General features: G+C 31.7%; 5 protein-coding genes across 5 annotated transcripts; all 5 read right to left on the bottom strand.

Moving 5' to 3' along the window:
* Positions 1 to 10,534: 10,534 nt before the first annotated feature.
* LOC131179177 (beta-glucosidase 18-like) lies at positions 10,535 to 14,378 on the bottom strand. The gene is made up of 12 exons (XM_058145249.1): positions 14,158 to 14,378; positions 13,640 to 13,709; positions 13,387 to 13,445; positions 12,766 to 12,841; positions 12,596 to 12,670; positions 12,422 to 12,509; positions 11,995 to 12,247; positions 11,753 to 11,868; positions 11,404 to 11,656; positions 11,191 to 11,293; positions 10,959 to 11,061; positions 10,535 to 10,870 (listed from the first exon to the last, which is right to left on the bottom strand). Exons 1-12 carry the CDS (start codon positions 14,293 to 14,295, stop codon positions 10,657 to 10,659), a joined length of 1,548 nt encoding a protein of 515 aa, XP_058001232.1. The 5' UTR covers positions 14,296 to 14,378; the 3' UTR covers positions 10,535 to 10,656.
* A 13,400-nt stretch (positions 14,379 to 27,778) lies between these two features.
* On the bottom strand, positions 27,779 to 31,621 carry LOC131179176 (beta-glucosidase 18-like). Its single transcript, XM_058145248.1, has 12 exons — positions 31,400 to 31,621; positions 30,876 to 30,945; positions 30,623 to 30,681; positions 30,004 to 30,079; positions 29,833 to 29,907; positions 29,659 to 29,746; positions 29,232 to 29,484; positions 28,990 to 29,105; positions 28,641 to 28,893; positions 28,428 to 28,530; positions 28,196 to 28,298; positions 27,779 to 28,107 (listed from the first exon to the last, which is right to left on the bottom strand). Exons 1-12 carry the CDS (start codon positions 31,535 to 31,537, stop codon positions 27,894 to 27,896), a joined length of 1,548 nt encoding a protein of 515 aa, XP_058001231.1. The 5' UTR covers positions 31,538 to 31,621; the 3' UTR covers positions 27,779 to 27,893.
* An 8,911-nt stretch (positions 31,622 to 40,532) lies between these two features.
* LOC110638893 (beta-glucosidase 18-like) lies at positions 40,533 to 45,365 on the bottom strand. Its single transcript, XM_021789615.2, has 12 exons — positions 45,136 to 45,365; positions 44,010 to 44,079; positions 43,516 to 43,574; positions 42,817 to 42,892; positions 42,642 to 42,716; positions 42,459 to 42,546; positions 42,023 to 42,275; positions 41,817 to 41,932; positions 41,446 to 41,698; positions 41,252 to 41,354; positions 41,000 to 41,102; positions 40,533 to 40,904 (listed from the first exon to the last, which is right to left on the bottom strand). The coding sequence occupies exons 1-12, from the start codon at positions 45,259 to 45,261 to the stop codon at positions 40,718 to 40,720; spliced, it is 1,509 nt and encodes a 502-aa protein (XP_021645307.1). The 5' UTR covers positions 45,262 to 45,365; the 3' UTR covers positions 40,533 to 40,717.
* A 9,995-nt stretch (positions 45,366 to 55,360) lies between these two features.
* On the bottom strand, positions 55,361 to 61,910 carry LOC131179373 (glutathione reductase, cytosolic-like; the record flags this gene model as incomplete). The annotated part of the gene is made up of 12 exons (XM_058146194.1): positions 55,361 to 55,668; positions 55,840 to 55,893; positions 56,565 to 56,664; positions 57,068 to 57,181; positions 57,599 to 57,663; positions 57,793 to 57,900; positions 58,532 to 58,605; positions 59,456 to 59,537; positions 59,696 to 59,783; positions 60,557 to 60,640; positions 60,734 to 60,807; positions 61,701 to 61,910. Coding segments are annotated over 12 exons (1,149 nt in total), but the record flags the coding sequence as incomplete, so codon positions are not given.
* A 3,862-nt stretch (positions 61,911 to 65,772) lies between these two features.
* LOC131179174 (beta-glucosidase 18-like) lies at positions 65,773 to 69,477 on the bottom strand. Its single transcript, XM_058145247.1, has 12 exons — positions 69,286 to 69,477; positions 68,793 to 68,862; positions 68,540 to 68,598; positions 67,919 to 67,994; positions 67,748 to 67,822; positions 67,574 to 67,661; positions 67,147 to 67,399; positions 66,940 to 67,055; positions 66,590 to 66,842; positions 66,377 to 66,479; positions 66,145 to 66,247; positions 65,773 to 66,056 (listed from the first exon to the last, which is right to left on the bottom strand). Exons 1-12 carry the CDS (start codon positions 69,421 to 69,423, stop codon positions 65,843 to 65,845), a joined length of 1,548 nt encoding a protein of 515 aa, XP_058001230.1. The 5' UTR covers positions 69,424 to 69,477; the 3' UTR covers positions 65,773 to 65,842.
* Between the last annotated feature and the right edge of the window lie 2,612 nt (positions 69,478 to 72,089).

Here is a 72,089-nt window from a genome sequence, read left to right as displayed (position 1 = left end):
AAGATAAAAAGATGCAAATGGTAATAATTTATTGTTGTTTGGCGGCTTAGAGTGGTGAAAAAATTGAAAAAATTTTGCTTGAAGAATAGCCGAAATTTTACTGAGCTTCAACATTGGGCAGTGTTATTTCTGAAGCAGGCAGGGAATTTAAGAGAAATCATAATTTTAAGACGAAGTGACATGAGGCATGATACTTCGTTAGTCGCAGTAAAGAGAAGAGTTAAGGGAGGAAGCGATTTTCAAACGAAGTCACATGCCCCATGTTACTTCACCTTTTTTTTTTTACACGAGGCATGTTGAAATCCAACACGGGGCATGTTGAAATCCAACACTGGGTTGTATTGCGTGGCAAATTTTTATGCTGATTATGATTATTTTTTACATTTCATCACTTTTGTACCTTTTGTCCTTATCCTCTTTTAGCTTATTTTAGGCAGATCATTAGAGACATATAAATAGATCATTTTCTCCTTTTAGCCAAAAGAAAGATCAAGCCATGCAAAAACTTAAAAAAGAGAATAAGGAGGAAGGAAGAGAAAAAGACCATGAGAAAGAGAGGAAGAAGAAACGCCATTTTCTGGTGGGATCTGTTACAAGTAACGTCCAGCTTCAGATATTCTGGGATTCGGGGCTTTCTTTACATGGATTTTTCTACTCTTAGCTCCATTTTATGTTTCTTTCATTTATTATATCATTTTCCATTGTAAATATTATTATGAGTGAGTAGATTTTCTAAGATTTCTGATGCGGACTACCGCAAGTGCATGGGTTATTCATGTAGTATAAAAAAAATATCATTCTCACGAAGAGTTGTATTTTCAATTGAATTTTTAATGTAAAATGAACTATATTAAAATTATAATTTAATCAAACAAATAAAAGAAATTTGGTAATTTGAATTATAGGGTATGAAAATACAAGACTCCATTCAAACAATGACTAATTTAATAATTGGCTAAATAAAGAAATTGAAAAATTAAAAATAAAAATTGGTGAAATGAAATAAATTAAGCACTTAAAAGTAAAATAATAAGCAACAATTGTAAAAAGACGATTCTGGAGTTAATGATTCATATTCAAGTCAATTTGAAATTTTCCCTACCTAACCCAATCTATGAATTATGTGTTAAAGGAGATCAATTCTAAAATCCTTTGAAATCTCTATCGAGTGAAAGAAAGTGTGCCTTGATTAATTATATCCTATTTTCGCAGAGTTTAAAATTATCCAAGATCCATTAAAATCTTTAATCAATCTATAAAACCCTCTTAATCCTTAGTCTATTTTTATATGTAAGTTAATTAAGTTCAATTTCTTGATTATCTATCGCTTGGCTCTCTCCTTTCGGTCCTTCAACTAAGGATTAAGAACATAACTTAATAGGGCCTTACATTAAGCATGTCAACAAGCTCACAAGAAATGGATTAAACTTCAAAAATTTCATTAAATTGGGACTAGCCCAGTTCAAATCCATAAAATGACTCAAATATTACATCCCTAACTCCATAATTAAAGAAAACTACTCACAATCCATGTTCATTATAAGAGATTTTGTGTAGAAGAAGAAATAAAACATAAAAAGTAAACTTAAAAATAGAAAACCCGATGTTTGGTGTGAAGAATCTGGTGAACAAGAGCCAAAATTCCGGCTAGTGTGTGAAAAATGGCATTCTTCCACTTTTTGTCTCTCTCCTTTTCTTCAATTGTTTCTCTTCTTGTTCTTCTCTTTGTAAAAAGTGATGTAAGAAGGCTTAAATACCTCCTGACAAAAACCCTAGGATGGCCTAAAAATGGTTTAAGTTGAGGTCACTACAAGTGTGAAAAGATTTGCTTCTTCAGCTAACTAATGAGGAAGTGCATAGCTTGAATAGTACTTGTACAACATCTTGCATAGCCATGTAGGTCCCTATGCACATTTTGGCAAGCTCTAGAGTTTTTTCGTGGTACTGCACAGGCAGGTGCATAAGCTGTGCAGAGACTGTACAGGTTTCGATAGATCTCCATTTGTCTCCTGTGGCAGTGCATAAGCAGATGCACAGGCTGTGCGACATCTTTTGCAACTTTCGATAGGTTTTAGCTGTTTCTGAGCTTTCATATTAAAAAGGTGCACAGCCTGTGCACTATCTTGTGCAACTTTTGCAGGTTTGCAATTTCTCTATTTTTCTAGATGCTGATTGCACAGGCTGTGACCATCTTATGCAACTTTCGGCAACTTACAAAATTTCTTCTAATTTCTGGACACAAGTTGCATAGGCTATGCAATATATTGCGCAGATTTCTGCAACCTTTGAAATTTTCAATTTTTAAGCTTCATTTTTGGCACTTTTAGAATTGGAATTTACTCTTTACTTGCATAATTATTGTTTAGTCCCTCAAAAATACCATTTTATCTACAAATGAAAAATAAAATTACAAATTAACCCAAAATTAACAAGTATAAAGGATTAATTAAATAACTAATGAAATTAACTAAAATTAACTAATAAAAGAATAAAATAACTATAAAATCTAACCTAAATGTGTAATGGCTCGGCCCACTAGTGATATTGTCCACTCTGGGCCGAAGCCCTCACGGTTTTAAAACGCGTCACTAGGAGTTACGAACAGCCAACTTATAAACCCAGCATCTCTCCCGTGTTTTGTCGATGTGGGATTTGCTTAGGGTGTTACAATCCACCCCCCTTATGGGACTTAGCGCCCTCACTGAGGTTTGCCCCACCATCGCCCAAGGTTACACTCGGAGCGGCTCTGATACCACAAATGTAATGGCTCGCCCATCGTGATATTGTCCTCTTTGGGCCAAGCCCTCACGGCTTTAAAATGCGCCACTAGGAGTTACGAATCGCCAACTTATAAACCCAAAGATCTCCCGTGTTTTGCCGATGTGGATTTGCCTAGGTGTTACAAAATGACTATATGAAATGCATATGTCAAATATCGGAAAACTCAAATATTTGCTTGTCCTCAAGCAAACTTTAAAATACAATGCAACTTTAGGATGCCTTGTCCAAAGAATCATGAAAATCACCTATTAGAGCAATCTAACTCACCTCTAGCCATACCAACAATCCATATACCCATCCTTCAAGATGCAAAGACTTTAATGCTTATTCAAGCTTTCACCGCTTAGCCTCAAGTCAATTAATCATCTAAAAATCTCAAACCAACTAATGAAAAAAAGAAAGTCATGCTAAAAAAGAACTCCAAAATAATTAATAGCCAAAGTGTCTCTATATAGAATGATGGAACTTGATGAATGGATGAATAAATTCTCAATCCCATAAGCAAACTTTCTATCCCTATCTCCACTAATGTAGCAAGTACAATTAAGAGATCAAAGGACTTTTAGGGATATAATGGGGCTACAAGGCTCAAAATGAGGCTAACAAGAAAAAAGGGTAAAAAGGATTTAAAACATTAGAATATTTTCAATCTTGAAAACATAAGGTGCACTTCTTTTTTTTTTTCTTTTTTTTCTTTCATATTTAACTTTTTTTTAAAGAGGAGAGAAAAACACAATGAGAATTTTCAAGTGCTAGCATATTTTACAAAGTGCATAGAATGAAGGGACTACTTTAATACTTTAATATTTTTATTTCGTATCTTCTTTTTATGACTGTCTCTAAAAATATCACCCCCAAACTCATTTTCTTTAATACTTGGGTAGATTTGCTCCAATTTGAATAATAACAATGAAAAGCCCATGGATACTAGCACTTTTATAGAAGATCGGCATCTCTTCTCTATTTTATTTTTGTCTTTTCTCTCTTTTTCTTCTTTTTTTTTTTTTTTTTGGATAGTGTACTAAATATTATGCATAATTATTCTCATGAAAAGGTTGGTAGTATTTGGTTCATTGGCTAGGTAGCAATAAGGGTTTTCAAGAAAATTTAGATGTAATGTAGGCTCAAAGGAATTTGCAAAGGTTAATTTTATTGAAGAGAAAAGGCCAAAGATTTAAAATGAGAAGGTTTAAGTCAAATAATGCTTAATCATCTCTTTGTTTAAGTACAAACTAATATTTCGCCTTGAACGGTTTAGAAAGTTTGTTCTAGGATTGGTGAGACATCACTTGACTACCTTTTGTCATAGCTCTCTCTAAACACTCCAATCTCTAAATAACTAATTGGGTGGCTCTTTGGCTAAGAAGATATAGGCAAAGGTAAATATTTCAAAACTTTGCATCTCTTCGAAACTTTCAATCCTCAATCCCAACTAGAGGTAGGCTAAATCACTATACTAAGCAACTCTCATTACTCAAAGGACTTGGCAAAAATTTTATTTCATGAATGCATGATTTGTAAAATGAGCAATGCATTAACTAAATATAAGAAATCTATACACAAATTTTCTATATGGTTGCTATATGAAGTATGGTATATATGTATGTGCATGTAAAATATTTACAATATGAATATATGATGTATGTATTGTATGAAATGAAATACACTTAGACTGAAATGCTAATTTTTAAAAATCTTATATACAAACCCAAACTCAAAGCAAACATTGTCCTCAATGTTAAAATAAATGCTAAGATGGGATAGAATGCAAGGAGTTGGTGCATGAAAGTGTATCAAATTTGTGAAATTTAAGTAAGTAATAAAATAAATAATTCCAGAAAATGATCCAAAAGCTTACTTATAATTGCAAGAATTGAAAATGTATCGTATAAATGGAATGGAAAATTATAAAGGTTTACCTTGAATGAAGAATGGAGAATTTGGAGTAAATAAAATCTAAAAATATCCTCAACACTATTAAAGAGAACAAATATCATAGAAAAGTGAAGCACGCAGTTAGATTGCATACATCGTGCAGGAGTTATCAGAATGCATTTACTCGTGAATAATATTTTCTGCAGAATTAGTCCTGCAATAGTAAAACTACATAAGCTGCGCACTAGGCTGTGCAGTTTTCAACAGAATGAACAGAAAGACATAAACAGTGCTGCAAACTTAAAAATGCATTCCAAAATAGCTGCTAGTGCCAAAATCTCAATTGAAATGAAAAATATAAGTTGCTTGAACTTTATTAAAACCAAAATTAAGACTAAAAATGAAAAAATACACTATTTGTGAAAAGTAAAAGCACCAAATTCTACTGTATGTGAACAATATAATTTCTATAGATTTACTCAGAATAGTAAATTTTGCAGAATTCTCAGCTTTTTTATGAAGCAAACATCAATAACACATTAAAAATCATCTAAAAAAAATGTCAGCATACTCTCATTGAAAATATACACTGCAAAACATAAAAAATAAAAATTCTCCAAATAAGAATTTGCTATAAGACATATCCATCTCCAAAAGCCAAATTCAAGCCCAACACATCAAAATCAAAATTCACACGCTAACTTAATTCTCAATTCCACAATTAATCAAGCATTTAATTCTTTAACCCAAGCACTCCCTCTCACATGAAAAGTTAACATCAAGGAAATAAATTTATTACATCACCTCAACCACTTATCAAAATGAAAAGCAAAAGATGAACTTCTTTAAATGTTGTCTTGATGTAGAATATAAGCTCTTGACAATAACTCTCCTTCTTGCCAATTTGACAAAATATGCTCAATCTACAATTTTGTATTTTCCATCTTATAAGCATTTGTGCAAGATCAAATGAGATAATTATCAAAAATTGAATATAGGGGTGATTAAAAACAAAGCAAATAAAATAAAATTAATCAAAACAAAACAAAAGAACTTAGGTGTCTCCCAAGAGTGCTAAGTTAAGGTCATTAGCTTGACCCTTGTCATGTTTCATGGTGACTAAATTGGAATTTTTGCCTTTATTCCCAACAGGTGCTTCAATGAACATATACTTCATCTTCTTTCCATCACATGAGAAGATCTCTGTTGCTTTGTTTAAAAATCCAACCATTTCTTTCAAGAACATAACTTAAAGGGCTCCTACATTAGGCATGTCAATAAACTCATAAGAAATGGATTAAACTTCATAAATTTCTTTAAATTGGGACTAACTCAGTTCAATTTCATAAAATAACTCAAATATTACATCCCAATCTCAAAAAAAAAAAAAAAAAAAACTACTCACTATGCATGTTTATTAGAAGAGATTTTGTGTAGAAGAAGAAATAAAATATGAAAAGTAAACTTGAAACTGAAAAATCCGATGTTTAGCATAAAGAATATGGTGAAGAAGAGCAAAAGTCCCAGCTGGTGCATGAAAAATTGTGTTCTTCCTCTTTTTGTTTCTCTCCTTTTCTTTAATTCTTTCTCTTCTTGTTCTTCTCTTTGCAAAAAGTGATGTAAGGAGGCTTAAATACCTCTTGACAAAAACCCTAAGATAGCTTAAAAATGGTTTGAGATGAAGTCATTGCACGTGTGAGAAGATTTACTTCTTCAGCCAATTAATGAGGAAGTGCATAGCTTGAACAATGCCTGCACAACATCTTGTGCAGAGTCAAATCTGGAAAGGATGAGTGAAAACGGGTTTGCATAGCCATGTAGTCCCTGTGCATATTTTGGCAAGCTATAGAGGTTTTTCATGATATTGCACAGGCAGGTGCATAGGCTGTGTAGGAGACTGTGTAGGCTTCGGTGGATCTCCATTTGTCTTTCGTGATAGTGCACAAGCAGATGCACAGGCTATGCGACATCCGGTTCAACTTTTGACAAGTTTTAGCTATTTTTTGAGCTCTCACATAGGCAGGTGCACAGCTTGTACAACTTTCGACAGGTTTGCAATTTCTCTGTTTTTGTGGATGCGGATTGCACAGGCTGTATACCATCATGTGCAACTTTAGGCAACTTACAAAATTTCTACTAATTTTTGTATACAAGTTGCACAGACTGTGTAGTATGTTGTGCAAATTTCAATAGCCTTTAAAATTTTCAAATTTTAGGCTTTATTTTTAGCACTTTTGGACTTAGAATTTACTCTTTACTTGCACAATTACCTTTTTGATCTCTCAAAAACATCATTTAATCTACAAAAAAAAATACAAATTAACCCAAAATTAACAAGTATGAATGATTAATTAAATAACTAATGAAATTAACTAGAATTAACTAATAAAAGAATAAAATAACTATAAAATCTAACCTAAATGACTACATGAAATGCATATGTCAATTTCAGAGTTGGGTTGTAATGTTTTAAATTAATCTATATATTTGGATGAATTTTATTCAGATTTATAACATTTACGAGTTTTGATTCATTCATTGTGTACTTTATTGGCTTGCCTAGTGTTGGATCCAATTGGGTATAGTTTTTAATCTTTGGTTGAAGGAAGGTGAAAATCATTTATAGATAATCATGGTTTTGAACTTGATTATCTAGTGTTAGAGATGAACGAGGGATTGAGAGGATTTATTGGTTGATTAAAGTTCCTAATAAGTTTTGGGTAAATCAAATATTGTATAAGAGTAAGGTTTAGTTTTCTTAAAACACTCTTTGGTTTGCTCGAGAAAGAAATCAAAGGAGATTATAATTAGCTACCTTCAAACCATGACTTTTTTTAAAAATTGAATGAACCTAACCAAATCTCATTTGGTTTAAAGTATGAACCCTAACTCTGGAATCACTTTTACTATTAATTGACCTCTGCTCGTATGTACCCATTGCTAGTTTAGTAAAATTTTACTTAGTTTAAGAATTTATTTATATTAACCATGGCTTATTTTCTTTACTTTCTATTTAAATTATTGTATTTAGTTAATTAGTTCTTCTATAAATCTTCATTAATCTAAATAATCAAAACAACAATAATTTAGTACCTAAATATAATTCCTCGTGAGAACGATACTCTTTAATTATTTTATTTTTTATTCATTTTATTTACAAATTGTTAATTTTATCATTACTTCATTTAATAGTATTTAATTACTTATAAAATAAATTTATTTTAATAAAAATAAAATAATCACAAATTGTCTCAATAGGATAAATGATAAGTTAGTTACTTTTTTGCTTTAAAAAAAGTTAGTTACATATTAATATTTTTTAGAGAAAATAGACAGCTCGAGCTAATTGACAAACATATTTCTCTGAAATAAGATAAATGTATATACCATCTTAATTATAATAATTTTGCAATTAAATTAAATTAAATTAAATAATCTTGGAGAATTAATGTAAGGAAGATGTAGGAAATTGGACTATATGTATATATATGAATAGATAAAAAAGATTACTATGATTCTGTCGTCTGGGGATCAATAAAACCAACGTTATTTATTTTTACCATTAAGAGAATAAAATAGAGAAACTCTCGTGCATGGCTGTATTTTCGTTTTTTTTAAGCTAAGAATTCAGTGGGAAGGAAATATGGATGTTATTTTTGTGGCTTTGAATTTTGGGATATGTTTTTTCATAGATCCGAATTGTGACCTGACCTAAAAGTTTCGTGTTGCGACTCGATTGGAATAAAAAATGAGATCTGTGCGAATCGATTGGGATAAAAAATTAGATATGTGATGATAGCAAATGGCACGGGCCGATAGGCCCGGTCCTGAAGCCCACTATTGATCCCCTTGGGGGTGCGGGCAATGCCCCCGCGGTATGAACCAGTATAAATATTTTAATATTCTACCTTTTACCATAGAGTTGTGAGATATTCGGGTAAAATACTAGGGTTAAAGTTTGAGAGTTTTGATTGATTGTATTTTACTCGTTTTATCACAGTGAAACTTTTTCTCTTGTATTGCCCGTGGACGTAGACCTTATGGTTGAACCACATTAAATCCTTTGTTATTCTTCTTCTCTTTTCAATACTGTGTGATTGTGCGATTTGTGTGTGTGCCTTAGATTTGCGTGCTTGTCATAACAATGGAGTTTGACATGATATAGTTAATGAGTTTGACAAACCACCAGCTCATAACATTCAGTCTGATATTTTTTTCTTTTATTATCATTAATCATTAAAAAAAATACCAATATGAGGCTCTCAAATTTTATTCATATTTATCTAATAATATAGAAAATTATAATTGAAATATTAACTGAGCTTACTACAAAAAAAAATTGTAAATTACATGCTAATTAATTAACTGATGCAGAATGAACACCATTTCCGAGTTTCTCACTTTCTGCTCAATATGCCAAACACCAGATATACTCTTCTTGACTCTGATGTCAAATAGGACTAAGTCGAAAGGTAATTTATGAATCTTTTTGTAGCTAGAAGTGGTGCAGGATCGCATTAAGCCATTTGTGAATGGATTATTTGCAGATTTATATTATTACCTATGGCTGTTTACGTTGTTGTGAAAACCATTCTCTGATTATTATGTGGCATTGAGTAGGGTGGCAGCTCAGGTATCCGAAAGCATCGGTAGCTGATGCTTAGCCAAGAAAATGCAAGAAAGTTACTGGTTATTGCAAAGTCGTTTTAGGCAATGCAGGTACTGAAATGTGTAACAATGATGATTATACAACAGATTTTTAGTTGGCGGTATAATCGATTGTCATATTTTGCAATTGTTGAATATATAATTACGTTTCCTTCATGATTTGTATTGGATTTTTAGGGCGTTACAATGCGACTAGTGGAGGTCAAGAAAACTTTACCCAATGGATTTTACAACTGGAGATCAATGAATGAAAGGGACTATGTTTCCATCACGTATCACAAACACTGCATTGTCAAATGCAGCTACTTTAGGCCACATAGCAGAAAATGCCTGGGCATAGCATTATGACAAGAGGGGAGCATGCACAATTGAATCAGCCTATTCCCTTTTATGATTAAAAAAGAAGGTGAAGCCAATAACTTGAACCCATGTCCTTTTAAGACAGCACATGATAAATTTTGGAAATCAATTTGGAGACCAAAGGCGCAGCCAAAGATTAAAACTTAGCTTCAAAGAATCTGCTTCCAACAAAGAATAACAATTAATCACATCAGAAGATGGATTGGATTCAAGAGCTCCAGCCTGCTACAGGATGCATGTCCTCCAGCACAGGCAGAGCCCTACCAGCAATTAAAGAAATAGTAAGTGGCAACCTCCTCCTCAAGGATCACTCAAATTCAATTCTGATACTGCATCAAATCATAAGTCACAATCAGTATGCTATGTTGCACTCTGCAGAATCACAGAAGTGAAATTATACACAATGCAAGACAGCAAGCAGTAATAGCACTTCTCCCCTGGTAGGAGAAACACTAGCCCTGCTAGAATCCATTAGCCTTGCTCAAGATATGGGACTACAGAAACTTATCCTAAACTTTGTGCGAATCTCTCGCGAGGAAACATGATGTCTATTGGGAAATTGACGCCTTGGTGAAACACATTCATAGACAGATTGAGTTATTCCAGGCCTGTGTCTTCAGCTTGCTCAAAAGAACTGCAAATACGATTGCAGATTGTATAGCATTTTTAGGCTTTTCTTGTAACATTCCAGTTATAATCCTCTGTTGTTGAGAAAACTTTTGATTTTGGATTCACTTGGGAATGTAATATTATGACGATTTGTTCAAAAAACAAAAATCATTTGATTGCAAATGCGCAGAATAAACAACTTAAATAAATACAAATATTTATATATGAACACTGTTCTAGATTGCAAATGCAAAATGTAATATTATTATTCTTTATTCAAAAATATTTTTCGGATTGCAAATGCTACAGTGTAAACAACTTAAAATAAATATAAATATTTCTACATGTGAACACTGTTCTAGATTACAAATGCGCAATGTTCTGTTGCCATTCTTGGGGATGATGAAGAGCTTCATTTTTCAGGAAATGCTGGAACCATTTGGCTGATCTTTTTGGTGTTCTCTGCATTGTTGTGCGGTCTACATGAACCAACCCAAAGCTTATGGTATATCCATATGTCCATTCAAAGTTATCTATCAGAGACCAATGGAAGTAGCCCCTCACATCTGCTCCATTCCTGTGATCATTATTAACCTTTATAAGATCACCAAGTCACCTTAAAAAAGAAAGGAGAAATATTGATAGGCAAGGATATATGAATCTACCTCATTGCAGAAACTAGAGAAGTGAGGTAACCCTCCATGTATTCCACCCTGTTCGTGTCATTGAGCATATCTTCAATGTTTCTACCGCTAGGTTGTGCATATCCTACAATTAGCATGTATATGTTATCATTAGACTGAATTTCAAATATCTGTTTGATAGTTGCAAGATTACACAAATTTAAGTCAGCAGAAGATAACAAAATGGTAATTGCAATTTAATTTTCTGATATACCGTTTTCTGTGATGAACATGGGCGTGTTGTTGTATCTATCTTTGAAATACGTGATTGTCTTCTCCATGCTATTTGGAACAACATAGAACGTAGGCATTGCTGTCTGTAAAGACCCAAAAAGAAAACGAAAAATGAAGAAGCAATGTTAAGTACTGTTTTTAATTATCATCTGCTTTAATTGCTATTTAGATAGTTAGCTTCTGCATATCTTACCGGCTCTCCTATAAGAACTCCATCTTTTGTTCCAGTTCCATAAGTAAAGGTGTCTTTGAGTAAATCATCATGATAATTGCATGGTGAAAGCAGACAATCCTTTGCATAGAGAGTGCTATAATGGTTGATTCCAATGAAATCCAATTTGTTTGCCAGTTTCCTCTTGTCCTCCATCGAAAATGCTGGCAGCCTTAGACCTACAATTTGTCGCATCTCTGGTGGGTACTCTCCATACATAATGGGATCCATAAACCTGTACACCAAAAAAAAATTGCATTAATAGGCTCATCTAAGACCAAGCGACATCTTTATATGATAAACCTTGAATTACGAGTAATTAATTACTTACCAAGCAGCAATGAAACCTAGAGCTCGTTGAGCAGCCACACGATCAACTGGAATGTCTCTTAGTGGCTCATACCAGTAGATATGTAACACAATGCCAATCTTCCCTCCTTGTTTTTCCTATTTCACGTAATAAATATTAAGCAAAGATGACAAGGGAAAGAATTAACTCTTTGTTGGTTATTTGATGATATGCTATTGTATATAATTGTTGGTTATTTGATGATATGCTATTGTGTATAATACCTGATACTTTTTTCTGTAAATTTCAGTAGCTGTGGCATGAGCTAGTATCATATTATGAGCAGCGATGTAAGGTTCTAATTCAGAGTCTCCGGCTTTGCACTTGCCTACAGGGTAAGAGCATCGGTTTGGAGGCCATATTCCACTGTAGTACCCATATTGGGCCACCATATTAGCTTCATTGAGTGTAATCCAATGTTTCACTCTGTCTCCAAATGCCTTGAAGCAGATATCTGCGAAGTACCCGAAATCATCCCTGTAACAAGAATAAGATGGTAGAGTAGATGTTAATTTTTCTTTTTAATAGTGGTAGCAACTTACATTCTTTAACTAAAATTACAAATATGATATTTACTATGCAACAAGATCCATATTTATAACTCTCGCCTTATGAATGAGGACTCGCTATATAATAAGGTAAAGAACTTACTGCATTTGAGGACTTAGCCAAGCGCCATATCGATCTTCTAGTTCTTGAGGAACATCAAAATGGTGCAATGTAACAAATGGTTCTATTCCTGCATAATTAAGGAGTCATAATATTAGAAAAAAATAATAATAACCTAGGTGCCAAAGTATTATAACTTGATTCGATGTATTTTACCTTTAAGCAAGAGAGCATTAATAAGCTTATTGTAAAATGCAATACCCTCCGAATTGATCTCTCCAAATCTACCCTCTGTGATTAAAATTAAAATTAATTAAAATATGAAAAATTGAATTAAAAAGAAAACTTATATATAATGCAAAGAAAAAAAATTGTATAAAACATACTTGGAAGGATTCTGACCCATGAAATCGAGAATCTGTACGAATTTACTCCAAGAGAATGCATCAACTCTACGTCATCCTATCACAGAGCAACATAATGTATAATATTTTGAATATTTTATTGTAAGTATATCATAAAGTTGAGTAAATGTTTGGCTGTAAAGTGGGAAAAAATCTCTTGTTATTTTTCCCATTTAAAATCAGTTTGATTTGGACTGTTTTTCATTAGTAAATAAGTGAGCTGAAAAATAGACTTTTTTTTTTTAATTTCAACAAATTTATTTTAAAAAGCCTTAATTTTTAAAAACACAAATTCACATGTTTTATTATTTTATAAAAATTATAACTTTTATTGCTTAATTATTTAATAATTTTATCCCCCAACTATGAACAGAATCAAAGTTATTTAATTTAGCTCTGTTACTGTGATTGACAGGAACTTTAAGAGCTCCAAATAGTGGAAGAATATCAAATTTCAAGGTTGCTTATGGCTTGATTAATTAATCATCTGTCAACACTGATGGGTTATGGAAAAAAAAAAAAAAAAAAACAATTATGGGTTCCCACAAATTCTTTAACATATTATATTGTTAGTCGTCTAAATTCAAGGAAATTATCAATTACCAAAAATTGATGATAGTGATCATCAGCTGTATTCCCATTGCTTCCATCCTTAATTTCTCCTGATAAAAACAGCAGTCACATTTATCCTCAATTAGTTAATTACCTTACATGGAAAGAAATTAATTAATCTAAATTAAGCATAAACGCAAATGAAAATTTGAGCAACAGCGAACTAGATAAAGTTCATTATATGTCATGAAATTTCTTAGCCTCCAGTCATAAATAAATAAATAAGAAGAATTAATATTTGTACCAGGAGATAAGTGGGTGAATACATCCCAATTGCTGAGGCCTTTGTTGGCTTCCAAGTATGCTCCTTCAATCTGCATGAATAAACAGATAAATTAATAATTATTTGTTATATTAGCTGACGCACATCAAACAGAACTCTTTTTTCAATCATAGGATCTAAATTGCAAGTGAAGGTGACGAGCAAGTCCTCAATGTGAAGGCTGCATCAGCATTATATAGGTATATGTCGTTCAGAAGTAACAAGAATGGCTAGATATACACATATGATCAAAAGAAAAGAGGCAAACAGATGAGAGACAAAAGTGATGAATATATAGAATAAAAAGATAGAAAATACACCATTTAAATATGCATCAATTGATAAGAAGCTGAAAACTTAATTATTATTTTTACATAAAATTCCATTTCAGAACAGTTGCATAGGTGTAAAATATAGACCAAACGCAAATTGTGCTGCCGTTTTGTAAGGTTGTAATATATATATATATATAAAAGAGAAGCATACATATACATAGCTACCTGATAAGAAGAAGTAGCAGTCCCAAAGAAAAAAGAAGAAGGGAATTGGCTACGGTTCAAACATGAACACCCACTTATCATCAATGATAGGAAGAGAACTAAAACTGAACACACTTTCTTCATCCTCCTCCTTATCATTCACCACTGATATTCTTTTTAAGTTTTCTTGTTCTGCACAGCTAATAACTAACACAGAGGTTTGGGTTGTGTTATCGCTGGGATCGATCTTCCCTTTATATAGAGAACTGGGTGGCATTTTTGTAAATTTTTGGTTACTGGTTGTTGGATCTTGCACATTAATTTTTGGTCAAATATAATACATATGTATATTTCTTAACAATGAGGAATATATATTTCTTTTGTGGTTTACTTTTATGATTTAAAATTTCATCAACAAAATATAGAGAAAATTTTCCTGTCAACAAAAAATTCTTCTACATTAAATGGAAACGTGCATGCTGAATAGTCATATGAGACAGGACAATTTCCAGGAAGCATCGATCATGCATGCATGGGACGCCTAAACTGGAACTGCAGTTTCTGAGCAATTAAGCAATGAGCTGAAACTAGCGAACTTTATATAATTATTGATAAATCAATTTTAAGAAAAGAATTCAAATAAATTCTCACACAGCTACATTTGAAAAGAAATCAACTTTATTTAATAAATTAATACAATTCTTTTCATTTAGAATTTTGAAAATACAAAGAACAAGAAATATTAATGGGTCTACATTAATGTCTTATTTTTATATAAAAAAAATAATTTTAATTTATTGAAATCAAAATCAATTGGGCTGCACCAGTTTAACAGTCTTCCTCCAGAATATTGTTGTATGGTCTGATTTTGCATAACATATGTGGGGTTGCGTACCCTGTCAACAAAAAATTATTCTACATTAAATGGAAACATGCATGCTGAATAGTCATATGAGACAGGACAATTTCCAGGAAGCATCGATCATGCATGCATGGGACGCCTAAACTGGAACTGAAGTTTCTGAGCAATTAAGCAATGAGCTGAAACTAGTCAACTTGATATAATTATTTTGATAAATCAATTTTAAGAAAAGAATTCAAATAAATTCTTGCTTTGAAAAAAATTCAACTTTATTGTCTATGATAATAAATTATATACTTGATTTGTAAAAATATATAAGCTCCTATCTCTCCTGTGATTTTTTGTAATGCTTAAAATTTTAATTATTTCTTTCTTTGAGTGAGGGATTAGGGGAGCGGTGACTTTAACTTAATTTTGCCAGATGAGTAGTATATATTTAACCACTAGACTAAGTCAAATTATTCTAATGCTTTGATTTTATTAATGAATTTATGTTTTTTCAAAAAGAAAGTAATTTATTAGATTTTTTCTTATTATAGTATAATCACTACAACAAAAACAAATATTAAAATTAGTAGTAAAATTTTTGCAACGATATTAATTTTACTACTATAAAACTAACATATCAGTAACATGAAAAATTATTGCTGATGATACGTAAAAAGAATATAACAACAATCGTTGTTATCATTGATAAATTTTTTACAGTAACAACTATTGCTGCTCGTAATTATTTTTTTTAGTGACCATAATTTTGTTATAAAATATGTATGACCACAATTTTATACCAATAACTTGCAGCAATTCATATATCATTGTCAAAACTTACTGCAACAAATTTTGTAATTTTGGCGGTAAAATATTTTTGCTACTAAATCTAACATTTTTTTTATAGTATGCATTATAAAATTATTAGTTAGTTATTAAATTATTAGACTAATCAATATAGAACGCATTTTTATTCTATCTATTATTTTATTTTATTAATTTTATCATTAAATAAAACATTATAATTATTTATTAATAATTATTTACAAAATAAGATTTATTTTATTAAAATTAAAATAATCACAGATGACAAGTTGGTTAAATTTTTGCTTTAAAAAAGGTAGTTAAATTTTAATATTTTTCGGAGAAAACAAAAAAACGTGCTAATTGACAAAAAAATTTCTTTGAATTAAGATGTATGTATCACTATCTTATGATAATTTTTTTAATTAAATTAAATTAAATAGTATAATCTTTGGAGGAATTATTAAGGAAAATCTGGGAACTTGGACTGTATATATGATTACATCATAAAGATTAGTACGATTATTCTGCCGTCACTGGTTATCAATATTGAACAAGTGGTCTAAGAAATTGACCCTTTGCCTGGAATATTTTCTTTGACGTCCATTCTCTACAAACAAGTCTTCTTTTCTCTCTCTCTCTCTCTCTCTCTTTTTCTTTTAATTAAGTCTTTTTTTCCCCCAAAATATAAAGAACTGATGGCTGAAAAATAAATGAAGCTTTGACATGAAATTGACATCAATGCCAACCCAGCTATTGTCTTCTAATGGCCAACAGCCAAATAAATAACTAGTTGCTGTGTGCATTAATCGCTTAATAAAAAATAATTAAAAAGAAGTAATACCCCCAAAACTGAAAGAATAATTAAAAAGAAGAAATGGCCACACTAATAAAATTACATGGTTCAATTATGATGGCCTAAGGGATATGGTCTCACTTTGTTTAACTTTCAAACTAAGTGGATCAAGAAATTCCCTCGCATTCGAGTCTTAATTTGTGTTGGACTATGTCTTAGACATGATGATTTTTTTTTTCAAAATATATTATCCTTTTATTTTTATATATTCAAAGAGCTTTAAAATAAAGTGATGTCAATTAGCTTTAACTTAGATGATTAAGTTTGTCTCAGAAGAAACTAATTGTAAAAAATAAAGAAAATCGTAATTTATCAAGTTTTTCTTATTATAGTCTTGTGCATTATAATATTATTTACCTAACAAACTAATGAAGAATGTATTGATACACATATTTTATATGGGCATTTTAGAGTCATTTTGCATTAATTTTGCTCTTTTATTTTAGAGTTTTATAGCAATTTAGTTTTTAATTTAGTTAAATTATAATTTTAGTTTTTTATAATTGATTTTTGAAATTTTTATGTTTTTAATAGGTTTTAAGGTGATTTGAAGATAAAAAGATGCAAATGGTAATAATTTATTGTTGTTTGGAGGCTTAGAGTGGTGAAAAAATTGAAAAAATTTTGCTTGAAGAATAGCTGAAATTTTACTGAGCTTCAACATTGGGCAGTGTTATTTCTGAAGCAGGCAGGGAATTTAAGAGAAATCGTAATTTTCAGACGAAGTGACATGAGGCATGATACTTCGTCAGTCGCAGTAAAGAGAAAATTTAAGGGAGGAAGCGATTTTCAAACGAAGTCACATGCCCCATGTTACTTCACCTGTTTTTTTTACACGAGGCATGTTGAAATCCAACACGGGGCATGTTGAAATCCAACACTGGGTTGTATTGTGTGGCAAATTTTTATGCTGATTATGATTATTTTTTACAGCTCATCACTTTTGTACCTTTTGTCCTTATTCCCTTTTAGCTTATTTTAGGCAGATCATTAGAGACATATAAATAGATCATTTTCTCCTTTTAGCCAAAAGAAAGATCAAGCCATGCAAAAACTTAAAAAAGAGAATAAGGAGGAAGGAAGAGAAAAAGACCATGAGAAAGAGAGGAAGAAGAAACGCCATTTTCTGTTGGGATCTGTTACAAGTAATGTCCAGCTTCAGATATTCTGGGATTCGGGGCTTTCTTTACATGGATTTTTCTACTCTTAGCTCCATTTTATGTTTCTTTCATTTATTATATCATTTTCCATTGTAAATATTATTATGAGTGAGTAGATTTTCTAAGATTTCTGATGCGGACTACCGCAAGTGCATGGGTTATTCATGTAGTATAAAAAAGATATCATTCTCACGAAGAGTTGTATTTTCAATTGAATTTTTAATGTAAAATGAACTATATTAAAATTATAATTTAATCAAACAAATAAAAGAAATTTGGTAATTTGAATTATAGGGTATGAAAATATAAGACTCCATTCAAATAATGACTAATTTAATAATTGGCTAAATAAAGAAATTGAAAAATTAATAATAAAAATTGGTGAAATGAGATAAATTAAGCACTTAAAAGTAAAATAATAAGCAGCAATTGTAAAAAGACGATTCTGGAGTTAATGATTCATATTCAAGTCAATTTGAAATTTTCCCTACCTAACCCAATCTATGAATTATGTGTTAAAGGAGATCAATTCTAAAATCCTTTGAAATCTCTTTCGAGTGAAAGAAAGTGTGCCTTGATTAATTATATCCTATTTTCGCGGAGTTTAAAATTATCCAAGACCCATAAAAATCTTTAATCAATCTATAAAACCCTCTTAATCCTTAGTCTATTTTTATATGTAAGTTAATTAAGTTCAATTTCTTGATTATTTATCGCTTGGCTGTCTCCTTTCGGTCCTTGAACTAAGGATTAAGAACATAACTTAATAGGGCCTTACATTAAGCATGTCAACAAGCTCACAAGAAATGGATTAAACTTCATAAATTTCATTAAATTGGGACTAACCCAGTTCAAATCCATAAAATAACTCAAATATTACATCCCTAACTCCATAATTAAAGAAAACTACTCACAATCCATGTTCATTATAAGAGATTTTGTGTAGAAGAAGAAATAAAACATAAAAAGTAAACTTAAAAATAGAAAACTCGATGTTTGGTGTGAAGAATCTGGTGAACAAGAGCCAAAATTTCGACTAGTGTGAAAAACGGCATTCTTCCACTTTTTGTCTCTCTCCTTTTCTTCAATTGTTTCTCTTCTTGTTCTTCTCTTTGTAAAAAGTGATGTAAGAAGGCTTAAATACCTCCTGACAAAAACCCTAGGATGGCCTAAAAATGGTTTAAGGTGAGGTCACTACAAGTGTGAGAAGATTTGCTTCTTCAGCTAACTAATGAGGAAGTGCATAGCTTGAATAGTACTTGTACAACATCTTGTACAGAGTCAAGTCTGGAGAGGATGAGTGAAAACAAGTTTGCATAGCCATGTAGGTCCCTATGCACATTTTGGCAAGCTCTAGAGTTTTTTCGTGGTATTGCACAGGCAGGTGCATAAGCTGTGCAAAGGCTGTGCAGGTTTCGATAGATCTCCATTTGTCTCCTGTGGCAGTGCATAAGCAGATGCACAGGCTGTGCGACATCTTGTGCAACTTTCGATAGGTTTTAGCTATTTTCTGAGCTTTCACATTAAGAAGGTGCACAGCCTGTGCACTATCTTGTGCAACTTTTGCAGGTTTGCAATTTCTCTATTTTTCTAGATGCTGATTGCACAGGCTGTGACCATATTATGCGACTTTCGGCAACTTACAAAATTTCTTCTAATTTATGGACACAAGTTGCATAGGCTATGCAATATATTGTGCAGATTTCGGCAACCTTTGAAATTTTCAATTTTTAAGCTTCATTTTTGGCACTTTTAGATTTGGAATTTACTCTTTACTTGCATAATTATTGTTTAGTCCCTCAGAAATACCATTTTATCTACAAATGAAAAATAAAATTACAAATTAACCCAAAATTAACAAGTATAAAGGATTAATTAAATAACTAATGAAATTAACTAATAAAAGAATAAAATAACTATAAAATCTAACCTAAATGTGTAATGGCCCGGCCCACTAGTGATATTGTCCGCTTTGTGCCGAAGCCCTCACGGTTTTAAAATACGTCACTAAGAGTTACGAACCGCCAACTTATAAACCCAACATCTCTCCCGTGTTTTGCCGATGTGGGATTTGCCTAGGGTGTTACAATCCACCCCCCTTATGGGACTCAGCATCCTCGCTGAGGTTTGCCCCACCATCGCCCAAGGTTGCACGCAGAGTGGCTCTGATACCACAAATATAATGGCCCGGCCCACTGGTGATATTGTCCTCTCTGGGCCGAAGCCCTCACAGTTTTAAAACGCGTCACTAGGAGTTACGAACCGCCAACTTATAAACCCAGCACCTCTCCCGTGTTTTGCCGATGTGGGATTTGCCTAGGGTGTTACAAAATGACTATATGAAATGCATATGTCAAATATTTCCAAACTCAAATCTTTGCTTGTCCTCAAGCAAACTTTGAAATACAATGCAACTTTAGGATGCCTTGTCCAAAGAATCATGAAAATCACCTATTAGAGCAATCTAACTCACCTCTAGTCATACCAACAATCCATATACCCATCCTTCAAGATGCAAAGACTTTAATGCTTACTCAAGCTTTCACCGCTTAGCCTCAAGTCAATTAATCATCTAAAAATCTCAAACCAACTAATAAAAAAAAGAAAGTCATGCTAAAAAAGAACTCCAAAATAATTAATAGCCAAAGTGCCTCTATATAGAATGATGGAACTTGATGAATGGATGAATAAATTCTCAATCCCATAAGCACACTTTCTATCCCTATCTCCACTAATGTAGCAAGCACAATTATGAGATCAAAGGACTTTTAGGGATATAATGGGGCTATAAGGCTCAAAATGAGGCTAACAAGAAAAAAGGGTAAAAAGGATTTAAAACATTAGAATATTTTCAATCTTGAAAACATAAGGTACACTTCTTTTTTTTTTCTTTTTTTTTTCATATTTAACTTTTTTTTAAAGAGGAGAGAAAAACACAATGAGAATTTTCAAGTGCTAGCATATTTTACAAAGTGCATAGAATGAAGGGACTACTTTAATACTTTAATATTTTTATTTTGTATCTTCTTTTTATGACTGTCTCTAAAAATATCACCCCCAAACTCATTTTCGTTAATACTTGGGTAGATTTCCTCCAATTTGAATAATAACAATGAAAAGCCCATGGATACTAGCACTTTTATAGAAGATAGGCATCTCTTCTCTATTTTATTTTTGTCTTTTCTCTCTTTTTCTTCTTTTTTTTTTTTTTTTGGATAGTGTACTAAATATTATGCATAATTATTCTCATGAAATGGTTGGTAGTATTTGGTTCATTGGCTAGGTAGCAATAAGGGTTTTCAAGAAAATTTAGATGTAATGTAGGCTCAAAGGAATTTGCAAAGGTTAATTTTATTGAAGAGAAAAGGCCAAAGATTTAAAATGAGAAGGTTTAAGTCAAGTAATGCTTAATCATCTCTTTGTTTAAGTACAAACTAATATTTCTCCTTGAAAGGTTTAGAAAGTTTGTTCTAGGATTGGTGAGACATCACTTGACTACCTTTTGTCATAGCTCTCTCTAAACACTCCAATCTCTAAATAACTAATTGGGTGGCTCTTTGGCTAAGAAGATATAGGCAAAGGTAAATATTTCAAAACTTTGCATCTCTTCGAAACTTTCAATCTTCAATCCCAACTAGAGGTAGGCTAAATCACTATACTAAGCAACTCTCATTACTCAAAGGACTTGGCAAAAATTTTATTTCATGAATGCATGATTTGTAAAAATGAGCAATGCATTAACTAAATATAAGAAATCTATACACAAATTTTCTATATGGCTGCTATATGAAGTATGGTGTATATGTATGTGCATGTAAAATATTTACAATATGAATGTATGATGTATGTATTGAATGAAATGAAATACACTTAGACTGAAATGCTAATTTTTTAAAAATCTTATATACAAACCCAAACTCAAAGCAGACGTTGTTAAAATTAATGCCAAGATGGGATAGAATGCAAGGAGTTGGTGCATGAAAGTGCAACAAATTTGTGAAATATAAGTAAGTACTAAAATAAATAATTCTAGAAAATGAGCCAAAAAAGCTTACTTATAATTGCAAGAATTGAAAATGTATCGTATAAATGGAATGGAAAATTATAAAGGTTTACCTTGAATGAAGAATGGAGAATTTGGAGTAATTAAAATCTAAAAATATCCCTCAACACTATTAAAGAGAACAAATATCATAGAAAAAGTGGTGCTACGCAGGTTAGATTGCATACGCTGTCCAGGAGTTACTGTAACAGAATTTACTCTGTGAATAATATTTTCTGCAGAATTAGTCCTGCAATAGTAAAACTACATAAGTCACAAGACTAGGTCAAAAGCGCTTTCAACAGAATGAACAGAAAGACATAAACAGTGCTGCAAACTTAAAAATGCATTCCAAAATAGCTGCTAGTGCCAAAATCTCAATTGAAATGAAAAATATAAGTTGCTTGAACTTTATTAAAACCAAAATTAAGACTAAACATGAACAAATACACTATTTGTGCAAAGTAAAAGCACCAAATTCTACTGTGTATGTGAACAATATAATTTCTGTAGATTTACTCTCTAAATAGTAAATTCTGCAGAATTCTCAGCTTTTTTATGAAGCAAACATCATTAACACATTAAAAATCATCTAAAAAAAATGTCAGCATACTCTCATTGAAAATATACACTGCAAAACATAAAAAAAAAAATTCTCCAAATAAGAATTTGCTATAAGACATATCCATCTCCAAAAGCCAAATTCAAGCCCAACACATCAAAATCAAAATTCACACGCTAACTTAATTCTCAATTCCACAATTAATCAAGCATTTAATTCTTTAATCCAAGCACACCCTCTCACATGAAAAGTTAACATCAAGGAAATAAATTTATTACATCACCTCAACCACTTATCAAAATGAAAAGCAAAAGATGAACTTCTTTAAATGTTGTCTTGATGTAGAATATAAGCTCTTGACAATAACTCTCCTTCTTGCCAATTTGACAAAATATGCTCAATCTACAATTTTGTATTTTCCATCTTATAAGCATTTGTGCAAGATCAAATGAGATAATTATCAAAAATTGAATATAGGGGTGATTAAAAACAAAGCAAATAAAATAAAATTAATCAAAACAAAACAAAAGAACTTAGGGTGTCTCCCAAGAGTGCTAAGTTAAGGTCATTAGCTTGACCCTTGTCATGTTTCATGGTGACTGAAATTGGAAATTTTTGCCTTTATTCCCAACAGGTGCTTCAATGAACATATACTTCATCTTCTTTCCATCACATGAGAAGATCTCTGTTGCTTTGTTTAAAAATCCAACCATTTCTTTCAAGAACATAACTTAAAGGGCTCCTACATTAGGCATGTCAATAAACTCATAAGAAATGGATTAAACTTCATAAATTTCTTTAAATTGGGACTAACTCAGTTCAATTTCATAAAATAACTCAAATATTACATCCCAATCTCAAAAAAAAAAAAAAAAACTACTCACTATGCATGTTTATTAGAAGAGATTTTGTGTAGAAGAAGAAATAAAATATGAAAAGTAAACTTGAAACTGAAAAATCCGATGTTTAGCATAAAGAATATGGTGAAGAAGAGCAAAAGTCCCAGCTGGTGCATGAAAAATTGTGTTCTTCCTCTTTTTGTTTCTCTTCTTTTCTTTAATTCTTTCTCTTCTTATTCTTCTCTTCGCAAAAAGTGATGTAAGGAGGCTTAAATACCTCTTGACAAAAACCCTAAGATAGCTTAAAAATGGTTTGAGATGAAGTCATTGCACGTGTGAGAAGATTTACTTCTTCAGCCAATTAATGAGGAAGTGCATAGCTTGAACAATGCCTGCACAACATCTTGTGCAGAGTCAAATCTGGAAAGGATGAGTGAAAACGGGTTTGCATAGCCATGTAGTCCCTGTGCATATTTTGGCAAGCTATAGAGGTTTTTCATGATATTGCATGTGCAGTGCATAGGTCAGGTGAGACTGTGCAGGCTTCGGTGGATCTCCATTTGTCTTTCGTGATAGTGCACAAGCAGATGCACAGGCTATGCGACATCCGGTTCAACTTTTGACAAGTTTTAGCTATTTTTTGAGCTCTCACATAGGCAGGTGCACAGCTTGTACAACTTTCGACAGGTTTGCAATTTCTCTGTTTTTGTGGATGCGGATTGCACAGGCTGTATACCATCATGTGCAACTTTAGGCAACTTACAAAATTTCTGCTAATTTCTGCATACAAGTTGCACAGACTGTGTAGTATGTTGTGCAAATTTCAGTAGCCTTTAAAATTTTCAAATTTTAGGCTTTATTTTTAGCAGTTTTGGACTTAGAATTTACTCTTTACTTGCACAATTACCTTTTTTATCTCTCAAAAACATCATTTTATCTACAAAACAAAAAAAAAATACAAATTAACCCAAAATTAACAAGTATGAATGATTAATTAAATAACTAATGAAATTAACTAGAATTAACTAATAAAAGAATAAAATAACTATAAAATCTAACCTAAATGACTACATGAAATGCATATGTCAATTTCAGAGTTGGGTTGTAATGTTTTAAATTAATCTGTATATTTGGATGAATTTTATTCAGGTTTATAACATTTATGAGTTTTGATTCATTCATTGTGTACTTTATTGACTTGCCTAGTGTTGGATCCAATTGGGTATAGTTTTTAATCTTTGGTTGAAGGAAGGTGAAAATCATTTATAGATAATCATGGTTTTGAACTTAATTATCTAGTGTTAGAGATGAACGAGGGATTGAGAGGATTTATTGGTTGATTAAAGTTCCTAGTAAGTTTTGGGTAAATCAAATATTGTATAAGAGTAAGGTTTAGTTTTCTTAAAATACTCTTTGGTTTGCTCGAGAAAGAAATCAAAGGAGATTATAATTAGCTACCTTCAAACCATGAATTTTTTTAAAAATTGAATGAACCTAACCAAATCTCATTTGCTTTAAAGTATGAACCCTAACTCTGGAATCACTTTTACTATTAATTGACCTCTGCTCTTATGTACCCATTGCTAGTTTAGTAAAATTTTACTTAGTTTAAGAATTTATTTATATTAACCATTGCTTATTTTCTTTATTTTCTATTTAAATTATTGTATTTAGTTAATTAGTTCTTCTATAAATCTTCATTAATCTAAATAATCAAAACAACAATAATTTAGTACCTAAATATAATTCCTCGTGAGAATGATACTCTTTAATTATTTTATTTTTTATTCATTTTATTTACAAATTGTTAATTTTATCATTACATCATTTAATAGTATTTAATTACTTAAAAATAAATTTATTTTAATAAAAATAAAATAATCACAAATTGTCTCAATAGGATAAATGATAATTTAGTTACTTTTTTGCTTTAAAAAAAGTTAGTTACATATTAATATTTTTTAGAGAAAATAGACAGCTCGAGCTAATTGACAAACATATTTCTCTGAAATAAGATACATGTATATACCATCTTGATTATAATAATTTTGCAATTAAATTAAATTAAATTAAAAAATCTTGGAGAATTAATGTAAGGAAGATGTAGGAAATTGGACTATATGTATATATATGAATAGATAAAAAAGATTACTATGATTCTGTCGTCTGGGGATCAATAAAACCAACATTATTTATTTTTACCATTAAGAGAATAAAATAGAGAAACTCTCGTGCATGGCCGTATTTTCGTTTTTTTTAAGCTAAGAATTCAGTGGGAAGGAAATATGGATGTTATTTTTGTGGCTTTGAATTTTGGGATATGTTTTTTTCATAGATCCGAATTGTGACCTGACCTAAAAGTTTCGTGTTGCGACTCGATTGGAATAAAAAATGAGATGTGTGCGACTCGATTGGGATAAAAAATTAGATCTGTGGTGACAGCAAATGGCACGGGCCGATAGGCCCGGGCCTGAAGCCCACTATTGATCCCCTTGGGGTGGCGGGCAACGCCCCCGTGGTATAAACCAGTATAAATATTGTAATATTCTACCTTTTACCATAGAGTTGTGAGATATTCGGGTAAAATACTAGGGTTAAAGTTTGAGAGTTTTGATTGATTGTATTTTACTCGTTTTATCACAGTGAAACTTTTTCTCTTGTATTGCCACGTAGACCTTATGGTTGAACCACGTTAAATCCTTTGTTATTCTTCTTCTCTTTTCAATACTGTGTGATTGTGCGATTTGTGTGTGCGCCTTAGATTTGCGTGCTTGTCATAACAATGGAGTTTGACATGATATAGTTAATGAGTTTGACAAACCACCAGCTCATAACATTCAGTCTGATATTTTTTTCTTTTATTATCATTAATCATTAAAAAAAATACCAATATGAGGCTCTCAAATTTTATTCATATTTATCTAATAATATAGAAAATTATAATTGAAATATTAACTGAGCATACTACAAAAAAAAATTGTAAATTACATGCTAATTAATTAACTGATGCAGAATGAACACCATTTCCGAGTTTCTCACTTTCTGCTCAATATGCCAAACACCAGATATACTCTTCTTGACTCTGATGTCAAATAGGACTAAGTCGAAAGGTAATTTATGAATCTTTTTGCAGCTAGAAGTGGTGCAGGATCGCATTAAGCCATTTGTGAATGGATTATTTGCAGATTTATATTATTACCTATGGCTGTTTACGTTGTTGTGAAAACCATTCTCTGATTATTATGTGGCATTGAGTAGGGTGGCAGCTCAGGTATCCGAAAGCATCGGTAGCTGATGCTTAGCCAAGAAAATGCAAGAAAGTTACTGGTTAATGCAAAGTCGTTTTATAAAATGCAGGTACTGAAATGTGTAACAATGATGATTATACAACAGATTTTTAGTTGGCGGTATAATCGATTGTCATATTTTGCAATTGTTGAATATATAATTACGTTTCCTTCATGATTTGTATTGGATTTTTAGGGCGTTACAATGCGACTAGTGGAGGTCAAGAAAACTTTACCCAATGGATTTTACAACTGGAGATCAATGAATGAAAGGGACTATGTTTCCATCACGTATCACAAACACTGCATTGTCAAATGCAGCTACTTTAGGCCACATAGCAGAAAATGCCTGGGCATAGCATTATGACAAGAGGGGAGCATACACAATTGAATCAGCCTATTCCCTTTTATGATTAAAAAAGAAGGTGAAGCCAATAACTTGAACCCATGTCCTTTTAAGACAGCACATGATAAATTTTGGAAATCAATTTGGAGACCAAAGGCGCAGACAAAGATTAAAACTTAGCTTCAAAGAATCTGCTTCCAACAAAGAATAACAATATATCACATCAGAAGATGGATTGGATTCAAGAGCTCAGCCTGCTACAGGATGCATGTCCTCCAGCACAGGCAGAGCCCTACCAGCAATTAAAGAAATAGTAAGTGGCAACCTCCTCCTCAAGGATCACTCAAATTCAATTCTGATACTGCATCAAATCATAAGTCACAATCAGTATGCTATGTTGCACTCTGCAGAATCACAGAAGTGAAATTATACAATGCAAGACAGCAAGCAGTAATTGCACTTCTCCCCTGGTAGGAGAAACACTAGCCCTGCTAGAATCCATTAGCCTTGCTCAGGATATGGGACTACAGAAACTTATCCTATACTTTGTGCGAATCTCTCGCGAGGAAACATGATGTCTATTGGGAAATTGACGCCTTGGTGAAACACATTCATAGACAGATTGAGTTATTCCAGGCCTGTGTCTTCAGCTTGCTCAAAAGAACTGCAAATACGATAGCAGATTGTATAGCAAAGCAGTGTTTTTAGGCTTTTCTTGTAACATTCCAGTTATAATCCTCTGTTGTTGAGAAAACTTTTGATTTTGGATTCGCTTGGGAATGTAATATTATTACGATTTGTTCAAAAAACAAAAATCATTAGATTGCAAATGCGCAGAATAAACAACTTAAATAAATACAAATATTTATATATGAAACACTGTTCTAGATTGCAACTGCAAAATGTAATATTATTATTCTTTATTCAAAAATATTTTTCGGATTGCAAATGCTACAGTGTAAACAACTTCAAATAAATATAAATATTTATACATGTGAACACTGTTCTAGATTACAAATGCACAATGTTCTGTTGCCATTCTTGGGGATGATGAAGAGCTTCATTTTTCAGGAAATGCTGGAACCATTTGGCTGATCTTTTTGGTGTTCTCTGCATTGTTGTGCGGTCTACATGAACCAACCCAAAGCTTATGGTATATCCATATGTCCATTCAAAGTTATCTATCAGAGACCAATGGAAGTAGCCCCTCACATCTGCTCCATTCCTGTGATCATTATTAACCTTTATAAGATCACCAAGTCACCTTAAAAAAGAAAGGAGAAATATTGATAGGCAAGGATATATGAATCTACCTCATTGCAGAAACTAGAGAAGTGAGGTAACCCTCCATGTATTCCACCCTGTTCGTGTCATTGAGCATATCTTCAATGTTTCTACTGCTAGGTTGTGCATATCCTACAATTAGCATGTATATGTTATCATTAGACTGAATTTCAAATATCTGTTTGATAGTTGCAAGATTACACAAATTTAAGTCAGCAGAAGATAACAAAATGGTAATTGCAATTTAATTTTCTGATATACCGTTTTCTGTGATGAACATGGGCGTGTTGTTGTATCTATCTTTGAAATACGTGATTGTCTTCTCCATGCTATTTGGAACAACATAGAACGTAGGCATTGCTGTCTGTAAAGACCCAAAAAGAAAACGAAAAATGAAGAAGCAATGTTAAGTACTGTTTTTAATTATCATCTGCTTTAATTGCTATTTAGATAGTTAGCTTCTGCATATCTTACCGGCTCTCCTATAAGAACTCCATCTTTTGTTCCAGTTCCATAAGTAAAGGTGTCTTTGAGTAAATCATCATGATAATTGCATGGTGAAAGCAGACAATCCTTTGCATAGAGAGTGCTATAATGGTTGATTCCAATGAAATCCAATTTGTTTGCCAGTTTTCTCTTGTCCTCCATCGAAAATGCTGGTAGCCTTAGACCTACAATTTGTCGCATCTCTGGTGGGTACTCTCCATACATAATGGGATCCATAAACCTGTACACCAAAAAAAAATTGCATTAATAGGCTCATCTAAGACCAAGCGACATCTTTATATGATAAACCTTGAATTACGAGTAATTAATTACTTACCAAGCAGCAATGAAACCTAGAGCTCGTTGAGCAGCCACACGATCAACTGGAATGTCTCTTAGTGGCTCATACCAGTAGATATGTAACACAATGCCAATCTTCCCTCCTTGTTTTTCCTATTTCAAGTAATAAATATTAAGCAAACATGACAAGGGAAAGAATTAACTCTTTGTTGGTTATTTGATGATATGCTATTGTATATAATTGTTGGTTATTTGATGATATGCTATTGTGTATAATACCTGATACTTTTTTCTGTAAATTTCAGTAGCTGTGGCATGAGCTAGTATCATATTATGAGCAGCGATGTAAGGTTCTAATTCAGAGTCTCCGGCTTTGCACTTGCCTACAGGGTAAGAGCATCGGTTTGGTGGCCATATTCCACTGTAGTACCCATATTGGGCCACCATATTAGCTTCATTGAGTGTAATCCAATGTTTCACTCTGTCTCCAAATGCCTCGAAGCAGATATCTGCGAAGTACCCGAAATCATCCCTGTAACAAGATTAAGATGGTAGAGTAGATGTTAATTTTTCTTTTTAATAGTGGTAGCAACTTACATTCTTTAACTAAAATTACAAATATGATACTTACTATGCAACAAGATCCATATTTATAACTTTCGCCTTATGAATGAAGACTCGCTATATAATAAGGTAAAGAACTTACTGCATTTGAGGACTTAGCCAAGCGCCATATCGATCTTCTAGTTCTTGAGGAACATCAAAATGGTGCAATGTAACAAATGGTTCTATTCCTGCATAATTAAGGAGTCATAATATTAGAAAAAAATAATAATAACCTAGGTGCCAAAGTATTATAATGTGATTCGATGTATTTTACCTTTAAGCAAGAGAGCATTAATAAGCTTATTGTAAAATGCAATACCCTCCGAATTGATCTCTCCAAATCTACCCTCTGTGATTAAAATTAAAATTAATTAAATTATGAAAAATTGAATTAAAAAGAAAACTTATATATAATACAAAGAAAAAAAAATTGTATAAAACATACTTGGAAGGATTCTGACCCATGAAATCGAGAATCTGTACGAATTTACTCCAAGAGAATGCATCAACTCTATGTCATCCTGTCACAGAGCAACCATAATGTACAATATTTTGAATATTTTATTGTAAGTATATCATAAAGTTGAGTAAATGTTTGGCTGTAAAGTGTGAAAAAATCTCTTGTTATTTTTCCCATTTAAAATCAGTTTGATTTGGACTGTTTTTCATTAGTAAATAAGTGAGCTGAAAAATAGACTTTTTTTTTTTAATTTCAACAAATTTATTTTAAAAAACCTTAATTTTTAAAAACACAAATTCACATGTTTTATTATTTTATAAAAATTATAACTTTTATTGCTTAATTATTTAATAATTTTATCCCCCAACAATGAACAGAATCAAAGTTATTTAATTTAGCTCTGTTATTGTGATTGACAGGAACTTTAAGAGCTCCAAATAGTGGAAGAATATCAAATTTCAAGGTTGCTTATAGCTTCATTAATTAATCATCTGTCAACACTGATGGGTTATGGGGAAAAAAAAAAAAAACAATGATGGGTTCCCACAAATTCTTTAACATATTATATTGTTAGTCGTCTAAATTCAAGGAAATTATGAATTACCAAAAATTGATGATAGTGATCATCAGCTGTATTCCCATTGCTTCCATCCTTAATTTCTCCTGATAAAAACAGCAGTCACATTTATCCTCAATTAGTTAATTACCTTACATGGAAAGAAATTAATTAATCTAAATTAAGCATAAACGCAAATGAAAATTTGAGCAACAGCGAACTAGATAAAGTTAATTATATGTCATGAAATTTCTTAGCCTCCAGTCATAACTAAATAAATAAGAAGAATTAATATTTGTACCAGGAGATAAGTGGGTGAATACATCCCAATTGCTGAGGCCTTTGTTGGCTTCCAAGTATGCTCCTTCAATCTGCATGAATAAACAGATAAATTAATAATTATTTGTTATATTAGCTGACGCACATCAAACAGAATTCTTTTTTCAATCATAGGATCTAAATTGCAAGTGAAGGTGACGAGCAAGTCCTCAATGTGAAGGCTGCATCAGGATTATATAGGTATATGTCGTTCAGAAGTAACAAGAATGGCTAGATATATACACATATGATCAAAAGAAAAGAGGCAAACAGATGAGAGACAAAAGTGATGAATATTTAGAATAAAAAGATAGAAAATACACCATTTAAATATGCATCAATTGATAAGAAGCTGAAAACTTAATTATTATTTTTACATAAAATTCCATTTCAGAACAGTTGCATAGGTGTAAAATATAGACCAAACGCAAATTGTGCTGCTGTTTTGTAAGGTTGTAATATATATATATATATATATAAAAGAGAAGCATACATATACATAGCTACCTGATAAGAAGAAGTAGCAGTCCCAAAGAAAAAAGAAGAAGGGAATTGGCTACGGTTCAAACATGAACACCCACTTATCATCAATGATAGGAAGAGAACTAAAACTGAACACACTTTCTTCATCCTCCTCCTTATCATTCACCACTGATATTCTTTTTAAGTTTTCTTGTTCTGCACAGCTAATAACTAACACAGAGGTTTGGGTTGTGTTATCGCTGGGATCGATCTTCCCTTTATATAGAGAACTGGGTGGCATTTTTGTAAATTTTTGGTTACTGGTTGTTGGATCTTGCACATTAATTTTTGGTCAAATATAATACATATGTATATTTCTTAACAATGAGGAATATATATTTCTTTTGTGGTTTACTTTTATGATTTAAAATTTCATCAATAAAATATAGAGAAAATTTTCCTGTCAACAAAAAATTCTTCTACATTAAATGGAAACGTGCATGCTGAATAGTCATATGAGACAGGACAATTTCCAGGAAGCATCGATCATGCATGCATGGGACGCCTAAACTGGAACTGAAGTTTCTGAGCAATTAAGCAATGAGCTGAAACTAGTCAACTTGATATAATTATTTTGATAAATCAATTATAAGAAAAGAATTCAAATAAATTCTGACTTCGAAAAAAATTGGACTTTATTGTCTATGATAATAAATTATATACTTGATTTGTAAAATTATATAAGCTCCTATCTCTCCTGTAATTATTTGTAATGCTTAAAATTTTAATTATTTCTTTCTTTGAGTGAGGAATTAGGGGAGCGGTGACTTTAACTTAATTTTGCCAGATGAGTAGTATATATTTAACCACTAGACTAAGTCAAATTATTCTAATGCTTTGATTTTATTAATGAATTTATGTTTTTTCAAAAAGAACGTAATTTATTAGATTTTTTCTTATTATAGTATTATCACTACAACAAAAACAAATATTAAAATTAGTAGTAAAAATTTTGCAACGATATTAATTTTACTGCTATAAAACTAACATATCAGTAACATGAAAAATTATTGCTGATGATACGTAAAAAGAATATAACAACAATCGTTGTTATCATTGATAAATTTTTTACAGTAACAACTATTGCTGCTCATAATTATTTATTTTAATGACCATAATTTTGTTATAAAATATGTATGACCACAATTTTATACCAATAACTTGCAGCAATTCATATATCATTGTCAAAACTTACTGCAACAAATTTTGTAATTTTGGCGGTAGAATATTTTTGTTACTAAATCTAACATTTTTCTATAGTATGCATTATAAAATTGTTATTTAGTTATTAATTCATTAGACTAATCAATATAGAACGCATTTTTATTCTATCTATTATTTTATTTTATTAATTTTATAATTAAATAAAACATTATAATTATTTATTAATAATTATTTACAAAATAAGATTTATTTTATTAAAATTAAAATAATCACAGATGACAAGTTGGTTAAATTTTTGCTTTAAAAAAAGTAGCTAAATTTTAATATTTTTCGGAGAAAAAAAAACGTGCTAATTGACAAAAAAATTTCTTTGAATTAAGATGTATGTATCACTATCTTATGATAATTTTTTTAATTAAATTAAATTAAATAGTATAATCCTTGGAGCAATTATTAAGGAAAATCTGGGAACTTGGACTATATATATGATTACATCATAAAGATTACTATGACTATATATATGATTACATCATAAAGATTAGTACGATTATTCTGCCGTCACTGGTTATCAATATTGAACAAGTGGTCTAAGAAATTGACCCTTTGCCTGGAATATTTTCTTTGACGTCCATTCTCTACAAACAAGTCTTCTTTTCTCTCTCTCTCTCTCTCTCTCTCTCTCTCTTTTTCTTTTAATTAAGTCTTTTTTTTCCCCCAAAATATAAAGAACTGATGGCTGAAAAATAAATGAAGCTTTGACATGAAATTGACATCAATGCCAACCCAGCTATTGTCTTCTAATGGCCAACAGCCAAATAAATAACTAGTTGCTGTGTGCATTAATCGCTTAATAAAAAATAATTAAAAAGAAGTAATACCCCCAAAACTGAAAGAATAATTAAAAAGAAGAAATGGCCACACTAATAAAATTACATGGTTCAATTATGACGGCCTAAGGGATATGGTCTCACTTTGTTTAACTTTCAAACTAAGTGGATCAAGAAATTCCCTCGCATTCGAGTCTTAATTTGTGTTGGACTATGTCTTAGACATGATGATTTTTTTTTTTCAAAATATATTATCCTTTTATTTTTATATATTCAAAGAACTTTAAAATAAAGTGATGTCAATTAGCTTTAACTTAGATTATTAAGTTTGTCTCAGAAGAAACTAATTGTAAAAAATAAAGAAAATCGTAATTTATCAAGTTTTTCTTATTATAGTCTTGTGCATTATAATATTATTTACCTAACAAACTAATGAAGAATGTATTGATACACATATTTTATATGGGCATTTTAGAGTCATTTTGCATTAATTTTGCTCTTTTATTTTAGAGTTTTATAGCAATTTAGTTTTTAATTTAGTTAAATTATAATTTTAGATTTTTATAATTGATTTTTGAAATTTTTATGTTTTTAATAGGTTTTAAGGTGATTTGAAGATAAAAAGATGCAAATGGTAATAATTTATTGTTGTTTGGAGGCTTAGAGTGGTGAAAAAATTGAAAAAATTTTACTTGAAGAATAGCTGAAATTTTATTGAGCTTCAACATTGGGCAGTGTTATTTCTGAAGCAGGCAGGGAATTTAAGAGAAATCGTAATTTTCAGACGAAGTGACATGAGGCATGATACTTCGTCAGTCGCAGTAAAGAGAAAAGTTAAGGAAGGAAGCGATTTTCAAACGAAGTCACATGCCCCATGTTACTGCACCTGTTTTTTTTACACGAGGCATGTTGAAATCCAACACGGGGCATGTTGAAATCCGACACTGGGTTGTATTGCGTGGCAAATTTTTATGCTGATTATGATTATTTTTTACAGCTCATCACTTTTGTACCTTTTGTCCTTATCCCCTTTTAGCTTATTTTAGGCAGATCATTAGAGACATAAATAGATCATTTTCTTCTTTTAGCCAAAAGAAAGATCAAGCCATGCAAAAACTTAAAAAAGAGAATAAGGAGGAAGGAAGAGAAAAAGACCATGAGAAAGAGAGGAAGAAGAAACGCCATTTTCTGTTGGGATCTGTTACAAGTAACATCCAGCTTCAGATATTCTGGGATTCGGGGCTTTCTTTACATGGATTTTTCTACTCTTAGCTCCATTTTATGTTTCTTTCATTTATTATATCATTTTCCATTGTAAATATTATTATGAGTGAGTAGATTTTCTAAGATTTCTGATGCGGACTACTGCAAGTGCATGAGTTATTCATGTAGTATAAAAAAGATATCATTCTCACGAAGAGTTAGATTTTCAATTGAATTTTTAATGTAAAATGAACTATATTAAAATTATAATTTAATCAAACAAATAAAAAAAATTTGGTAATTTGAATTATAGGGTATGAAAATACAAGACTCCATTCAAACAATGACTAATTTAATAATTGGCTAAATAAAGAAATTGAAAAATTAATAATAAAAATTGGTGAAATGAGATAAATTAAGCACTTAAAAGTAAAATAATAAGCAGCAATTGTAAAAAGACGATTCTGGAGTTAATGATTTATATTCAAGTCAATTTGAAATTTTCCCTACCTAACCCAATCTATGAATTATGTGTTAAAGGAGATCAATTCTAAAATCCTTTGAAATCTCTTTCGAGTGAAAGAAAGTGTGCCTTGATTAATTATATCCTATTTTCGCGGAGTTTAAAATTATCCAAGACCCATAAAAATCTTTAATCAATCTATAAAACCCTCTTAATCCTTAGTCTATTTTTATATGTAAGTTAATTAAGTTCAATTTCTTGATTATCTATTGCTTGGCTCTCTCCTTTGGGTCCTTCAACTAAGGATTAAGAACATAACTTAATAGGGCCTTACATTAAGCATGTCAAAAAGCTCACAAGAAATGGATTAAACTTCATAAATTTCATTAAATTGGGACTAACCCAGTTCAAATCCATAAAATAACTCAAATATTACATCCCTAACTCCATAATTAAAGAAAACTACTCACAATCCATGTTCATTATAAGAGATTTTGTGTAGAAGAAGAAATAAAACATAAAAAGTAAACTTAAAAATAGAAAACTCGATGTTTGGTGTGAAGAATCTGGTGAACAAGAGCCAAAATTTCGGCTAGTGTGTGAAAAATGGCATTCTTCCACTTTTGTCTCTCTCCTTTTCTTCAATTGTTTCTCTTCTTGTTCTTCTCTTTGTAAAAAGTGATGTAAGAAGGCTTAAATACCTCCTGACAAAAACCCTAGGATGGCCTAAAAATGGTTTAAGGTGAGGTCACTACAAGTGTGAGAAGATTTGCTTCTTCAGCTAACTAATGAGGAAGTGCATAGCTTGAATAGTACTTGTACAACATCTTGTGCAGAGTCAAGTCTGGAGAGGATGAGTGAAAACAAGTTTGCATAGCCATGTAGGTCCCTATGCACATTTTGGCAAGCTCTAGAGTTTTTTCGTGGTATTGCACAGGCAGGTGCATAAGTTGTGCAAAGGCTGTGCGGGTTTCGATAGATCTCCATTTGTCTCCGTGGCGGCAGATAAGGCATGCACAGTCATGCGACATCTTGTGCAACTTTCGATAGGTTTTAGCTATTTTCTGAGCTTTCACATTAAGAAGGTGCACAGCCTATGCACTATCTTGTGCAACTTTTGCAGGTTTGCAATTTCTCTATTTTTCTAGATGCTGATTGCACAGGCTGTGACCATATTATGCGACTTTCGGCAACTTACAAAATTTCTTCTAATTTATGGACACAAGTTGCATAGGCTATGCAATATATTGTGCAGATTTCGGCAACCTTTGAAATTTTCAATTTTTAAGCTTCATTTTTGGCACTTTTAGATTTGGAATTTACTCTTTACTTGCATAATTATTGTTTAGTCCCTCAGAAATACCATTTTATCTACAAATGAAAAATAAAATTACAAATTAACCCAAAATTAACAAGTATAAAGGATTAATTAAATAACTAATGAAATTAACTAAAATTAACTAATAAAAGAATAAAATAACTATAAAATCTAACCTAAATGTGTAATGGCCCGGCCCACTAGTGATATTGTCCGCTCTGGGCCGAAGCCCTCACGATTTTAAAATGCGTTACTAGGAGTTACGAACCGCCAACTTATAAACCGAACATCTCTCCCGTGTTTTGCCGATGTGGGATTTGCCTAGGGTGTTACAATCCACCCCCCTTATGGGACTCAGCGTCCGCGCTGAGGTTTGCCCCACTATCGCCCAAGGTTGCACGCGGAGTGGCTCTGATACCACAAATGTAATGGCCCGGCCCACTGGTGATATTGTCTTCTCTGAGCCGAAGCCCTCACGGTTTTAAAACGCGTCACTAGGAGTTATGAACCGTCAACTTATAAACCCAGCACCTCTCCCGTGTTTTGCCGATGTGGGATTTGCCTAGGGTGTTACAAAATGACTATATGAAATGCATATGTCAAATATTTCCAAATTCAAATCTTTGCTTGTCCTCAAGCAAACTTTGAAATACAATGCAACTTTAGGATGCCTTGTCCAAAGAATCATGAAAATCACCTATTAGAGCAATCTAACTCACTTCTAGTCATACCAACAATCCATATACCCATCCTTCAAGATGCAAAGACTTTAATGCTTACTCAAGCTTTCACCGCTTAGCCTCAAGTCAATTAATCATCTAAGAATCTCAAACCAACTAATAAAAAAAAGAAAGTCATGCTAAAAAAGAACTCCAAAATAATTAATAGCCAAAGTGCCTCTATATAGAATGATGGAACTTGATGAATGGATGAATAAATTCTCAATCCCACAAGCACACTTTCTATCCCTATCTCCACTAATGTAGCAAGCACAATTATGAGATCAAAGGACTTTTAGGGATATAATGGGGCTATAAGGCTCAAAATGAGGCTAACAAGAAAAAAGGGTAAAAAGGATTTAAAACATTAGAATATTTTCAATCTTGAAAACATAAGGTACACTTCTTTTTTTTTTTCTTTTTTTTTCATATTTAACTTTTTTTTAAAGAGGAGAGAAAAACACAATGAGAATTTTCAAGTGCTAGCATATTTTACAAAGTGCATAGAATGAAGGGACTACTTTAATACTTTAATATTTTTATTTTGTATCTTCTTTTTATGACTGTCTCTAAAAGTATCACCCCCAAACTCATTTTCGTTAATACTTGGGTAGATTTCCTCCAATTTGAATAATAACAATGAAAAGCCCATGGATACTAGCACTTTTATAGAAGATAGGCATCTCTTCTCTATTTTATTTTTGTCTTTTCTCTCTTTTTCTTCTTTTTTTTTTTTTTTGGATAGTGTACTAAATATTATGCATAATTATTCCCATGAAAAGGTTGGTAGTATTTGGTTCATTAGCTAGGTAGCAATAAGGGTTTTCAAGAAAATTTAGATGTAATGTAGGCTCAAAGGAATTTGCAAAGGTTAATTTTATTGAAGAGAAAAGGCCAAAGATTTAAAATGAGAAGGTTTAAGTCAAATAATGCTTAATCATCTCTTTGTTTAAGTACAAACTAATATTTCGCCTTGAAAGGTTTAGAAAGTTTGTTCTAGGATTGGTGAGACATCACTTGACTACCTTTTGTCATAGCTCTCTCTAAACACTCCAATCTCTAAATAACTAATTGGGTTGCTCTTTGGCTAAGAAGATATAGGCAAAGGTAAATATTTGAAAACTTTGCATCTCTTCGAAACTTTCAATCCTCAATCCCAACTAGAGGTAGGCTAAATCACTATACTAAGCAACTCTCATTATTCAAAGGACTTGGCAAAAATTTTATTTCATGAATGCATGATTTGTAAAAATGAGCAATGCATTAACTAAATATAAGAAATCTATACACAAATTTTCTATATGGTTGCTATATGAAGTATGGTGTATATGTATGTGCATGTAAAATATTTACAATATGAATGTATGATGTATGTATTGTATGAAATGAAATACACTTAGACTGAAATGCTAATTTTTTAAAAATCTTATATACAAACCCAAACTCAAAGCAGACATTGTTAAAATAAATGCCAAGATGGGATAGAATGCAAGGAGTTGGTGCATGAAAGTGCAACAAATTTGTGAAATATAAGTAAGTACTAAAATAAATAATTCTAGAAAATGAGCCGAAAAAGCTTACTTTTATGATTTAAAATTTCATCAATAAAATATAGAGAAAATTTACTTGTCAACAAAAAATTCTTCTATATCAAGTGGAAACATGCATGCTGAATAGTCATATGAGACAGGACAATTTCCAGGAAGCATCGATCATGCATGCATGGGACGCCTAAACTGGAACTGCAGTTTCTGAGCAATTAAGCCATGAGCTGAAACTAGTCAACTTGATATAATTATTTTGATAAATCAATTTTAAGAAAAGAATTCAAATAAATTCTCACACAGCTATATTTGAAAAGAAATCAACTTTATTTGATAAATTAATACAATTCTTTTCATTTAGAATTTTGAAAATACGAAGAACAAGAAATATTAATGGGTCTACATTAATGTCTTATTTTTATATAAAAAAAATAATTTTAATTTATTGAAATCAAAATCAATTGGGCTGCACCAGTTTAACAGTCTTCCTCCAGAATATTGTTGTATGGTCTGATTTTGCATAACATATGTGGGGTTGCGTACCCTAGAATGTGTAAAGTTTAGGCTGGTTTGTTTTGTTTCTTTAAAGAAAATAGAAAGTCGGAACATCGTTTTATATAATTTAATTAATATATTTTTGAGGTGCCATAGAATCTAAATTAAGCTACCTTGAACTAGCAGGGAAGACTAGTACTCTATGAAATAGGAATTCATGGCTCAGAAAAAATGGCATAGTTGTAAACGTAGAATTGAACAAGTCTCCTAAAATCATCACATGCCATAGAATCTAAGGCAATAATTGTACAGTACCTAACATTGGTGACCCTACTTAAATTAATTAATACAGTCCCCTTTTAAATTATGGAGTAACCAACTTAATTAAAATAATACTAGAATGAGAAGATAACATATGATTTTTTAATGTAATAGGAAATTTTTATTTAAATTCGGTATATCATTGACTTAAGATACAAACATATAAAACTCATGTATTATTTAATAAGTGTGACTCATCATAAATTTTTTATCTTAAATTTATGGTGGACGAGATGTAAACAAGAAAAATCTAAGAAAATTCTGACCAATAAAGTATTAAACCAAATTTACTTGTAAAAAAAATTATTAAGGAGAAAAATGTTGAATACTCATATTTCGTGGAAGCGTCGATCATGCATGCATGGTATGCCCAAACTGTTACTGAAGTTTCCAAGCAATTAAGAAAGAACTAAAACTAATCAACTTTATATAATTACTAAAGAATTAATAATTAAAAGAAATGGCCACATACATATAAAATATGGTTCAATTAAGACGGCCCAAGAAATATGGTCTCACAAATTATACACAATATTTAACTTTCAAGTGGCTCAGTGGTCAAGAAATCCTCTCACATGCGGATCTTTAACTTGTAATGGCTATATTTTAGATATGAAGAATTTTATTTTTTTTTTGTCATCTAAATATGTCATCGTATTGTTTTTACATATTAATAACTTTTTAAAATAAAGTAGATAGTAATTGACCAGTATAAATATTATAATATTCTACTCTTTACAGTAGAGTTATGAAATATTCGAAAAAGATACTGAAGTTAGGATTTGAGAATTCTGAGTAATTGTATCTTGTTCTTTTTATCATAATGAAAATTTTTCTCTTGTTTACCCGTGGAGTAGACTTTGCGGTTAAACCATGTCAAATTCTGTATTATTCTTTTCTATACTGTGTGATTGTGCGATATATGTGATTGTGCAATGTGTATGTGTCTTAAATTTACGTGCTTATTGATAAAACTTTTGATTTTGGATTCTCTTGGGAATGTAATATTATTATGCTTTGCTCAAAAGAAAAAATTTCAGATTGCAAATGCCACAATAAACAACTTAAATAAATATAAATATTTAATACGAACAATGTTCTAGATTACAAATGAACAATGTAATATGTTGTGCTTTGTTTCAAAAAAAAATTTCAGATTGCAAATGCCACAGAATAAACAATTTAAATAAATATAAATAATTATATATATGAAAACTGTTCTAGATTACAAATGCACAATGTTCTGTTGCTATTCTTGGGCATGAAGAGCTTCATTTTTCAGGAAATGCTGGAACCATTTGGCTGATCTTTTCGGGGTCCTCTGCATTGTTGTGCGATCTACATGAACCAACCCAAAGCTTATGCTGTATCCATAAGTCCACTCAAAGTTATCTATCAAAGACCAATGGAAGTAGCCCCGCACATCTGCTCCGTTCCTGTAATTATTATTAACCTCCATTAGATCATCAACTCACCTTAAAAAAGACAGAAATTTTCAAGAATATTGATAGGCAATGAAATGTAAATCTACCTCATTGCAGAAACTAGAGAAGTGAGGTAACCCTCCATGTATTCCACCCTGTTTGTGTCGTTCAGCATATCTTCAATGTTTCTACTGCTAGGCTGTGCATATCCTGCAAGTAATATGTATATTATCATGATACTGAATTTCTAATCTTTGTTTGATAGCTGCTAGATTAAACACATATTTTTTAGATTATACAAATATTTAAGTTTGCAGAAGACAAGAAAATGGTAATTGGAATTTAATTTACTGATATACCATTCTCTGTGATGAACATGGGTGTGTTGTTGTATCTATCTTTGAAGTACATGATTGTTTTCTCCATACTATCTGGAACAACATAGAATGTAGGCATTGCTGTCTGCAAGGACCCAAAAAGAAAAGAAAAAAAGCAATGTTAAGTATCATCCGGTTTAATTTTTATTTAGATGGTGAGATTTTGTTTATCTTACTGGCTCTCCTATAAGAACTCCATCTTTTTCTCCAGTTCCATAAGTAAAGGTATCTTTAAGTAAATCATCATGATAATTGCATGGTGAAAGTAGGCAATCCTTTGCATAGAGAGTGCTATAATGATTGATTCCAATGAAGTCCAATTTGTTCGCTAGTTTCCTCTTGTCCTCCTCTGAAAATGCTGGTAGCCTGAGACCTACAATTTGTTGCATCTCTGGTGGGTACTCTCCATACATAATGGGATCCATAAACCTACACACACACACACAAAAAAAAAAATGATAATAAATGCATTAATAGGTTAATCTAAGACCAAGCAACATCTTTATAGGATAAACCTTGAATTATGAGTAATTAATTAATTAATTACCAAGCGGCAATGAAACCTAGAGCTCGTTGTGCAGCAACACGATCAACTGGAATATCTCTTAGTGGCTCATACCAGTAGATATGTAATACAATGCCAATCTTTCCTCCTTGTTTTTCCTATTTCAAGTAATAAAAATTAAGCAGACATGACAGGGAAATAAATTCTCTTTTATTGGTTATTTGATGATATGCTGATATATGTAATACCTGATACTTCTTTCTGTAAATTTCAGTTGCTGTGGCATGAGCCAGTATCATATTATGAGCAGCAATGTAAGGTTCTAATTCAGAGTCTCCAGCTTTGCATTTGTTTGCAGGGTAAGAGCATCGGTTTGGTGGCCATATTCCACTATAGTACCCATATTGGGCCACCATGTTAGCTTCATTGAGTGTAATCCAGTGTTTGACCCTATCTCCAAATGCCTCGAAGCAGATATCTGCAAAATACCCAAAATCATCCCTGCATCAAGATTAAGATGGTAGATTAAATGTTAATATTGCTTTTTAACGAGGGTAGCAACTTCCGATCAATGCTAAACATACAATATTATTCTATAACTAAATTACAAATATGATAACAAGATGACTCTCCCTATTCATAACTTTGACCATATAAATGACGGCTCATGCTAAAGAAACTTACTGCATTTGAGGACTTAGCCAAGCGCCATAACGATCTTCTAGCTCTTGAGGAACATCAAAATGGTGCAATGTAACAAATGGTTCTATTCCTACATAATTGATGAGGTAAAATATAAGAAAGAAGAAAAATCTTAAACCTTCACTCAAGTCGCAAAGTTTCATAACATGGGTAAATGTGTTTTACCTCTGAGCAAAAGAGCATCAATAAGCTTATTGTAAAATGCAATTCCCTCAGAATTGACTTCTCCAAATCTACCCTCTATGATTAAAATTACAATTAATTAAAACATGAAGAAATGAATAAAAAAGAAAACCCTTATACATAGTTCAAAGGTAAAAGAAATTTTTATGGAACATACTTGGAAGGATTCTGACCCATGAAATAGAGAATCTATATGAATTTACTCCAAGAGAATGCATCAACTCTATGTCTTCCTGTTACAATACAATCATAATTTATTATTTTATTATAAATATATCATAAAATTCAGCAAATGTTCGGTTGTAAATGTGGGCCAAAAAAATCTCTTATTATTTTCCCTTTCAAAATCAGTTGGGTTTGGACTATTGGCCTGTCTATTCCAACTTAACCTGACCAAAAATTCTATTATCATAAAAATGTGTCAAGATGAAAATTAGATTTCATTAAAAAAAATGAAATTTTTTTTAAAAAAAAGATGAAATTAAAGATTTTCAAAAAAATATTTTCAGCAAGTGAATATACATATTTTTAAAATTTTCAACAGATTTATTTTAAAAAATCATAATTTTTCCAAACACAAATTTGCATATTTATTATTATTATTATTATTATTATTATTATTATTATTATTATTATATAAAATTGCTTAATTATTTAATGAATTTACCTCCAACTACGAACAGAATCAAAGTTACTTAATTAATTTAGCTCTGTTCTGTTATTGATAAGAACTTTCAAAACTGATGGAAGAATATAAAATTTCAAGATTCCTATGGGAATCTTTGGTGGGACAGTTATAGCTCAAACTAATCATCTATCAATAATTCATATTATTAGGCATCTAATTATCAATTACCAAAAATAGATGATAGTGATCATCGGCTGTATCCCCATTGCTCCTATCCTTAATTTCTCCTGAAAACAAAAAGCAATCACATTTATCTTTAATAAGTCAACAATAGAGGCAAAAAAATGCATTTTTGTTATTATTTAGCAAATTAACAAATTATATTATTAAAAATCATTATGAATTTTTTAAAAATTCCTTTAAATAAAATGGGTATTTATATAATTTGAGAAAATCATGTAATTTACTGATGCAAAAAAATCAGTCACAAAAGGGAAAAAGCAATTTCCTATCTCCAATTATTAAATCGTTTTAATAGAAAAAATAAAAATTGAAATCTTAGGATAGGACTGAGTCATTAATCTAATCTCATGTGAAAAGAAATTAATTAATCTAAATGAAAATTTGACCAACAGCAAATTAGATAAAGTTAATTATACGCCAAGAAATTATTCCTTGGACTCTACTAATAAATAAATAAATTAGAATAATAATATTCGCACCAGCAGACATGTGGGTGAATACGTCCCAATTGCTGAGGCCTTTGTTGGCTTCCAAGTAGGCTCCTTCAATCTGCACGAATAAACAGACAAATTAATCGTCATATCAGACGACGCAATCATCCAGATTTACTTCAATATAGGACAGGTGAAGGCGACGAGAAAGTCCAAAAAGTTGCTTCTGCATCTATTTGACCCCACAAATTAATTTAACTCCCCTTTCACGTTATGCATTTTAGGTTGAATGTGTGGGAGACGTACGTTGTTATCAAGTTTAGTAAATATATCTCTGTTAAAATTTTGCTATTTTTTAAAGTTGTTCATAAAATTTTATTTTGCTAATCGAAATAAAAATTTATTAATTTATAAATGGGAAATATTGTCTGCATTGTGAGAATTTGCTCTGCAAGGGTTAGAAATTTAAATAAAAAAAAACTTAAAATTTACAATGAAATAATCTTTTGGTTGCAAAAATTACTGAAATTTTTGTTTGATTAGAAAATTGCTTTAAATTTTTTGAGCTCCATAAAATTACTTTTTTTTTAATGAGAATATTATTTTATTGATATTAAATTTTAATAAATTATTAGGTACATCTGGTGTATCTGTACATTTACTAATAAAACAGATGGTCTCATCTTTTTATTTTTGTTGTGTACTCAGTAATTCTACAAAATACAAAGAAATAAGCACACAAATAAAATTAATTAATGCTATAAAAGTGAATTCAAAATTTTTACCATATCTAAAATTAATTTTATGATATTTTATAATAAGAATAATTTAACCAATAGAGATATTTGTATAGATAATTATATGTGAATTGTGAGTTGAATATATAAAACATATATGGCTAGCTAGATACAGTTTCTTAAAGAAGGATACAAATGTAGGGTGAATGGCGTTAAAAGAAGTTTTCTGCATATTGAAAAGAGATCATCAGCACAGCCAGAAAGGAATGCAAGTGAAGTTTCACATGCTTGTCTGTGTGCATGCTGATGATATTAATTAATATATATAGTCCAGAAGTAAGATGAATGGCTGCTGGATATACATTTATGAAAAAAGGCAAACAGCTGAATTACAGAAGGTGATGGATAATTGGATAAATATGTATATATATAGTTACCTGATAAGAGGAAGTAGCAGTCCCGAACAAAAAAGATGAAGGGAATTGGCTACGGTCCAAACATGAACACCCATTTATCATCATCAATGATAGGAAGAGAACTAAAACAGGACAGACTTTCTTCATCTTTCTTACTGATTTTCGTTTTAAGTTTTCTTCTTCTTCTGCGCAGCTAATAACTAGCAGAGAGGTGAACTTCCTTCTTAATTGGTGTGTTCTCGCTGGGATCGATCTTCCCTTTATATAGAAAACTCATTGGCACTTTTTTCATTTTTTTATTTCTAGTTGGATATTGCACATTAATTTTTGGTCAAATATAATATATATGTACACATAATCAAAGTTGCCGGTCAAGACCCTGCCAAGTCCACGGCAAATGGATTAGATTAAAATAAAATGGATTATTCACACCATTTTAGATGTCAATTAAAGTTTATATTTAATTAATTAATATGTTATGATATGACTTAAATTTTAGGTATGTTTTTATGAGTTCAAATTATAATCTTATCCAAAATGTTTACAAGGAACTCAAATAAATTATTTTATAAGATTTATGACTGTAGTAGAGTGTATGTATCGATATTTTATTTATCTCAATAAAATATGAAAATTTAAGTAAATATATTTATATTAGGGTTTAGAGAATTCTAACAATGGTAACTTCTAATCTTTTTAGATTTCTCTATAAAATATCTCATATTAATGAAAAATTATAAAATAATAATGCTCTATATAAAATAATAAGTTAATAAAATATTAATAAATATATATAAATAGGTCTCACCAAATAATAATCGTCTGATAATAAATTTTTTTAAAAATAATTACTAATTATTTTAAATATTTATCTACATCTTTGTTATTCTATATAAATGGTCTATTGAAATTGATTAAGTAACACGTGTCATTATACGATTTGTATGGGTAACACTTTTTCTTTCTTTTGTCGTGATCTTCCTGTCTCAACACGTCTCTGGCTATCACAACAACCAAAAGAATGGTAGTTTTGAGTTGCTATTTTTCATGCAAGTGCAAGATTTTTTTTTTTTAATACAATTGATTGTTTTTTAATTAAACCTTCATGATAAAAGGGTTTTGAATAATAATAATAATAATAATAATAATAACCACATAAAAAATAATGGAGATTTGATCTTTACAGGGGACAATCTAGTTTGCCCTGGCAATTGCACATGCTGTAACCAGAAATTGACCAGACAGGCTGATAAGATTTTTCATAAATCAAATGTTTCTTCTTCTTTTTTCCTATCAGTTTTGTAGTTATCATATATAAATAAGAGACATGTATCATCTTCATCCAACAGAATATATCCGAACACAGATCAGCATGTACTGGTTATAACTCATAATTTTTTTTTTCCACCACGTATATGAGTCATCTCGATCATGTTAGGACTTGTTGATGTTACATCCAATTGATATTAAGTTGTGTAACCAAAACGTATATATCTTCATTCTTAGGTTATCAAACTTACTATCTATGAATTTTAATTTAATAATATTATAATCATTTTAAGAATTATAAGATCTCGAATTTATAAATGTGCATTATCCCTTATATTAACGTTAAACAAGATTACAGCTATTTTTGAAATTTATTGTTTTGTCATTCTCTAGCTATTTATATATATATATATATATATATATATATATATATATATATATATATATATATATATATATATATCTTAATCGGTCTTTCTTTCTTTTAATGCACGTATATGTCAATTGACAAAAAGGGCAAGGAAAATTTCGACAAGCAAACAATTTCTACACGGCTTTTATTTTCACCTTTAGTTTACCTCTCAAGGGCAAAGGACTGGTTTTTTTCAGTTCTTTCAAGTTGTTATAACTGTCAGTATCACCTTATTATTTGCTAATTGCTCTTCGATTCTCTTCCCAATCTGCATCAAAAATTACATGTTGTATACTAATTTTCTAACAAGGCATTTCATTAGTATACATTAACACGTTATTAGAATTGGTAGCAATCATTAACTCAAGGTTTGTGTTGGATTTAAAAGCATATTGTAGTTCCTGTTTGTTGATTATTAGTTGTAGTAAAGATTAAAAAGGCATAGAACTTTGTGGAATAAAGATTTGAGTATCATAAGAATATATTTCAAAAGAGTTGGAATTCTTTTAAAAAGTATGCAATCGCCACATGATGGAGAAAAAAGGAAAAGTAATCATTCAACGATGGTGGCCTCTATTGATCAACGTTGAAAGGGATGTGATCTAAAGCTAAGGAAGACGTATATATGTGAAACTCTTAATAAACCCAAGGCAAGACCTTCACATAGATTTCACATCCACAGGACAATCCATACCATGATCGGAGAAATTACGAGTAAAAAAGAAAACAAAATTTCAAATTTTTGATTGGGATGAGACTTGCTTTCATAGGAAAATATAAGTGAAAAAAATGAATTAGTAGTCATTAAATTTAGATTTTAATTAATAAAGTGAATTTTTATTTTTACTTTTTTTGCATAATTAAGGGTGTTTATATATAAACTATAAGGTAATTTTATTAAAATAAAATATATGTATTTAACCAATAAAAAATTATTATGTATTTATATATGAGATTTATTATAATTTGAATTAAAATAATATATATTAATTGGTTTAATATATGCACTCTGGCATGGACAAAGCTTACTTGAGAAGAAGAGAAAAATAAAACAGCAAGAAAGAGAAACAGAACAATAATTATAACAGAACAATCAATTAATGAAGTTTAAAAAACACTTAATCAAATAAAAAAATATAAAAAGGAGCATGAAAGAGAAAGGTCCGTTGTTTTTGAAACAGAACAACCAATTAATGATTTTTTTTTTTTTTAAATGCATCCACAAGGAAGGAAACAACAATGACAAGGAACCGCAAGAAAGAGAGAGAGAGATATGTATTTTAAAATTATGCAATATGTTCTGATTAAAATTCAAATATGATATTGCATAATTAATTTTTTTTAAAAAAAAACTTGGTTACTATTAAATTAAAATAAATTTATTGATATAAAATGCAAAAAAATAATAGAATAATTAATATAAAATACTTGGAGAACGGAAAGAAAATGCATAACCTCTCTTATTAGGGCAATAGATATCTAAATATTTTATTGTTGTTGAGAAATAATCTGATTGGTATTTCTACCCTATAAGGTGTAAATAGATTTTGAATTCAAATATCCTCAACCACTTATCATGTTTCACAACTTTGAATTGCATTTCTCCTGGTGCGGCCATGAGACTCAGGGAAAATGAAGAGCTGTCTTGTTTTACTATCCTCCAAAAACATATAAATTATATTTTAATCAATAAAGTATAGAGAAAATCTAAATCTACCTGTGAATTGAATTAATTTTTCGTATTAGGTGAAAACATGTTGAATAGCCATATATATGAGATAGGAAGATTTCGTAGAAGCATCGCAGTCTGCCCAAACTGGGTCCGAAATTTCTGGGCAAATTAGAATTTTCCTGCTCTGAAACTAAATTAACTTTATATAATTAGACGACTTCAAATCCCATGACTTTTATTTCCTATTAAATTTTTGTGTATATATGTTTCGTGATTATCTTGGACAACTAAAAGCTATGTGTCATCTTAATCCTTAACTTGCAAGACTCAGACCATTTTCAATTACATATTTTCTTAATTAAATAAATTTTTTAAAGTTATCTATATTCATATATATATATAGATACAGCCATTGACCCTTTGCCCAGAAATATTTTGTGTATTTTTTCTCAAAATCATCTAACATATATATATATATATACAGCCATTGACCCTTTGCCCAGAAATATTTTCTTTGACGTCCATTCTCTGCAAACTGGTCTTTCTTTTTTTGCCCATTTTATTTTATTTTATTTTATTTTATTTTATTTTATTTTTTGTGTTCAAAATATAAAGAATTGATGACTGAAAAATAATAAATGAAGCCTTGACGTGCAATTGATTCATGCATCAATACCAACCCAGCTATTGTCTTCTAATGGCCACACAAATAAAACATGGTTTAATTACGACGGCGTAAGGGATATGGTCTCGCAATATTTAACTTTCAAGCCAAGTGAGTCAAGAAATTCCCTCGATCGTATTCGAGTCTTAATTTGTGATTATTATTATTATTATTATTATTATTATTATTATTATTATTATTTTAAATTAAATATATTATCCTTTTATTTTTATATATTAAAAGAACTTTTAAAATAAAAATGATAGTACCAATGATCACAAATTGTTTTATTTTTTTATATATAAAGAACTTTTAGTAATTAATTACTTATAAAATAAATTTATTTTATTAAAAATAAAATAATTACAAATTGTCTCAATAGAATAAATGACAAGTTATATAGTATCGTTTTTGCTTTAAAAAAAGAGTTAGTTACATATTAATATTTTTTTTAGAGATCTAAAACAAAATTAATACATGATGAGCCAATTGACAAACATATTTCTTTGAAATAAGATACATGCATCTTCTGATAATTTTTTAATTTAATTAAATAAGATAATCTTTGAATGAATTAATTAATGTAAGGAAAACCTAGGAAAATTGGACCATGATTCTGTCGTTAGTGGTGATTAAGATTGAACAGGTCGTCCAACAATTAAAGTATATATCCAACCTTATTTGTTTTTCCTATTAAGAGAATAAATTAAAGAATCGATCCCTTGCATAGCTGTGCTTTTGTTTTTTAAGCTGAGAATTCTATTTGAAGGAAACATGGAGTTTCATATTATAAATTTAAGGGATAGTTTATAGAATTTTATAATGTTGAACCAACTTATTTAATAAACTTGTTAAAATTACAGTTAATAGAAATTCAAATAACTATATATTTAAAATATGTACATATTCATTAATTCTTTATCATATGTATATATATTAAAAAAATAATTACATATATTTAAAAGATATATTTTTAATTTTATATTTTTAAAATAAAAATATAGAGACTAACTAATATATTTTTCAAAATAATAATACAAGTAGTTAATTTTATTAAAATATATAAACTAAATAATAATTTTTTTTATTGCATATGTAGGGAGGAGGAAGTTGAACTTCAAAATATATATGGGATATGCGCTCACCATTGCAAATCTGATTTTCTGTTATTATCATTAATCGTTTAAAAAAAAAAAAAAACAATATCAGGGCTCTCAATGTCACGACCCAACCTATGGGCCGGATCGGCATTAGGACCTGGGCCAGCCTAAAGCCTCCGAGGCCCGTAGTAAGCCTAACTATTCAGTAACCTAACTCTAAGGCCCACTTGGGCCCAATTTCAAGAAATCAACCGGACAGAGTCCGGCCATAAAATGTACCTTTCAACAGGGAGTTTTTTACTCACCCGACCTGTAAACACAATATATAATCATATTGGGAGCTCAGCTCACCCTCCACATACTCATAACAACATAAAATAAATGGGAGCTCAGCTTCCTCATCCAGCCCATCAAACATGCATAAAATATTAAGTTTACAGGTTCAAATAACAATTTATATTACAGACTCAAATCAATTAAATACTTCTAACACATGCAGAAATTCTAGAAGTTTATAGAATTACACAAACATGAATGGATGACCTGCGAGGGAGAAAAGCAGGTTAACCTCAAAAATATCCTCTTGTGGCCTGGAAAAATATTGAACAGGAGTGAGCGTTTGACTCAGAGAGTAAAATATCAATTTTAACCATAATCTCTATAACTATCTAAAACTAATGCACCCTGTAGAGTGAAATGCAACATCAGTAATAATTTCACATCATAACAGTAAAAAGGGTAATTTGGAGCACTCACACACCCAGTAATATCGATCATAATATATGGGAGTTGATCTCCTATACAGCTCTCTTAAATCCAACCTGTGCCAGCGAAGAACTCAGCTCGGACTTCCACTTAATAACCAAATTGGGGTCCCAGCGAAGAACTCAAGCCGTGTCTACCCCGAAGGACCGGGTCTCAGCGAAGATCTCAAGCCGTGTCTACCGGTCCTATCCATAGTCCACACCACATCACACGCACGCCAACGCACGCACACTGCTCCAAATTACCACAACAACATCCAAGGCACTTTAACAGTTGTGAATGCAACATAAAACATGCATAGAGTTTAACTACATAGATACATACATATAAGTGGTGCATGGGCATGCTTGAACATATAATAATATCGAAATTACAATTAAAATTAATATTTTACTCACAGACTTGACAGCAATCACTATGGCGGCTGGGCGGAGGAAAAAGGTTGTCCCGGCTCACCTGATAATGACATTACAATTATTTAACACAATTGACTCAATAAAAATCATGAAAAGACCAAATACGTCCTAAGTCGTGCCAAAAATCCGGCAGAGTCTCCCCTATACCTAGGACCTACCCAACCTGCAAAAGGGCTCAAAACGCACTTCTATATTCACAAATCATACACTCACAACTCAATCACATCACACAGCCACTCCTGGGCCCATCAAATCAGTCATCCATCACAATATGTAAAATTTCAACTTAGTCATTATAATTGATCATTTTTGCAAAAACTGCCCAAATAAGCTCTAAAAATTCTAAAACTTTACCCCGCGATCCTAAGCAATATTACTAGGCTATTGCAAAAAGAATCATAATTTTCTGAGCTACCACGAATATTTTATGGATTTTTAATTCTATTTAAGCACTAGAAAATTACGAAAAAATAAGGTTCGGGTTTACCTTTGCCGATTCCGACTCCGGGGACGCACTCGGGACGTCTGACAATGGTGGGGTATCCAAAACCTCGATTCAATTCGGAGACTTTTTCCGGTAGCCGATCTGTCTGACTGGAAATTCACAGACCCGGACAACTGTCGAATTTCTATGAATTGAAGATACCTACACGAAGCCCACAACACGGGGGTTAGTACATAAATTTTACGAAATTTTCTAAGCTCATTTAATGCTCGAAAAAATACTACGAAGTTTCGTGGGACCCACCGAAAAACGGTGTCAGAAAAATTTGAAATTTATATCGCTGCGAAGCTCTCGACGAGTGGAGCGCTCTGGTACTCTCGGTTTTCTCGTGGGGTTCACGGTTAGCGAGAAATCTAGCCCAAAAGTCAAAATGAGCAAAAACTTTCCGGGCAAAAATTGGACAAATCGCTCGATGGATTTCGGTGTTCTTGGTGTCTATGGAAAGCTCTCGACGAGTAGATGGATTTAGACACAAGACCCGGTCCGATTGGTAGCCGGATCGGTCGGATTTCGGCCGGGAAGACGAAGCGGTGCTTGCGCGTCGCATCGTTTCGGGCGCCTTTTTCCGGCGTTCCAGGAGGAGACCGGCGAGCAGGGGCAGCTAGGGATGGGCGCCGGCGGGCTGGGGTGGCAGGGGAGGCGGCGGTGCTACAAGGGGAGGAGGGAGGAGAGAGAAAACAAGAGAGAAAGAGAAGAAGAAAAACGCGCGCGGGAGAGGAAGAAAAATGAAGAAGAAAGGCCGGTCTGATTCGACCGTTCTGATCGATCCGGTTCGATTCGGCCGGTTTGATTTAGAATATAAAATTTTAAATTTTTACTCTGCCTTGGGACCGAAAACGAGGTCCAAAAATTCCGAAAAAATTAAAAATTCGTAGATTCCAAATATATTTTTAGTTTTACCACGTGGTCTTTAAATTAATTTTTAAAAATCATCAAAGTTTATATTTTCGGAAAATCGAACCCGATTTTTAAAATCCGAAAAATCTCAAATAATTTTCTTAAAATTTAAATAAAATTAAAATATTAATATTACTCATAAAATAATAAATTTAAAATTTTTGGGGTGTTACACTCAAATTTTATTCATAATTTATATTGAGTTAGTAATTTATCTCATAATATAAAAAAATTATAATTCAAATATTAACACTTCTATTTTTTTCTTTTCAAAATTTATTAAGAAAATTATTATTAAAATTTTAAATTATGGGTATTATAACTGAATTGTAGTTAGCTAAATGAATTAAATTGAATTTAAAAAAAATTGATAGTAAATTAGAATAGAGTCTCTGAAGTTTTATTTAATTAATAAAATAATTTATTAATTTAAAATTTATAATTAAATGCTTTTTATTTAAATATATTTCATATTTATTTTTAATTAAAAATTTAAATAAAAATAAATAAAATATAACAAATTAACGTCATTGAAGGTGCGCTCAAATCACATCGATCAAAACTTTTTTTTTTCTCAGTTTTCAGAATGCATCTTCTTTATTCATCTTCCAATAATTACTAACATCAGTGGCTGACAACTTATCTGTGGCTGACAACTTATCTCTGAATACAAAGTCCTAGTGAAGCGTGCATAGCAAGACACCTCAAGTGACATATTATTCCAAGTTCCACCGACTAGTATAAAAGTTGGTGTTTAGGATCCACCACTTGCATATATCATCCTCTTGTGCTAAATTTAGGCATGTGGCTATCCATCATATTTAACTGGTCAACAATCTAATCATCTTTTCCAAGAAGTTGTAGCAATCTAATCACTTTTCTTCGAGAAGTTCTAGCAACGGACCATTGCCTTTGGTTGTGCCAGTGCTTGCTTCATTCTTGCTATTTATGCTTGAGATTTTTCTTTTAGAAAGTGCTTTTGGAATGGCATAAACAGTATGGATCTTTTAGTGTCCTGTGCAGATTCATGTTTTAGGGGTAAGTGTGATAAGCCAAAACTGAGAAGAAGTGCCTGGCTTGGATTCTTAGGACCAAGAAGCACCCTTGTTGGTTTTTCTTGTTATTTATCTTCAAGAAATCATGAAATAATGCATCAACGTTATAGTTTCTATCTTTTTTCTACGTAATCATTAAGAGAAGGTATTATTATTGGCATATTCTGTAATCCTAGAATGGGGCATCTGGCCGAAGGTCAAGAATCAGAATTCAAAGGCCATTTGGATAGAAAGGGAAAAAGTTTTCACTAATTGACAATTATATTCAAATATATCTGGCCTTTAAAATTAGAAGCAATTGTATCAAAAACTTATGATCTTATGATTTATTTTGTTAAACACACATTGACTGTAAATTATTTTTTTTTCCCCTTTTTATTATCAATCACTGCTCCAAGTGGACAAAATTCAAAATCCTAACTTTGAGATTTTGGCTATAATTTTTTCCAATCTTAAAAGTTTAAAGGTTTGGATATATCATTAAATTAAAATATAATTGCCAATTAGCAAAAATTTTTTTTGCCTTTTCTGTCCCAAATAACTGGCAATTAGGGTCTGGAACTTGAGAAATGTTGTTCCTGATCATATTTTTAACTCATTAGTCATATTAATGGGAACAATTTCTAGCCAAGCATCATGAATGCAGCCATCTGTTCATAGTTTCTTTTTCCCGGAATTGCGAAGCCACGGCTTATTTTCAAGATTCACCAACTTTTCATGTGCTATAGACATTTTTGGAGCAGCAGTCGTACTTAAGTCCATGTTTAATGCTATATTCATATGTATGCTAAAATAGAGACGCAGCAAAAGTTGTTGTCTGTTGTTCTTTTGATATTGTTGAGAGTATCAATTGATTACGATACTGTTTAAGACAATCCATATATTTAGTGACATTTATTACTTTTTCCCTCTCCTGCTTACATATTCCTAACATAATCTGCTTGTTCAAATGAGTGCTGCGTGAGTTGTCAAGATTAACAGATAATATTCAAATAACAGATAATATTTGAGACATTACAAGTTTTAGAGCGGGTTCGAAGTATTAAGTACATATGGGGTGCATACTAAGAAGCATATTGGTAAAGATTTGACTGCCATGAGCAATCAAATGGTTGTTTTATCTTTTTCCCTCTAGAATTCTGTGTTTTGGCTGCCACCGATCCAAGCTAATCCCTGAATATCCCACCAGGCGGTCCTGGCACCAGCAGCCACCTTCTGCCTGGTAACCGCACTGGAATGTGTTTTGGGCCTAATAGGTTTTCGACGGTTAATACCCTGCCTGCAAGGACACCAGGCCCTTCAATATCTTCACATTTCAGCATCTCTTGGGCCTTCATTTTTTTAAAAAAGAAAAAAATCATCTTTTGCGACAGCGATAATCTTCCCTTAAAAACAATAGTTTGATACATCTGATGGATTAATCAAAATTTATTGTACATACGAGATCATATTGCCAGAAATAGTGTTGCCATTGGCTAACGTAACCACATCTGAGGATAATGGATGCTAATCCCAATAACATAGTATTATTTTAAGAAACAAAATTACACTGTTTCCAACATCTGAAATACTGTTAATATAAATATTATACAAGACTGCAGCTATTATTGGACTGCACATTAGCATTCTAATCATCTGCCTGATTTTTTATTTGTATAAGTGAAACATTCAACCTAGGTTTCTCTCTTCCCATCATGAATTTTTTATAGGTTTGTCTTTGGTTTGCTTCCTGCAGTAATGCGCCTGGTCAATGATCGCATTGTCACGAATTCCTCAGCAGTAGAAGGGTGTATTCCCACCTGTGGTAAAAAGGTGCAAAAACATTCTTAGTCATTCGGGTTAGGGGAAAAACACCAGAGATTGCAAAAACTATGAGATTTAAGTCTGTGGAAATTCCCTAGAAAAAGTGATGTCGTCACCATAACTATTCTTAAACTGTCACATGATAGCTCTATAAAAGAAGTGCTTACCGTGCTGTCAAATTGGGCCTTTGTTGCTCCGCACTTCAATGCAACAGCAATTCCCTGCAACAAACACAATGCAGAAGCAACGATATATAAACTAAGCAAGGGGACCTAAAAGACGGAAAGCTCAATTACAAGGTGTCTGCCTGGACACCAGGTTTGTAGCTGATAATTGAGCACTTCAGTGGCTCAAATGATTTTTTTTCCCTTTAATCATCCATGACTCTGTTAAGAATACCAAAGAAATATAGATGCCATGGCATGACATGCAAGGTCATTCCATATTGTGCTGCGCATAGAACTTCCGCCTAATTCCAAATAAACCTAATCCAAAAACTACATAAAATGAATGGCAAACTAAAATTGCCACTAGTGTAGAGCCCGTAAATAGGTTTAATGCAAGCATATATAGGCAAATCATAATTGCTAAATTGTGCTCTACTTGCCTACAACAAATGTAAAAACAATTATTTGATGTGGAGAAGAAAACTAATTGCAAGTTTTCATTGATTTAAAAAACTCTATATTGTTAAATAACAATACTTGGATTATCCCAGGAATGGCTTCAACAGGAAGTCATTACCATTGCAAAGTTGAACAACTTGAAAAATGGCCAAAAAGGAAAAAGAAAACTCTATATAGCATGCACAAGATAATTTATCAGAAGAACCATCCATGAAACTAAAATAATTAAAAAAAAAAAAAAAAAAGAGGGGGGCGAGATAAAGTACCTGTATAATTTCAGGAGCATCAGGCCCACACATTGAAGCTCCAAGAACTTTATCCGTCTCAGCATCAACAACAAGCTTCATCACTGTCTTCTCTTGCCGTCTAGAACCAAAGATAGAGTAAATGAAAATGGTGTTGAGAAACAAGAACTTGAAGATATATCTAGAATATATAACACAAAATGAGAGATGTAAAGTTCAAAATTAACTGAAGCAATACTAGTCTGGATTAGAAAGAATATTCTAACTACCAAATTTGGATCTGTCAATGACAAATAGATAAGATATTAATAATTTCTCTCCAAGATCATCACATATTCAGATACAAAAACTAAAAGCCAGCCACATATCCAAGTGAAGAGTTCTTCACTTAACAGCTCTAATTCTTTCATATTTGTTAGTGTATGCAACATTCTTTGAGTTTCATACTAATGGTTAGTTATTCTTTCATAGTATTATAACATATTTGGTTAAAAAAAAAAAAGATTTCAATTGATTGCACATACCCAGAGATAGTATTCTTCATAGGATTGAAGGTTGAAGTGAAAACCAATATATCATTTTTTGCTTGCTCTATTGCCTGCTCTTCACTGAGGCCTACTACAGACAAAGGTGGTATGCTGTAAAGAAGAAAATCACACATTAATGAATGGCTATAAAGGATAAAATGATTACCTAATCACCACAAGCTAGGTGCAGTCTGCACATATACTTATAGATATTATCAGTCTCCTCGCTCACAATGTCAGTATCAGCAAAAACAAGGCTTATATATCAAGGATCCATGCATGGAAGCTCATAAGTCATAATTGGGCAAAAGACCACAAATGCAACATCGGATGTTCTGATGCATGCCCAAGGTCTAAACAAAATCTATGAGTAGGACTTATTATTCTGGGTCCTTTGAAAAAGTTCAGTAACTACAACCATCTATCCAGTTTCTAATAATTCCATTTAACCAATGCAATAATTATCAAAAGTTCAAACAGAAATTTACAGGGACAAAGAAGAGCCCATATGTTATGAAAAATTGTTACCTAAATACAGCAGTTGGTACATCCCTATAATCTGGTTTGCAAGGTTGCCCACCAAAAACAGTTTTCTGCATGCAATACAAACATAGGACCACTGAACATCTGACAATTTATTTTAGCCGTATGAACTAGGAAGCAAAATAAATCCAATGGGGATTTAATTAAGAAATGAAAAGAAATCTCTATGGAACACATACTGCAAAGCATGTTCCCTCCATTAAGGCCACAGGGGTAAGATTCATTCGGTATGTGACATCACCAACAGCCCATATGCTAGGTATGTTGGTGCGTGAGTACTCATCAACCTGAACAAGAAACCAAATGAGATAAGAGATGCAATAACATGTAGAAATGCAAAGCATATTGTATTGGAAATGGTGCATGTGCAACTTTGCAATGCCATATGGTGTACACTAACTTGCAAATAGAGTAAAAAAAATCCATTAGAAAAAATGATGACAACAATAAACATAACCAACAAATATGATCTCCATGCAGCTGGATAACTTGATCAGTTGCTTCCACTACCACAACTGAATCAAGTTTCCGTGTATAAGCACAGGACCGCATCAAAGGTCTCATGCTTTTGCTAAAAGTCTAAAATCAGGGTAGTGCTCAATGTGGTTGTGATATCTATCTGCAAAATCGTTTAATAACTCACAGAACCTCCACAGGTTCACCATTCATGGGCATCCAGCACACACGTATATCATAACTACAATATGATCAAAACATTCATAAGCCTTTCACATACACTTCCCACTCTGTCGCAGAACAAAAGATTTCAACACCTCATCCATTGAGAAAAAAAATTCTATCCTTAGGAAGCCAAAACAAATTAAAGACATGACTAGAGTCTAGAAGACAAAAGCTAGTGTTGAAAGTTACATCTCTTGATGTGTACTCTATTATAAATAGAAATCAAATCCTACTGACCTTAATAGCTCCAGTACTATCAAGCTCCACGCCTGCAGTCTCCAAATTTAACCTCTTTGTATAGGGTGCCCGACCTGTAACAAATTAAAGAACACTGCCACAGTAACAACAATATACAAGAGGAGAGATGGGAATGGGGGGAAGGGACCCTGCAACATTGCAATAATAATATGTATGAATAAACATCTAGGGGGAATGTTGGCATGCAGTACTGAAACTATTCCATGTAAGTGTTGATCACATTATTAATTAATGTACTTTTTCTCTCCTTTTTTATCAACAATGAGAGGGCCAAAGATTATCATAGAGAAAAAGAAGAAATGGAACTATATATTGAAAATTATAAATGTAGAGATTCAAGTATCAATAGTGGAGAAATTACAGCAAGGCAGACGAATGGAGATTGAATCAGGGAGAAGAGAAAGAGGAAAAGGATGGTTTTCTTTTTTTTTTTTTTTTTTTTTTTTGGGGGGGGGGGGGGGTGTGGGCAGGGGCCCCCGAGTGGGGGCCCAGCTGGTGTTTAAAAGAGTGTCAAAGAAAAAGAAGGAAATAAAATATAAGATCTCTTCAAAAACTGATGCCAATGAGGGATTTTTTTAAAATTATTTTTTACATTTTCATTCCCTTTATATTATTTACTATTCCTTATAATTTTTAACGTATTACCTTTTCATAGTCTGCTAATGAACCCACCTATGATAAAACAAATTCAGCCCAATTTGTTCTAATTCTTGGGGCAGTTTTGCCCTTTTTTATCCACCAGGCCCCATTTGTCACACTTTGGCAAACTTATGATTTAAGGTCCAATCTTAAAATATTATTTTGTAGCTACCAAGGGCAGATAAAAATATTATTTAACAATATTGCCTGAACTCAATTTAAAAACCGTGATAATGAATGCAATTTAACAGGAAATGCTATTACCAGTAGCAAAAAGCACAACATCTGCCAAGAACTCTTCTCCATGATCTGTAGAAACTTTTATGCCATCCTCAGTTTTAATTAACTGTATTTACAGGTACTGTGATTAGCACAAGGTCAATTACAAATCAAACAATATAAATTGAAAAATACAAGAAAATATTGCATGATGCAGAAACAAATAGTATAAAATTAAAAGAAACGCATGTGACATCAACGACAAACCCTACAAACCGCAAGTACCTGCGTCAAAGTTGTCCTGGGGTGCAAATTTATTCCCCTGCCCTCCAGATTTCTTGCAACCACTGCCCTCATTTCATCATCAAAACCTCTGCATAGATAATTGTGGATAAAATGGCCGATTCAGACATTAAAGTGAAATATAAAAAAGCCAGAAAAAGGTCCTCATTTACAAGTATCAGAAAAATCAGACAAGCAACATACTTGAATGCCCAATCACTGTACATGATATGAATAAACAAAATTGCCTAGCTTCCAACTATCACACACAGGCGATAGAACACTTTTTGGCAACCTAAAACAACATTGATCAGGGGATTCAGAGCATAATTGTCAGATACACAGAAAGAAGGTATACTTGGTCAACATATTTTTTACACTGTTAACTTGCAAGAAAACAATGTGTAGGCTGTATCTGTATCCTTACGCCCACATTTATATGCAATCTCCATTATTATGCTACATTATGGTTTACCATCAATTATTAACACCAGAAATGGCCTAAAAGTAAAAATTAGGTTTCCCAGGATTTAAATATTGCTATGAGAATTCAAAAAATGCTCAAGCTTCAGAGCAAAGGCATTTATCTTTTCTTGTCAATATTGTCAGTAACAGGAAATTGGGATTGGTCCAAATGTCCAATTCCACAATGGACTCCAAATGTCCACTTGCAGGGCAGTACTCAAAACTCAAGTTTCATCAGCATTACCTCTAAAATTACTTTTCCTATGTAGACTTGCTTAAAAAGAAATTAAGAGAGTACATGATGAATAATCAAAAGCTAGCAAATTAGAAGATTGAATTTGAAAATCAAGCCCCTTGAACATTCAAATAAATAATGCAACACACAGCCTTAATTATAACCTTAACGGAAGCTCCTTTCTGAAAACTAGGTCCACAGTGGCACCCATGCCACGCCATATTGAAGCAAACTCAACGGCAATGTACCTAAACAAGAAGAGGAAATAACCATCCAATATCATGCACATAATAAGCAAACAAAAAAAAATAGACACCATAGATTAAGAGGCAGAGTTTTACCCTCCACCAAGCACCACAGCACGCTTGGGCATATCTTCCAGACTCAATGCCTCATCAGAGGTTATAGCCAGCTCCTTGGTAATCAAGGAAACAATAAGACAAGCAAGCAAGAAAGGAAGAAAGAAAAGCAGAAAATAAATGCATCTTAAAAACCATGACATCAGAAACAGGTCGAATACAGTGATTAGTTTTTGACTATTAAGCAAAATTAATTTTGATTGAGTTCGTTCACCATTAACAACTAAATTCAACATGTATCCAACCAAATAAACTAAAGATTGGGTGCTTACTAAATCATGAAACCAAAATTTCAAATTTCGAGTGAACCTGCTGCTCTACCACTATAATCAACTACTTTTTGGGCCCACCGTCCATGTTTAAAACCAAGGTCAGTTGGTCAAATTAATAGAACACCATAATGAAACTACTTGTTATTCTAATAGGAATAATTTAAGGGAGATAGAATGAGGCTTCCAATCATATACGTATACTCATGACACGTGCACACAGATTGATTTAGGAATTTGAATCAGTAAGTTCACTTCTTTTTAAGTTTGCATCCAACTGCAAAGTGCCTACAAAAGAAAAATATGGTTGCGAATTTGTAATTTTATGGTATGAACCAGAAAAATGTAACAGCCATATAATGCTTGTAAACCAAGACATGTGTCTTTATAACTCCCTGCATACTTCATCAGATTTTCCCTGACAATTTTTAAAAGATCCTCTTAGTTGCCACCCTTTTACTTTTTTACTAATTCACGTTAGAAACATATAAGCAAACAACAAGTGCATAGGTTAAAATCTGATATAATATAAACAAAAATTACAATAAGTTTTTGCAAAGTAATATAGACCAGAATAATAATTATAGGCAAAACCATTAACTACAATTTGGTTGCATGGTCACAGAGAACCCAACAAGCATCAGTTTCCAATAGTACATGAAGAGAACCAAGAAATCAACCTGCCCAGGAATATTAGGACGTTGAGCTCTATTTCCAGTTGAAATCAGTATGTGCTTTGCCGAATAGCTCAATTTAGTGCCATCTAATTGTGTCACCTCAACTTCATTAGGCCCAACAACCTTTCCCTCTCCTTCAAGCAGCTTAACCCCAGCATTAGACAGCAACCGCTTGTAAATTCCATTTAACCTGGTTATTTCATCAGTAAGTTGAAGGAATTGAGATATTGGGAGTGTTTAATTTTCTGCAGGTTTGGACTCAATGAGTCCAGTGGGTTTATTGACCCATAACTGAAAATGTGTGACTCCAATTGTTATGAAGCCGATTGAAGGTGAAAATAGGCTCAAAATAGCCCATTTTTCATGTGGACATCATACCCAAATTTTGCCAAAATCATTCTCTGCCCAAACTCGGATGACCAAACACTGCCAACCTAGAAAATGACTAAATGAATAGTACGTATTCATTTGGTCATAACTCTCTCTATATTGGTCCAAATGACCTAAAATTTACATCAATGGAAAGCTTAGATATAGGGCTACAATTTTCATGAAGACCACTTGACACATTTTTGCTTTTAACCAATTTAAATTGTTAGCACAAGTTGGGTCACTAAAACTACCAACCCAGAAAATGACCAAATGAACAGTTCATTTGGTCATAACTCTCTCTATACTGGTCCAAATGACCTAAAATTTACATCAATGGAAAACTTAGACATAGGGATACACTTTTAATGCAGACCACTTGACCCAGTTTTTCCTTTAACCAAATCAAATTATTAGTACAAGTTGAGTCACTAAAACTGCCAACTCAGAAATTATCCAAAATACTGTTACTTTGGTATTTTGACCATAACTTGAGTTCTATAACCCCAAATTCAGTGATTCAAAAACTGAAATTCAAGTTTAAACATAGAGGAGCAATTGTTATGAAGGAAGTGTGACTAAATAGACATCCTAACCTAGTCAAATTCCTAGATAAAGATAACACATCAATATGAACCTAAATAAAGGTTCATGAGAAAAATGTTATATATGATAATTAAAATACTCATAAGGATAATTAAATATTAAAAATGATATGAATATGTAAATTGGAACTAATGTCCTATTAATATGAAATTAATGGTAACAATGAACAGTACTAGAAAATAGTAACAGTGAATAGTGCTAAATTAATTAAAAATGTTTAATTGCCCATAGTATACCTAGACTTATTTATTTAGTTTGGATAAATTGGTATACTAATTAGGGACTACAGATAGCAGTACTACCTACCGAGAAAATCATGAACTGACAATATATGTCTGGTATGATTGTTCTACAGGCTATATGCCTACTTACTGGCCATTGTGCCTACTTTATTTTTGGCTTTACAAGCTGACAATGTGGTCTCGTACCACGGTGGCCTCGTCGTGATCGACGATATCTTTGGATGATATATGGCTGTCTAACCAGTATACACCCGTGCATCCAGCTTTTATAATTTGTTTTAGGTTTCTTGGGCATTGAAAATGATTAATTAAGATTAAATATACAATAAGTAAACAGAAAAGATCCTGATAAATTAAATTGTTCCCAAAATGCAATAAAAATGTAAAAGACACAGAAATTATGAATTTACCATTATTATTTAAATTGTTAAATTATTGTTATTATAAATTATGCACCACTAAGCGTTATGCTTAGCGCGTTGGTTTTCCATCGCGTAGACACTGGAGATCAGTCCCAGCAGCAGCAACAGGAGCACCAGTAGTGCACTGACAGAGCTCTGACCAGATCTGCCATTGTCCAGAGTCACCTCACCGGTCTTTTGTATTTTGGTAGGGCCCATGTATAGACTAGTATTTTGGTTCATTATGTCTATTCATGATGTATTTCATTTTGGACTTGTAATTAAACTTTGAGATTGAAATGAAAACTTGTAATTTATTATCTATAAATTTCTATATGAATGCAATAGATGATACTTCATTTTTAGATCTCATAAATAATTGTAAATGATATGATACAAGAGAATATGATATGGAAATGTGTGAAATGAATATAGACATGTTAACAAGTGATTAGAGGAAACCCGCCAAATACTAATAAAATAGGGGAGGCTCTGTCCGGGTCCGAGGCACTTCTTGCTCCGGCACTGAATGTGGCACTTCTTGCTCGACTATACAATAGACGGGTAAGGGGCGTCACAAAATCTTTATTATTCTTCTTCTTTTTTCAATACTGTGTGATTGTACGATTTTTGTGTGTGCCTTAGAATGGCGTGCTTGTCATAACAATGGAGTTTGACATGATATAGTTAATGAGTTTGACAAACCACCAGCTCATAACATTCAGTCCGATATTTTTTTCTTTTATTATCATTAATCATTAAAAAAATACCAATATGAGGCTCTCAAATTTTATTCATATTTATCTAATAATATAGAAAATTATAATTGAAATATTAACTAAGCATACTACAAAAAAAAAATTGTAAATTACATGCTAATTAATTAACTGATGCAGAATGAACACCATTTCCGAGTTTCTCACTTTCTGCTCAATATGCCAAACACCAGATATACTCTTCTTTACTCTGATGTCAAATAGGACTAAGTCGAAAGGTAATTTATGAATCTTTTTGCAGCTAGAAGTGGTGCAGGATCGCATTAAGCCATTTGTGAATGGATTATTTGCAGATTTATATTATTACTTATGGCTGTTTACGTTGTTGTGAAAACCATTCTCTGATTATTATGTGGCATTGAGTAGGGTGGCAGCTCAGGTATCCTAAAGCATCGGTAGCTGATGCTTAGCCAAGAAAATGCAAGAAAGTTACTGGTTGATGCAAAGTCGTTTTAGGCAATGCAGGTACTGAAATGTGTAACAATGATGATTATACAACAGATTTTTAGTTGGCGGTATAATAGATTGTCCTATTTTGCAATTGTTGAATATATAATTGCGTTTCCTTCATGATTTGTATTGGATTTTTGGGGCGTTACAATGCGACTAGTGGAGGTCGAGAACACTTTACCCAATGGATTTTACAACTGGAGATCAATGAATGAAAGGGACTATGTTTCCATCACGTATCACAAACACTGCATTGTCAAATGCAGCTACTTTAGGCCACATAGCAGAAGATACCTGGGTATAGCATTATGACAAGAGGGGAGCATACACAATTGAATCAGCCTATTCCCCTTTAAGATTAAAAAAGAAGGTGAAGCCAATAACTTGAACCCATGTCCTTTTAAGACAGCACATGATAAATTTTGGAAATCAATTTGGAGACCAAAGGCGCAGCCAAAGATTAAAACTTAGTTGCGAAGAATCTGCTTCCAACAAAGAATAACAATTAATCACATCAGAAGATGGATTGGATTCAAGAGCTCAACCTGCTACAGGATGCATGTCCTCCAGCACAGACAGAGCCCTACCAGCAATTAAAGAAATAGTAAGTGGCAACCTCCTCCTCAAGGATCACTCAAATTCAATTCTGATACTGCATCAAATCATAAGTCACAATCAGTATGCTATGTTGCACTCTGCAGAATCACAGAAGTGAAATTATACAATGCAAGACAGCAAGCAGTAATAGCACTTCTCCCCTGGTAGGAGAAACACTAGCCCTGCTAGAATCCATTAGCCTTGCTCAGGATATGGGACTACAGAAACTTATCCTAAACTTTGTGCGAATCTCTCACGAGGAAACATGATGTCTATTGGGAAATTGACGGCTTGGTGAAACACATTCATAGACAGATTGAGTTATTCCAGCCCTGTGTCTTCAGCTTGCTCAAAAGAACTGCAAATACGATTGCAGATTGTATAGCAAAGCAGTGTTTTTAGGCTTTTCTTGTAACATTCCAGTTATAATCCTCTGTTGTTGAGAAAACTTTTGATTTTGGATTCACTTGGGAATGTAATATTATTACGCTTTGATCAAAAAACAAAAATCATTAGATTGCAAATGCGCAGAATAAACAACTTAAATAAATACAAATATTTATATATGAACACTGTTCTAGATTACAAATGCACAATGTAATATTATAATTCTTTACTCAAAAATATTTTTTGGATTGCAAATGCTACAGTGTAAACAACTTAAAATAAATATAAATATTTCTACATGTGAACACTGTTCTAGATTACAAATGCGCAATGTTCTGTTGCCATTCTTGGGGATGATGAAGAGCTTCATTTTTCAGGAAATGCTGGAACCATTTGGCTGATCTTTTTGGTGTTCTCTGCATTGTTGTGCGGTCTACATGAACCAACCCAAAGCTTATGGTATATCCATATGTCCATTCAAAGTTATCTATCAGAGACCAATGGAAGTAGCCCCTCACATCTGCTCCATTCCTGTGATCATTATTAACCTTTATAAGATCACCGCGTCACCTTAAAAAAGAAAGGAGAAATATTGATAGGCAAGGATATATGAATCTACCTCATTGCAGAAACTAGAGAAGTGAGGTAACCCTCCATGTATTCCACCCTGTTCGTGTCATTGAGCATATCTTCAATGTTTCTACTGCTAGGTTGTGCATATCCTACAATTAGCATGTATATATTATCATTAGACTGAATTTCAAATATCTGTTTGATAGTTGCAAGATTACACAAATTTAAGTCAGCAGAAGATAACAAAATGGTAATTGCAATTTAATTTTCTGATATACCGTTTTCTGTGATGAACATGGGCGTGTTGTTGTATCTATCTTTGAAATACGTGATTGTCTTTTCCATGCTATTTGGAACAACATAGAACGTAGGCATTGCTGTCTGTAAAGACCCAAAAAGAAAACGAAAAATGAAGAAGCAATGTTAAGTATTGTTTTTAATTATCATCTGCTTCAATTGCTATTTAGATAGTTAGCTTCTGCATATCTTACTGGCTCTCCTATAAGAACTCCATCTTTTGTTCCAGTTCCATAAGTAAAGGTGTCTTTGAGTAAATCATCATGATAATTGCATGGTGAAAGCAGACAATCCTTTGCATAGAGAGTGCTATAATGGTTGATTCCAATGAAATCCAATTTGTTTGCCAGTTTCCTCTTGTCCTCCATCGAAAATGCTGGTAGCCTTAGACCTACAATTTGTCGCATCTCTGGTGGGTACTCTCCATACATAATGGGATCCATAAACCTATACACCAAAAAAAAAATTGCATTAATAGGCTCATCTAAGACCAAGCGACATCTTTATATGATAAACCTTGAATTACGAGTAATTAATTACTTACCAAGCAGCAATGAAACCTAGAGCCCGTTGAGCAGCCACACGATCAACTGGAATGTCTCTTAGTGGCTCATACCAGTAGATATGTAATACAATGCCAATCTTCCCTCCTTGTTTTTCCTATTTCAAGTAATAAATATTAAGCAAACATGACAAGGGAAAGAATTAAATCTTTGTTGGTTATTTGATGATATGCTATTGTGTATAATACCTGATACTTTTTTCTGTAAATTTCAGTAGCTGTGGCATGAGCAAGTATCATATTATGAGCAGCGATGTAAGGTTCTAATTCAGAGTCTCCGGCTTTGCACTTGCCTACAGGGTAAGAGCATCGGTTTGGTGGCCATATTCCACTGTAATACCCATATTGGGCCACCATATTAGCTTCATTGAGTGTAATCCAATGTTTCACTCTGTCTCCAAATGCCTCGAAGCAGATATCTGCGAAGTACCCGAAATCATCCCTGTAACAAGATTAAGATGGTAGAGTAGATGTTAATATTTCTTTTCAATAGTGGTAGCAACTTACATTCTTTAACTAAAATTACAAATATGATATTTAATATGCAACAAGATCCATATTTATAACTTTCGCCTTATGAATGAAGACTCGCTATATAATAAGGTAAAGAACTTACTGCATTTGAGGACTTAGCCAAGCGCCATATCGATCTTCTAGTTCTTGAGGAACATCAAAATGGTGCAATGTAACAAATGGCTCTATTCCTGCATAATTAAGGAGTCATAATATTAGAAAAAAAAAATAACCTAGGTGCCAAAGTATTATAACGTGGTGGTTCGATGTACTTTACCTTTAAGCAAAAGAGCATTAATAAGCTTATTGTAAAATGCAATACCCTCTGAATTGATCTCTCCAAATCTACCCTCTGTGATTAAAATTAAAATTAATTAAAATATGAAAAATTGAATTAATAAGAAAATTTATATATAATTCAAAGGAAAAAAAATTGTATAAAACATACTTGGAAGGATTCTGACCCATGAAATCGAGAATCTGTACGAATTTACTCCAAGAGAATGCATCAACTCTATGTCATCCTATCACAAAGCAACCATAATGTATAATATTTTGAATATTTTATTGTAAGTATATCATAAAGTTGAGTAAATGTTTGGCTGTAAAGTGGGAAAAAATCTCTTGTTATTTTTCCCATTTGAAATCAGTTTGATTTGGACTGTTTTTCATTAGTAAATAAGTGAGCTGAAAAATATACTTTCTTTTTTTAATTTCAACAAATTTATTTTAAAAAACCTTAATTTTTAAAAACACAAATTCACATGTTTTATTATTTTATAAAAAATTATAACTTTTATTGCTTAATTATTTAATAATTTTATCCCCCAACTATGAACAGAATCAAAGTTATTTAAGTTAGCTCTGTTCCTGTGATTGACAGGAACTTTCAGAGCTCCAAATAGTGGAAGAATGTCAAATTTCAAGGTTGCTTATAGCTTGATTAATTAATCATCTGTCAACAATGATGGGTTATGGAAAAAAGAAAAAAAAAACAATGATGGGTTCCCACAAATTCTTTAACATATTATATTGTTAGTCGTCTAAATTCAAGGAAATTATCAATTACCAAAAATTGATGATAGTGATCATCAGCTGTATTCCCATTGCTTCCATCCTTAATTTCTCCTGATAAAAACAGCAGTCACATTTATCCTCAATTAGTTAATTACGTTACATGGAAAGAAATTAATTAATCCAAATTAAGCATAAACGCAAATGAAAATTTGAGCAACAGCGAACTAGATAAAGTTAATTATATGTCATGAAATTCCTTGGCCTCCAGTCATAAATAAATAAATAAGAAGAATTAATATTTGTACCAGGAGATAAGTGGGTGAATACATCCCAATTGCTGAGGCCTTTGTTGGCTTCCAAGTATGCTCCTTCAATCTGCATGAATAAACACATAAATTAATAATTATTTGTTATATTAGCTAACGCAAGTGAAGATGACGAGCAAGTCCTCAATGTGAAGGCTGCATCAGCATTATATAGGTATATGTCGTTCAGAAGAAACAAGAATGGGTAGATATACACATATGATCAAAAGAAAAGAGGCAAACAGATGAGAGACAAAAGTGATGAATATATAGAATAAAAAGATAGAAAATAAACCATTTAAATATGCATCAATTGATAAGAACCTGAAAACTTAATTATTATTTTTACATAAAATTCCATTTCAGAACAGTTGCATAGGTGTAAAATATAGACCAAACGCAAATTGTGCTGCCGTTTTGTAAGGTTGTAATATATATATATATATATATATATATATATATATATAAAAGAAGCATACATAAACATAGCTACCTGATAAGAAGAAGTAGCAGTCCCAAAGAAAAAAGAAGAAGGGAATTGGCTACGGTTCAAACATGAACACCCACTTATCATCAATGATAGGAAGAGAACTAAAACTGAACACACTTTCTTCATCCTCCTCCTTATCATTCACCACTGATATTCTTTTTAAGTTTTCTTGTTCTGCACAGCTAATAACTAATACAGAGGTTTGGGTTGTCTTATCGCTGGGATCGATCTTCCCTTTATATAGAGAACTGGGTGGCATTTTTGTAAATTTTTGGTTACTGGTTGTTGGATCTTGCACATTAATTTTTGGTCAAAAATAATACATATGTATATTTCTTAACAATGAGGAATATATATTTCTTTTGTGGTTTACTTTTATGATTTAAAATTTCATCAATAAAATATAGAGAAAATTTTCCTGTCAACAAAAAATTCTTCTACATTAAATGGAAACGTGCATGCTGAATAGTCATATGAGACAGGACAATTTCCAGGAAGCATCGATCATGCATGCATGGGACGCCTAAACTGGAACTGCAGTTTCTGAGCAATTAAGCAATGAGCTGAAACTAGCGAACTTTATATAATTATTGATAAATCAATTTTAAGAAAAGAATTCAAATAAATTCTCACACAGCTACATTTGAAAAGAAATCAACTTTATTTAATGAATTAATACAATTCTTTTCATTTAGAATTTTGAAAATACAAAGAACAAGAAATATTAATGGGTCTACATTAATGTCTTATTTTTATATAAAAAAAATAATTTTAATTTATTGAAATCAAAATCAATTGGGCTGCACCAGTTTAACAGTCTTCCTCCAGAATATTGTTGTATGGTCTGATTTTGCATAACATATGTGGGGTTGCGTACCCTGTCAACAAAAAATTATTCTACATTAAATGGAAACATGCATGCTGAATAGTCATATGAGACAGGACAATTTCCAGGAAGCATCGATCATGCATGCATGGGACGCCTAAACTGGAACTGAAGTTTCTGAGCAATTAAGCAATGAGCTGAAACTAGTCAACTTGATATAATTATTTTGATAAATCAATTTTAAGAAAAGAATTTAAATAAATTCTGACTTCGAAAAAAATTTGACTTTATTGTCTATGATAATAAATTATATACTTGATTTGTAAAAATATATAAGTTCCTATTTCTCCTGTGATTATTTGTAATGCTTAAAATTTTAATTATTTCTTTCTTTGAATGAGGGATTAGGGGAACGGTGACTTTAACTTAATTTTGCCAGATGAGTAGTATATATTTAACTACTAAACTAAGTCAAATTATTCTAATGCTTTGATTTTATTAATGAATTTATGTTTTTTCAAAAAGAAAGTAATCTATTAGATTTTTTCTTATTATAGTATTATCACTACAACAAAAATAAACATTAAAATTAGTAGTAAAAATTTTGCAACAATATTAATTTTACTACTATAAAATTAACATATCAGTAACATAAAAAATTATTGCTGATGATACGTAAAAAGAATATAACAATAATCGTTGTTATCATTGATAAATTTTTTAGTAATTATTTTTTTTAGTGACCATAATTTTGTTATAAAATATGTATGACCACAATTTTATACCAATAACTTGCAGCAATTCATATATCATTGTCAAAACTTACTGCAACAAATTTTGTATAAATCTAACATTTTTTTATAGTATGCATTATAAAATTATTATTTAGTTATTAAATTATTAGACTAATCAATATAGAACGCATTTTTATTCTATCTATTATTTTATTTTATTAATTTTATCATTAAATAAAACATTATAATTATTTATTAATAATTATTTGCAAACTAAGATTTGTTTTATTAAAATTAAAATAATCACAGATGACAAGTTGGTTAAATTTTTGCTTTAAAAAAGGTAGTTAAATTTTAATATTTTTCGGAGAAAACAAAAAAACGTGCTAATTGACAAAAATATTTCTTTGAATTAAGATGTATGTATCACTATCTTATGATAATTTTTTTAATTAAATTAAATTAAATAGTATAATCTTTGGAGGAATTATTAAGGAAAATCTGGGAACTTGGACTATATATATGATTACATCATAAAGATTACTATGACTATATATATGATTACATCATAAAGATTAGTACGATTATTCTGCCGTCACTGGTTATCAATATTGAACAAGTCGTCTAAGAAATTGACCCTTTGCCTGGAATATTTTCTTTGACGTCCATTCTCTACAAACAAGTCTTCTTCTCTCTCTCTCTCTCTCTCTCTCTCTCTCTCTCTCTCTCTCTTTTTCTTTTAATTAAGTTTTTTTTTTTTTCCAAAATATAAAGAACTGATGGCTGAAAAATAAATGAAGCCTTGACATGAAATTGACATCAATGCCAACCCAGCTATTGTCTTCTAATGGCCAACAGCCAAATAAATAACAAGTTGCTGTGTGCATTAATCGCTTAATAAAAAATAATTAAAAAGAAGTAATACCCCCAAAACTGAAGGAATAATTAAAAAGAAATGGCCACACTAATAAAATTACATGGTTCAATTATGACGGCCTAAGGGATATGGTCTCACTTTGTTTAACTTTCAAACTAAGTGGATCAAGAAATTCCCTCGCATTCGAGTCTTAATTTGTGTTGGACTATGTCTTAGACATGATGATTTTTTTTTTCAAAATATATTATCCTTTTATTTTTATATATTCAAAGAACTTTAAAATAAAGTGATGTCAATTAGCTTTAACTTAGATGATTAAGTTTGTCTCAGAAGAAACTAATTGTAAAAAATAAAGAAAATCGTAATTTAT

Source organism: Hevea brasiliensis, chromosome 4 (genome assembly GCF_030052815.1).
Source record: "Hevea brasiliensis isolate MT/VB/25A 57/8 chromosome 4, ASM3005281v1, whole genome shotgun sequence".
Classification (NCBI taxonomy): Eukaryota; Viridiplantae; Streptophyta; class Magnoliopsida; order Malpighiales; family Euphorbiaceae; genus Hevea; species Hevea brasiliensis.
This window is presented reverse-complemented; position numbering and strand designations above follow the sequence as displayed.

What these genes read in the sequence shown, in the direction of transcription:
- LOC131179177 (XM_058145249.1), bottom strand. Translation starts at nt 14,295, where the DNA reads ATGATAAGGAGGAGGATGAAGAAAGTGTGTTCAGTTTTAGTTCTCTTC. An exon ending in TGGCTAAGTCCTCAAATGCA is followed by an intron (nt 12,248 to 12,421) that starts GTAAGTTCTTTA and finishes TTCTTGTTACAG; the next exon opens with GGATGATTTCGGGTACTTCG. An exon ending in GAGTTCTTATAGGAGAGCCG is followed by an intron (nt 11,294 to 11,403) that starts GTAAGATATGCA and finishes GGGTCTTTACAG; the next exon opens with ACAGCAATGCCTACGTTCTA.
- LOC131179176 (XM_058145248.1), bottom strand. Translation starts at nt 31,537, where the DNA reads ATGATAAGGAGGAGGATGAAGAAAGTGTGTTCAGTTTTAGTTCTCTTC. An exon ending in ATTCACCCACTTATCTCCTG is followed by an intron (nt 30,682 to 30,875) that starts GTACAAATATTA and finishes TGTTTTTATCAG; the next exon opens with GAGAAATTAAGGATGGAAGC. An exon ending in CTAGGTTTCATTGCTGCTTG is followed by an intron (nt 28,894 to 28,989) that starts GTAAGTAATTAA and finishes TTTGGTGTACAG; the next exon opens with GTTTATGGATCCCATTATGT.
- LOC131179174 (XM_058145247.1), bottom strand. Translation starts at nt 69,423, where the DNA reads ATGATAAGGAGGAGGATGAAGAAAGTGTGTTCAGTTTTAGTTCTCTTC. An exon ending in ATTCACCCACTTATCTCCTG is followed by an intron (nt 68,599 to 68,792) that starts GTACAAATATTA and finishes TGTTTTTATCAG; the next exon opens with GAGAAATTAAGGATGGAAGC. An exon ending in TTTACAGAAAAAAGTATCAG is followed by an intron (nt 67,056 to 67,146) that starts GTATTATACACA and finishes TACTTGAAATAG; the next exon opens with GAAAAACAAGGAGGGAAGAT.
- LOC110638893 (XM_021789615.2), bottom strand. Translation starts at nt 45,261, where the DNA reads ATGAAGAAAGTCTGTCCTGTTTTAGTTCTCTTCCTATCATTGATGATG. An exon ending in ATTCACCCACATGTCTGCTG is followed by an intron (nt 43,575 to 44,009) that starts GTGCGAATATTA and finishes TTTTGTTTTCAG; the next exon opens with GAGAAATTAAGGATAGGAGC. An exon ending in TCTCTAGTTTCTGCAATGAG is followed by an intron (nt 40,905 to 40,999) that starts GTAGATTTACAT and finishes TAATAATTACAG; the next exon opens with GAACGGAGCAGATGTGCGGG.